Raw genomic sequence first — 68,688 nt, 5'->3', positions numbered from 1 at the left:
TTCTTCATAATACACAAGTTTAATGAAATAACAGGGTTAGTGATGGCGCACACCATCAAGGATCATCGACGACGTCATCCGCGCCGCCCGCCACCGTGATCGACAACAGGGTGATGATGCTCGAATATTGTATCTTCATTTGTCGTGTTTTGTGTTTTTCCCATCTCGTTGTTCTGTTTTTGTCGCAGAACGATACGTCCCATCTACGCCGTGCATTTTTGTCTACGTGTGAGAGGGGGTCCTTAGCAATTTGGACTCCCCCTCCCACATTCCCCCTTTGTCCTTATATTTTATGTTTAAATTCCCCCCTTCTATGTGTAATGGGGGCCCATTCTATAAGGGGCCTTAATGGACCCTATTTCCTTTTTTTGTTGACCCACTAAGGGGGGCCCATTGACCTCTTCCCCCTTTATAAGGGAAGAGGGGGGCGCCCTAGCCCCCTTAGACCAGGAAGAAATTTTTTAAGGAATTATTCTCATTCTGTCTGGTCTCCCCCCCCCCCTTTTGTAGAAAGGAAAAACAAGAGGGGGAGGGAAGGAGGAGCGACCCGGCCAGTGGAGTGGAGGTTGCTAGAGGATCGGGCGGATTGCGCGCCATCCTCCCCCGCCGCATGCGACCCCTACCTTCACCAAGAAACTGTGAGCTCTCGGGACAGATCCACGGCCGCGTCCAATCGTCTATTCCATGCACAATCGAGATTACGAGCACCGTGAATCAATCTAGTCAACACCGACCGCGGGAGTCCCACCGAGGATCTCTGTGATCCCTGGGGCAATCCATGACAATCGGCGATCGCTAGACAAATCAATTCTCCGTATTCGTGGAGTCAAACGCCTCTGACATGCGACGAAGATTTGTTAAGCAGCACGGCGTCAACCCAAGATTGGCAGCCCTCATTCCAACCACCGTTCTAGATGACTTTGACTGCGGTATTCTTACCCGTTGGTACTAGCTGGAACTTCCCTCGCCTCTGTATGGAGTGTTCTACCACGCTCCCCAGGAGAGATTGACCGCCCCTTACAGAGACGGACATCCAGATCAAAAGTTATTAATAAATGAATTTAAACTAATTTTAGCCATTATATTTAAATATATTTGTTTATTGATTTAATTCTTCCACACGCCATGATGTGTTGAATGCGGATTGGCTGGCGCAATTTGAATCCAATTTTTGAGTTGAATATCTGAGTGCCACGTTCCCATGGTCCTGGATTAAAAAATAAAGAAAAAGACAATAAAAACACATGATACGAGGAGATTTTCACGTATACGTACGCGTTTCACAATTTAAACCATTCAAACGATGCCACGTCACCTCCTGTGCATGCCCTTTGCATGCACAGCACGGGAGGTGAGCTTACCTTCTGGTGAGAGACTGGCTAAATATTTGCAATAAAGTCCCTGATAAAATGGTGTCATGCAAATGGACGCCGCTCAAAAAATTTTGTGTATATATCCTTTTCACTTTCTCTCTCCTCCTTTTTCTCATAAAAACTATTAAAAAATTGCTGATTAATTGCAATAAAACCTTTTAACTATTTTAACTGCTTATAGCCACGACCGATAGCTGTTTTAAGGGCATAATTTCAACAAAACTTTAAGAAAAACCCCTTTTACTTTTGAAATTGCTTAAAAACTCATATTTTCCATATAAATATATCTTTTCCTAGTTAAAATTCATTTCTTCCTCGAATAAATTCCCACAAATTCCAATAAAATTCCAGAAAATTCTAGGAAATTCAGAAATTCGTCCCCACATTAATTAACATAAAAATTAAATTTTAAACCTGCCATTTTCATTTAAAAATAATTATTTCAAGCTCAAATAAATCCCTTAAAATTCATAAAATTAACAAAAAATTAGGGAAAAATCAGAAATCGCTTGAAAACATTTTTTCCATGTAAATATATGATAAAAACCCTTTTTAATCTCATTAAATGCATAAAATTATGCTAAATTTCTTGAAATAAAGACCGAAATTAGGGTGTTATTAGTCATGACTTCTCCTCAACCATTATTTGGCTAAATGCAAGACCTCTTGCACATACATGGGCAGTCTTACAAACCAACAACAATTTCATCCTATCCAAAACTCTCATAGCAAGCAAGCAAGCAATGGGATAAGTAGGTATAGTCTTCCTCCAGAGCATCTAGTTAAATCAAACATCTACTTATATGTTGTAGTTGTCTTGTGTGGATGATGGTTCAGAAAGTACGGAGCTCAAAAGATTAATGAGCAGGTAGACCCATTTGCAACTCCTTTGGAGATATTACATAAATGATACTTCTTTCGTGTATTTCCAATATTGTGCACAATACCTAATAAGTAATAGGGTGTTCTTTTAATGGCTTCAGTTCCAACATGATTATTATGATGGATATTATGTGGACGACAAGCCAAATCACATCATGTTTAATCTAAGTTTCTTTGATGAAATATTACGCTCATTATTATTCCAATGTGATGTTTATAATGAAGTCCATAAATATATGCAATCACCTGGTGAATTATGATGACATCATAATACAACGATCACTAGTCTTTAAACATGTGAGCTAAATATTCTTATTCGATAAGTAGTCGAGATGTGCATTGAATTATCTAGGTAGAATAACACTAATTGATCCTACTTATTGGATAAGTGTAGCTGATCATGCGACTATTAGTGTGGAGACACTAAGGACATATAATGGGTGATCTTTGGAGAAAGTGTTCAATTAATTGATGTGTATGAATTAGGTTGATTCGCGTTACGGTTGATTCATGTCACAATTGTATAAGTGATCCACTGACTTGAGACACCAAGGAAAGCTCGGGAATGGAAGGCTGCATTTTCAAGCCTATAATCATGGGACTACCACACTAAGTGACTACTGATAACATGCAAATAAGAGTTGATAAAGTGTTAATTTCATCATATTTTTGGGGCTTTTCATGCATAAAACATTAATTTTTAAGCATGTTATCATGGTTCTAGGTTAAAATAATAAATTCCTTAAATTTCAAGTTGAATAATACTTCTAACAAATATTTAGGTCAATTTTTACATTTTTGATGTTTTTCCAATAAACTTTAAAAGGAGTTAAATATTTTAATTGACCTATTTCTATAAATAAAGAGAAAATAAATAAATAATATGAGCTTTAGAAATTAATAAAATCATTTTACGCATTAATAAACATTTTTTAGGAGTTATTCCAGTTATTTTATAATTTGAAAACATTTTTTAATTTAAACTGGCCCTTATTGGGCCAGTTTTAGCGCTTAATAGTCGTCAAGTAGCGCAGGGCTTACGCGAGTGGGGGAACCAATCAGAATGCCAATTTGCCCCTTCGGTGCATGACACGCACGCGCGTGCCCGTGCGCGTCGCTCATCACCCGCAGCAAAACGCGCAATACATGCATCGCGACATGGACGAATCAGAGCCAACTGAATGTTTCTCGGTGCGGCGTGACGTGGATCAGTAGAAATGAAGATCGACGATGCCGACCACGTGCGTTTCATACGCACGCACTGCCGCGCGCACAACGGCCGTCGCGCAACGTGGACAAATCGGCGCGCTCTGTGCGACCTGCGTGAAAAGCAAATAAGAAGAAGTTAGTAACGAAATCGGAAGAACATGTTCTTCCGATTCCGCGGCGATAAAAGGGAAGAAATCGAAAGATTAAGTCGTTCTTGATTTTTAATGCTCAAGGAAGGATCCCCTAGCCTCCTTGAAGACTCAAGGATCACCCAAGAAGAGTTTGAAGCTCGATTGGTGGACGAAATTCGCAGATCCGTCGCCGCAAATTTCTGGAATTTCAAGCCAAAATCGGAGGAAAAGCTTCGGCGTTCGTTGCTCGAAGCTCGCCTGGATCGATTCTCTGCTCTTTCTGGTACCTCTAGGTTTATCAGTGTTTGATTTTTGCACCATATTTCGCACTCAAATTTCTCAAGTTTGCATTTCCGTTCATGTTCGCCGTTCTTTTTAATTTCCGATTTTAGTTGTCTTAATTCGTAGATTTCAGTTCATTTTAAAATCATTTAGTATTAATTTAGTATAAACTTCCTATTTCGAATCTTATCTGCCATTTTTATCACATAAAATTCATGATTCATATTCACGATTCAGGAACTCTTAAGTTAGCAAATCGTGAATATGATTCACGATTTGCTAATTTGGGATATTTTAACAATTTCCAATGAATTTGGGTAAAATAAAAATGCAATAAACCATCGGTCTAAAAATAGCATAAACGATAATTCGTTTATTCTTTAAAAATATAGTAAAACATCTTCTGATAACAATAGTGAAATAAATCAAACCAAATACAAAACACTTAGAATTAAATCACTTTTATATATAGATTTCAAATTCACTAAACAAACTTAAAAATATAATTCAAAACCACTAAAGATTTTAAATCAAATATAAAGATAAACTTAAGTGGTTTTATATCTCTGTTATTTAATAACAGAGAATCATTAAAATCATTTAAGTCGAAAATGATAGAATTTTAGTTAAAATTGACAAGTAGTAGCACTTAAATAAGAAATTAAAACATCATTTCATATGGGTTTCAAATTCAAAACCCTAATTGGAAAGAAAATTGAATATTTCCTATCGCCTCCCTAGGGTTCGACCCCTTGCGCATTAAGGGACATATAAATTTTAATGATTAAGTTCGAAAAACCCTAAATAACGACATATATACACGCATTTTTGAGTTTATCAACTACGACTTATGAACCTCTAATCATGGGATTTAGACAAGTCATAGCTCGGACGTAGTAAGAAGTTCACAAAGATGATTAAGTAGTCAAGACGAGATCATCCACCCTCAGTATGAAAGGAGATTGACTCAAGGAAGATGTTCGACTAACTCAAGATGCAGGAAATACCTGGCCAAAGTAGTGAGGATATTGGAGAAGGATTTCTCGAATGATCCACCTTATGCATCAGTACTAACCAAATGATGGATTAGGGTTTGACAATAAACCGTACCTTTAGTCATTTGAGAATCTCCCACGGATGAGGGATTATACATATACGATAACGGATAATGTTTAAAGTTCCATGAGAGAGTTCAAGCACTATTCTATATCTTCTAGAGTGTGAGGTGTAGCTTGGCACCCCACGGGCTGGAAACTTAACCTATCAATTGGGTTAAATTGATCCTTAGTTAATTAATCTATGTGTTGATATAGTTAATTAATTAGGTTGGCCAATAATTGTTATTGGGCCACTAAAGTTATTAACTAGAATGATACACGGGTATAGAGGGTCATATAAATAAGGTCATAAGGGCATTTGATGGAGTTTGCCTGCCCGAGATCGTTGCCGTGTCTTCATCTGCTGCAGCCAGCTCACGTCCTCTAACTGACACGCCAAGGCGCAAACGAAGGCACCTGGGTTCCAGCAACCCTGGGTGAAAAGTGCATCTGTATCTTTCCCGTGTTTTGATTTCATCTTTCTTTCGATGTTTTCATCTTCGTCATCATCTTATCATTTCGTCTCCGCCATCACCTTTATCATTTTCGTCTACATCATCGCTTTCTATGTGTCGTTTGACTCATTCTTTCTTTAATGTTGTTCTAAAGAGAGTCCTTGTGCTAGAGGACTCTCCGAGTTGGACCCTTCTTAGTGGGCCAATGGACCATCTTGTAAGGGCCCATCATGGCCCTATAAAAGGCCAAGATGGCACCACATGTTCTCAGATTTGGAAGTTTTCTTTTGCAGTTACCATTGTTTGCTTTCAGATCTCACCTTGAAGAACAGGGAAGGAGAAAGAGGGGGGGGGGATGAGGAGAACAAGCGGAATAAGACTTCGAGAGTGAATGAGGAAGAGATCGAAGCCAGAAGCCCATCGATAGGTTCCCCCCCTGATCAATCAACTCTCCCTCCCCCTCTTGTGCGTGGCCGACGGACTCAGAGCTTGTGAATCACTGCCTCTTCCTATTGACAGAAATTGTGGTCATATTGACGCCACCATAGCACCCATGTTGCGACTGTCAATTCAGACTTTGTGCCTCAACGTAGGGGACTTGTAGCGATCCAACCCCCCGGACCAGCCAAAATCGATTCACGTGGAGAATCTGTAAGCTCCTGTGATAGGAAGCCGCTGTTGCCCCTGTTCTGTAAGACAACGGTAATTCTCGGCATCAATCGCCTTGTGCAATCTGCTTGAAGCAGAGGAAGAAGAAATGTGTCTTCCAAATCAACCGCCGCTTTCCCTGTAGGATCGCGGTCCGCCTCGTGCCAACTCGAGGCCAATAGTCTTACCGATCGCAGCAGGTGCGCCTAGTCCCGGGTTCTTGGTGCTCCCCGACAACCCGTTCTGGTTAGCTGGCGTGGCGCGCACTGGGTAGTAATGGCGCTTGACTGTGTTGGATCGCGGGTTGTGCACCCTTATCAGGGTGGATCCTGTCCATCGAGATGTTTCCCGATTGTCGTTGAACATAATCAATCGGCTAGAGGCGACTGTGACATTGCCAATGACGCCTACGTCCGGCTCCGGCCGCAACGGTCCGCATGTACGGGTTTGTCCGTGAGCTCATGCATCCTTTCAAGTTGCCTCCATGCTGCCTTCCCCTCGGCTCCTCACCCCCGAACTCCATCGACACGCTCCTGCGCCCTATGGCCAATCAAGTCGCCGACCCTCTCCGGCTCCTCTCCACCGTGCCCGCATCGACTGTCGTAATTGACAGTGAATCTGCACAACGAGCCACATGTTGATGAGGTACCCCATCCTCCCACTCACTCATTATATTATTCCTTGAAGTATATTGTCGATCGTCTCCACTATGCTCAGGCTAGATAGGTAAGAGAGGAAGTGAGAGAAAACTACAAAAATTTGAGTGTCTTACCGGTACGAGTCGGACCCGTCTGTTATATGCGAGCCCCTATGGATTGATTCCGTTCGGCACCTTAGTCACCTTTGTCTCCTCTAACGAGGCTTGAGAGGCCACCGTCATCCAGCGATAGAGATGGTTGAAATCGTGCGAGCGGTTCACGCTCGTGCGGTTGTGCAGTTGTGCGGTGCGGTTGTGCGATGAACCGCACGCCAAATTTGCACGCCGCACCGCACACCACGCAGGGGTCGGTGCGGTGTGGATTTTCGCAGTTGTGCAATTTTTTTAGGTCGCCCAGTCCTCCCCCCAACCCCCCCCCCCCCTCCCCCCTTGCCCCCCCACGCCCGCTGGCCCTTCTCTCTAGCCCTCCTCTGCCCCCCCTCATCTCCGCTGCTGTCCCCTGCTGAGTCCGCCGCTACTGCCCCTGTCAAGTCATTTGCCCGCTGCTGCTCCGGTTGTCCGCTCCTCTAAGTCCACTCCTCTTCAGTCCCCACTGCTGCACCGCTCCCCCTCCAGCCATCCTCGCCACCTCGCCCCCCCCCTTCTAGCCCGCACTTCCTCCAGCCGTCCCCGCCGCCGCCCCCCCTCTAGCCCGCGCCCCCTCCGGCCATCCCCGCCGCTCCCCCCAACCCCTCCCCTCCGCCCGACACCCCCTCTCTCCAGCCCTCCGCCTCCGACCCTCCTACCCCCGCCACCGCCCACCCCCCTCCCCGCCGCCCTCCACCCGCCGTCCTCCACCCCCAATCGCCGCTCTCTCTTCGCCCTCCACCCGCATCATCTCATCGTAGTTAACATACACGTTAGGGTTCTATCTGTCAGACAACGATACCATCGACGCCCAATATCACTATCTTCGTAACCGAGCATCGTCTCGGTATCGTCCGAACAACGACACTGCCGTCGTCCGACATCAGCATTGGTGGATATATTTTACTTTGCAAGGTGTTTGAGAAAAACTTAAATAAAATATAAATAGGAAGGGCAATCATTTCAAGCACCCAGGGGAGCCAGAATTGAGATCCCCTTCCTCCATTATCATGTATTCTCTACTAAACAATAGTGTCTTGAAGGAGAGTTGGAGAAGAAGAAGTGGAGATCCATGAGCAATGTGATCACATGGATGCTTCTAGAGGCTGGGCACGTGAATGGCTTCAAAGCGATCTCAAAGAGAATAAGTCAAGGCTCGAACAAGTTCCCCATGAGGTACATATGATAAATGATTTTAAAGATCGATTGAGAATCTATTATCTCTTTTGCATCCATGGGAAAACCTGTCTTTCATGGTTGAATCAAGGCAGAACCCAAAATATTAGGCTTAGCTTCTTTGGAAAATGTCAATAAATTCCAAAATCCATTTCTTCGACCAGGAGTTATAACATTATTTTTTATGGGTACTGTAGTCAATATTTGGTTAGGTAATGGAGCAACATTATCCATTGATAAATCTCTTACTAATGGTTTTGTCTCAATTTATATAGTTTATTAAATTAAATCGATCGAATCATTAAATATGGAGGTGTATAGGGAATAAAATTAACTTTTAATTGACTATTCCCTGGATATGCTATTATAAATCTGGCTTAATATGAATGTCCTTAACATTAAAAATTCTCTTCTTTTTCCTATTCTCTTTAAAATTAAAAATAAATCCATTTTTTTAGAAGAACGAAATAAGGAAAATAGTGAACTAATTGTTCTCCATTTAAAGTGCCAACTTATTCTTGGCTAAATATTGACTAAAAAAATCAGCTCCAAAGGTTCTTGCATCAAAGAATACGAGCCACAATGGCATCAATAGATCTGTTAACGAACAATATTAGTGGGTAGTCCTCAATCCATGAATCACCACATTAAATAAAAAACTCTAATGAAGGTCACACCAATGCTATGTTGGGTAATCTTCTTGAAAGTTGTCCCAATTGGAATGACAAGGGGAATTCTCATCTAACATGGCGGTGTATAAAAAAAAATATTTCACTTATTCTTAGCTCAAACACTAAAGCATCTAGCAAGAATGCTGACAAGAGGCCATCCCACTCTAAGAGAAACCTAGTGTTCTCTTTTAGTAAGTGACCCCCCCTTCAATAAAGTTAATGTTACATAAATATTGTTTTTCTGGCTAAGGGGCATCAATTAGTAAAGAATTATACCATGCATTCACTATGCCTTGTCCCACTTTCAAGAGTATCAAGCTAGTATCCTTGCTTAGTATGCGATCTCTTGGGCCATTTGATACCGACCATATGCTGAGCCGAGTCATCATATTTCTTAGACACAATGAATACAAATGGTGAACTCATGCTTTTCATGCACCAAAGTAGCTTATTTCGGAGCATGTTCTGTGTTTTTTCTGTACACTTGATCCCTTTATTTTCCTCTTCCATGGGTAAAAATGATTTGTGCCAAGAGATCTAGAAATGACATCGAGCACCCTCGCTTTTGAAGATACATTAGAAGTTTGCACATAGTCATCACACATATTGTAGAATGGTGAGGAATACCAAATTCTCATGAGGACGTAACATATTAGTTGGGTATGGCCATTGGGGATAAAAACCAGCCCTACCATCTTGCAAGTTTCTTTCTCAAATTTCCTAGTTTGGTGTCAAAATAGTGATGGCATGTTGGACCAAGAAATATGGGGTGTCAGAGCTAATCAAATGGTAAGTGTCTACACTTGAACATAATGTAGTGTTGTTTAAGTAGTATGTGTTTAAGTTTTGTAAATGGCCCTACCATGATATAGGTTTTTTATGCATTAAAGAGATGGCCTGAGTATCACTCATATGTAAGAATAATACTCATCTGTTCTTTAATGTAATATTTAGATGCATTATGGAAGATTATCAAATCACTTTCAAAGTGAGATTGTGAGATAATTGAGCAAAACTTGTTCACACAATATGGTTGAATAATGCCCTTTGTTGCTGGTATTGTGAGGGATCGAAGCCTTTTGACCCATCATGAAAAGTGTAGGTGATATGGGGTGACCTTGTTGTAGACCTCATGTCGCCGTGAAGAAATGAGAGGAGTTTCTCTTCTCCAATAGGGATTGATGATTCTCCTAGGCACAAGCATAAAAAATAGCAATCAAATGGTAGGTGAAACCAAAGTGTATAAATACTTTGGTAATGAATATTCACTCAGCTAAATCAAGAGTCTTCTACATGTCAGGATTGATGATGATATGGGTGCTAGGAATATATTAATCAACAGAGTGTGTTAGTTAGTTATCTACGAAGATATTATAATGGATCTTTTATCCTGGGGCAAAAATGTAGTGTCAAAAATATTATCATTGTTGGGTTTGACGCCTTGGTTTGTCGATTGAAAACACGTTTCCATGGATTTGGAAGCGGATTGATCGATTCATAATCGATCTTTAAAATTGAACATCGATTGTACCTTTTGGGTAACTTATTCCACCCTTGATTTTGTTGCTTAGAGATCATTCTGAAGCCATTCACTCGTCCGGCCTCTTGAAGTATCCACGCTATCACTCGTCACTTGAATCTCCACGTCTTCTTCTTCAACTCTTCTTGAAAATCTAGAAGATCTTCTCACCATGAAGACATTCTCCTTGGATGAGTGGAGAAGAGAGTGGAGAAAGGGAGGGGCTCTCAAATCTGGCTTGCATGGGTGCTTGAAATGAGAGCTCTTTCCCTATTTATATTTCATATAAAGTTTTTCTAAAAAATCCTAGAAGTAAAATATATCCACCAATGCACTTATGACCTAATGCGTGTGACCCTCTAGGCCCATGTATCGTTCTAGTTAATAACTTTAATGGCCCAATAACAATTATTGGCCAACCTTATTAATTAACTATATCAACATATAGATTAATTAAATAAGGAGCAATTTAACCCATTCGATAAATTAAGTTTCTAGCCTGTGGGGTGCCAAGCTACAACTCGTGCTCTGGAAGATATCATGTATTTTTAAACTCTCTCATGGAACCTTTACTGTCATCAATTACCGTATATGTTTAATCCATCATCCGTGCGAGACTCTCGAATGACTTAGGGTATGGTTTATCGTCAATTCCTAATTCGTCATTCGATTAGTACTGATGCGTAACGAGGATCATTGGAGAATGCCTTCTTAAATATCCTCACTACCCTGGCCAGGGATTTTTTTGCAGCGTCTTCCTTGACTCGATCTCCTCTTATACCGAGGGCATATGATCCCGTCTTGACCACTCGATCATCTCCGTAAGCTTCTTACTACATCCGAGTTATGACTTGTGTTGAATCCCATGATTAGAGGCTCGTAAATCGCAGTTAAAATATAGTCGTCCAATCACGAGATGTCCTTGGTGTCTCAGCTCAGTGGATCACTCATACAACAATGACATGATTCAACATAATTGACTTTTAGGTATTATACCATTCAGGGAGTCGCACGGATCAATTTAGTGAACTCTTTCTCCAAAGAGCACTCACTATATGTCCTAAGTGTCGCCACACTAATAGCCACATGATCAGCTATTCTTTTTCGTATAAGTAGGATCAACTAGTGCTATTCTATATAGATAATTCAATGTTAGTCTCGAATATTCATCAAATAGGAATATTTAGAACAAATGTTTAAAGACTAGTGATAAGTGTATTATGATCTCATCATAATTCACTAAGTCATTGCACGTATTCATGGACTTCATTATAAACATCACACGGAATAATAATGAGTGTAAATATTTTATTCAATGAACTTAAATAAACATGGTAGTGTGATTGGCTTGACGGCCACACAATATCCATCAGTCATAATGAATACTAGGAATTATAAAATGGCAATGATGTTTGTAAATAAATGATCCAAGTGTCCGTACAAACATTTCTTCTTTTGACTTGTTGCACCGTGTCTAAGCCTTGCATATACTGGGAGACTTGATCAAAGCCACCTAGTAAAGAAAATAATTAAATGACCCCATAGGAGTAGTCTTAGGGAATTGTCCTCCTCGACGTACTCCGGCTCCTCATACGTAGTTCAAATCCCTTGAGAGAAACCAAGGAAGGCCACTAGCCTAGGCCAATCATGTAAGGGTTTTACTAGCTGTACATATAGAGTCCCACATTTTAAGCACTTAAACAAGGCATATACAATTGAGAGTGTGTACGTAAGGCAGCACATAGTACCTTTGTAGTGATGTGATGGGTTCCTTTTATGAGTAATTCTAGGGAACAAGAATAACTAGACATTATCCATTCCAAACTTTTCAATATAAAATGAATATTGTTGGGCTGGATCACTACATTTAATAAGCCCAACTAGCTCTAGTTTGTGCTTATTGAGGAGAGAGAGAGGGAGAGAGAGAGAGAGTGTGAGAGAGGGAGGGAGAGAGTGTGTGAGAGAGAGGGTGAGAGAGGGAGGGAGAGAGAGAGAGGGGGCGAGAGAGAGAGAGTGTGAGAGAGGGAGGGAGATAGTGAGAGAGAGAGAGAGAGGGAGGGGGAGAGAGAGAGAGGGTGAGAGAGGGAGGGAGAGAGAGAGAGAGGGAGAGAGAGGGAGGGAGAGAGAGAGGGGGAGGGAGGGAAGGGAGAGAGAGAGGGAGGGAGAGAGGTGAGGAGAGGGAGAGGAAGAGAGGGAGAGAGAGGGAGAGAGAGGAGGAGAGAGAGGAGGGAGAGAGAGAGAGAGAGGAGAGGAGAAAGGAGGAGAGAGAGGGAGAGAGAGAGGGACGGAGAGAGAGAGAGAGAGGGAGAGAGAGGGAGAGGGAGAGAGAGAAAGGGAGGGAGAGAGAGAGAGAGAGAGAGGGGGGGGAGAGAGAAGGCGGGAGAGAGAGGGGGGAGAGAGGGGGGAGGGGGGGAGAGAGAGGAAGAGAGAGAGAGAGGACAGAGAGGAGAGGGAGAGAGGGAGAGGGAGAGAGGGAGAGGGAGAGGGAGAGAGAGATGGAGAGAGAGAGGGAGAGAGAGAGAGAGAGAGAAAAAGAGAGAGAGAGAGAGAGGGAGAGAGAGATAGAGAGAGAGAAAGAGAGAGATAGAGAGAAAGAGAGAGAGAGAGAGAGAGAGAGAGAGAGAGAGAGAGAGAGAGAGAGAGAGAGAGAGAGAGAGAGAGAGAGAGAGAGAGAGAGAGAGAGAGAGAGAGAGAGAGAGAGAGAGAGAGAGAGAGAGAGAGAGAGAGAGAGAGAGAGAGAGAGAGAGAGAGAGAGAGAGAGAGAGAGAGAGAGAGAGAGAGAGAGAGAGAGAGAGAGAGAGAGAGAGAGATCGTCATTCTCAGACTCCGCTGTATCCAAAAGTGCAAGTTCTGAAATAAATACATCTGTTCCTCCAATACTCCTTTTTTCTATCGGATGAGGTATCATCACCTTCGAATTATACTTGCACGAAATTAGTCTGTGGACTCTGAATGACACGATCTACTTTCCTAATAATTAACTATAATTATTCTAATAGTTATGATAACTACACGAGATCCCTTGTTTCAGGTTGAAGCAACTTTTTTAACGTCGGAGTCACATCCCAACCCTTCATCATTGAAAACAAATCAAAAAAATCCTCATAATCTGCTGATAATCCTAGATCCATGAACAAGCTTCTCACGTGTCCCTCTAATTTTCCCATCCAGTGAGTTGCACTAGAGAAACTACTGAGGCCACAAATCAACAATCCCCACTTCCCCCCTGAATCCACCATGGTGTGGCTACACGTAGACCAGCTCCTGCATGGCGTCCCCTCTCCCACTATCTGCCTCACACGTAGGCATCGAGATTTTCAGCATATCCAAGCACGAGAGACCCAGAAGCATATTCTGATACCCTTTCCACAGTCCCCTATAAATGAATAATAAGCCATCCCACAATGGGCGATAAGCCAGCCCCAACTACCATGGATCTCAGATTACACCCAGAGCAGTCACTGGAGGCGCTCCTCCTCGGCCACTCCTCCTCAGTCGCCGGCTCTCTCGGCACCTTCCTCGCCGCCGTCGCCGCCGCCGCCGCCGCCGCCGCCGCCTTCTTCCTCCGCCTCGCCCTCCCCTTCAACTTCACCTCCCCCGCCGCTTGCCCACCCCCCCCGCGTCCGGCCCCGCCGTCCCCGCCTCCCCCCTCCCGTCCCGTCTCCCCCTCGTCCCCCGCCCCTGACGACGAGACCCGCGTCCGCTGCTTCAAAACGAAGGGGACCCTCTTCAAGGCCGATGACGCCTCCTGGCTCCGGAAGAGCGACGAGACCGAGCCGGGACGGCCCTGGTGCGTCCCTCCGGCGTCCGCCTGCGTCGTCCTCTACGACCGTGACCTCGGCTGGTACCGCCACCAGGACCTGGCGGCGCTGACCGGCAACGTGGTGCGGCCCTGGGACGACGACCGGCGCCGCCAATCCTGACCGTTGATCGCTCTTGTACAGACTCCCGACTCTTGGAATCGAAACGGTATTATTCTCCGCTGGAATATTCGCGACTTAAATGGCTTTGTGGGCCTGAGCGGGCCCATTAAGGAGCGGCGTGCGGGGCTCGTCCTCCGGCGGCGGCCCAGTCTTGTCCCACGTGTGGTGTTTTCGCCGCGCAAGTCACAAACGTGAGAGAGAGGGATTAGCGCGCTTAGTGAGAGGAATTAGCACGGCTTAAAACACAGTTAGCGGGTCAAACACGGCCCAAATCTGTGTTTATCCGTAGGCGCGACAGCCCACATGCAGCGGCCAACTAACCCCCCCCGAACTTATATATATAATCCGAATCAGACTAAGAGAGAACCAGAAATGGCGGCGCCAAGGCAGCCAATCTCGGCTCTCTTCTTGTTGTTGTCGGTGGTGTTGGCGGCGGCGGCGGCGCCGGGGGTCCGAGAAGCGAGGAGCGCCGCCAGCGCGGCGGCGGAGCTGACCGGCGGCGCCGCCGCGTACGTGGCGGGGCTGCTACGGGAGGCGCGGGGGGAGGCGGGGGCGCTCAAGGACTGCAAAGGGCTGCTGGGGGAGGCGGCGGAGCTGCTGGAGAACGCGGCGGCGCAGCTACGTGGGCTGCGCGGGGAGGACGTGGCCTGGCGGGTGGACAACGCCTTAACGTGGGCCAGCGCGGCGCTGACCAACCAGGACACGTGTCTCCAGGGGCTTAACGAGGTGAAGGCGGGGACCTCCCCTGAAGCCCGCGCGGAAGTCGTTAGGCGAGTTTCCGGTGCCTCGCGCGCCACCAGCTCCGCCCTGCTCCTCATCAACCGGCTCGTCTAATAATTCCCGTAATTGTTGATACTCGGGCCCAATGAATGCCCAACAATACTCTTTCCTGTTGATACTTATTCGAAACGTGGGCCTGAAATTAGGCCCAATAAAAGCTCAACAATACCCTGTCTTGTTAATATTTACTTATTCGTGACATGGACCTGAAATTGGACCCAATTAAAGCCTCATCAACCGGCTCGTCTAATTACAATAATATCGATATTTTGGCGCAATAATTCTCTGTCTTGTTGATACCTATTTGAACGTGGGCCTAAAATTAGACCCAATAATAGCCCAATAATACTCTTGCCTTGTCTTATTCGTAAAATGGACCTGAAATTCGAACCAATAAAAGCTTCATTAACCGGCGCGTCCAATTACAATAATGTCGATATTTTGGCCCAATAATTCTCTGTCTTATTGATACCTGTTTGAACACGTGCCTAAATTAGACCGAATAATAGCCCAATAATAATCTGACTTGTTGTTGATACTTACTTATCGGGTTGGACATTTAGGACCGAGGACCGGTTTGATCGGACCAAACCGGAACCCTAGGTCCTCCATTTGAGGGTGGACCGGTTTGTCAAACAGGTTAAGGTCCAAGGGTCAAACAGGACCGGAACCGGAACCGGAAATATATTATTTAATATTTACTTAATAGTTTTTACACAATTCTAAAATATAAAATCCAACTTGACAGAGAGGTTTCTATTAAGCTCAGCGTAGACATAATATATTTGACCATCTGCGGGCACCCATTTGATGTAAATGGTATTCAACTTTACTATCAACATAAATTTTCTACTTTCACTTCGAGATTGACAAGTCAACCTAACCAGGCTGGAACCGGGCTGGACCGGGACTAAACAAGAACGGATCAGAACCGGGACTGTCAAACCCTATACAATGGGCCTGAATTTGGACCCAATAAAAGCCCAAATAACCTTATTCGAAATATGGGCCCAATAAAAGCCTAATAAGACAAGGCTCCTCCTCAAATGATAAACCCTAGTCGGCTGGTTTATCGTAGTCTTCTCGTTAGTTCGTCGCCATGGAAGGGGTGGAATTGGAGGTGGAGCATGGAGGAATTTTCCAAGAGGACGATGTCGGCGCGTTGGTGATCGCCCGCCTTGAGAATTCTCACGAGGAGGAGCATCGCCGCGTCTGTGCTATGGTGGGGGCGATGGCGCAGGAGCTTGAAGAACAGGGATTTCCTCGATCTCCAATCACCTACTTTGGCGCCACCATCGGTGCCCTCGACAGGTTATCCAGAAACCCTTCCTGTGGCGCCGATCGGGTTGTTTCGGCGCTCGTCTTCTTCCTCTTCGAAGTTCTCCAGAGAGTGCCTCGTAATGCGCTGAGGAGTCGGGCTGGCGCCGTGATGGAGTCCCTGGGAAGGGTTTTAATGTCTGGAGAGTTGACGGAGGGCGAGTTGGAAGGTTGTCTGCGTTGTGTTCAGCCTGTTATCGTTGTCGGTGGAAAGGATAATTGGCCCGGTGCTTCTCCTTTGTATAAAATTACTCTGGATTACGTGACAGACAGTCGACCAGCGGTGAGGATTTTGGAGTCTTCGACTGGTGAAATTTCCGTTTCGTTGGGTTTGATTTTTGGGTTTTTGTGCCGCGCAGGTCAGAAAGATGTCTTATTTATGCATTCGGGATATTCTCCAAAGTTTACGAGGGTCCCCAACTTTGGCATCGGCGAGCGAGGACATTAAGGCTATGTTTGAAAGGTTTCTTCTTCTAGCGGCGGGTTCTGACACCGCAAGTGTAACTTCAGTTGAAGGGAGAGCAGGAGGAAACGGCTGGAACATTGTTTATATGCTCAACGCATTGCAATATTGTCTTCCTTTTATGATCAGTAAACACAGGAGCAAGATTCTGGGCTACTTCAAACCGCTACTAGAGCTGCAGCACTCTATTGTAACCCGGAATATCATGGATATCTTGCAAGCCCTTTGTTTGGATATGGCTCTTGAAGTTGCTCCTGAAGTATTCATGGAGCTGATTTGCTTATTGGCTACTGCTGCATTAGACAAGGATTACTCTTCAGATTCTATGGCCTCGACTGCCCGATTGTTGTCTGCTGGCACTAAGAAGATTTATGGGCTTAATCGACAAACTTGCATTGTTAAGCTTCCGCTTATAGTAAACGCCTTAGGAGGTTAGGTTATGTTGTTAACATTTCATCCTTTGGATTCTGCTTCTTAGACTGGAAATTGCTCATGTTTTGAGTTTCTTTACAGGGATATTGGCGCGGGGGCATGGAGAGGCTGTTTTTGCTGCGACAGAGTCCCTGAAAAGTCTGATTAGCACCTGTGTTGATGATGCGTTAATTAAGCAAGGGGTTGACCAGATCAGTCAGACAGAGGCTCCTGGAGAGAGGAAGTCTGGTCCAACGGCCATTGAGAAGATTTGCGTCACACTTGAGAGTCTGCTTGGTTATCAGTACGGCGAAGTGTGGGACATGTCGTTTCAGATCCTCTCTTGCATGTTTGAGAGACTGGGTGCGTTCCCTTTTTCTATTTTTGTATATATTTCTTTTTTAACTCTAATTTTCTCTTTATTTTTATTTTAGTTTTATTGCTGTTTCCCTCTTTTCTTTCTTAGTCTTTTTAATATTTTTTTATGAGAGACTTAACATTTGTTTAAGGGCTGCGTGGGATCATGTTAACTTAACTATTAATCCTACCTCTCTCATTGCTGTCCTGCCTCACTCACTGCATGGGATTATAAGAAATTTTCTTTTCGATGGTCCTCCTGCTGTTCCGCTGTTCTCCATTGGCTGATTCGTCTGATTCATCTAATTTGCCAATGGCTGTGCCACTTCATCATTGTTTCTGATTCGCCTGCTAAAATTCTCGTATCTTTCAAACTCAGGTAAATCCGCCTATATGATGTCCAGAGCTATTAAAAACCTCGGGGAAATGCAAAAGCTATCGGATGAAGTTCTTGCTCACAGAAAGCAGGTATTTTCACTCAGGAGGGACTCTCAACAGTTATAAGGTTTCCCGAATGAAAATAAGTAAAAGAACATGGTTTCTAGTCCTGTCCAATTATGTGCTCATCTTTCTGACGTGAGCACTTCATTTTGGAAGCTTCATGTATGTCTTGGAGCGGCAGTTGGTGCTCTCGGTCCTGAGCTCTTCCTGAAAATCTTGCCTCTCAATTTGGACGAAGACACATCACAGAGTAACGCATGGCTACTTCCCATATTGAAGCACTACATTGTTGGCGCCAGTCTTAGTTTCTTCAAAAGGGCCATTATTCCCCTAATACGGCGCCTGAAACAGAAATCTCTTACGGTACTTTTAGCTTTGCCTTTTTTTTAATTGAGTGGCGTGTCAAAATTTTAATTTGTTGCAGCTGGAGCGGGACGGATTGATTGTTGGGGCCAGGAACACTGAAGCTCTTGTTTATTCTCTCTGGTCATTGTTGCCTGCCTTCTGCAACTACCCTGTTGATACTTCTTCCAGCTTTGAAGGTTTTCAAAAGTTGTTGTGCGAGACCCTTAAAGAGGAACCAGAGCTGCGTGGGATTATTTGCTCGAGTTTACAGGTTTGTATTTTTGTCATTTTTACCGGTTAAATCATGCTTCCTATTAATATTTGTCGTTAACTGTTTTTGTGCAGATCCTAGTTCAGCAAAATAAAGCCGCGATAAGTGGAAATTTGAATTCAAATGAGGATGATACGAATAGTTTTGAGCAGAAAGCTAGAACTTGTTACACTTCGGATCTTGGCGAAGAAAACTTAAAAGCAATGCGTCAATGTTCTTCTAATTTTCTGTCAGTACTGTTCGAGATTCTTTTCAAAGACTTGAAGGACAACGGTGGATGTCTGAAGGTAATGTGGCTTAACGTATAGATTTTCTGGAACCTTTAGACTTTGGCACCGAAACCTATTTCTGGCATTGCTCACGACAGAGCTGATTTCCCTTAAATATGGCTGTGTTGATGTTGATAATTGTGAGAGAACTTCATGCCCTTCTCCATTATGTTTTCCTCTGTGTTACCTCTATGTTTCTTTGATTGTAAATGTGGCCATCAGGAGATGGGCTCAAGTAATAGTGCCTTTTAAGGGCACTTTGGGCCCGGACCAAGGAAAGTCCTTGAAAGCATCTAATATTTTTTGTTGTAATCTCGCAGTCTACTATCCACGAAATCGCGTCCATATCAGAAAAAAGGTTGGTGAAAAACATTTTTGGCCGTAAGTTGCTCACACTATCGAAGGTAATGAAAGAGGCAAACAATCCGGATCATAGTAATTCTATGAGTTATACTGATGAAAACTCGAGCTTAATGAAAAGGTCGGTACCTGCTTCTGTTCTTTGGATACGTGGGCTTTGCAATGCGATGAAAAGGTGTAGCGTGCCATTTAATACACTAACTTATTTTTTCAATATTCATAGGGCTCTTATTCTGGATTCCGCTGTCTCGCTTCTACCAGGGTTAGATATCAATGATGTTAAAATCTTTTTTGAAGCCATAAAACCGGGATTCAGGGTGTGTTTTCTGACAATTATTAAATATAATTAATTGGTGTCCTTAGGTTTCCGTTGTCTCTAACTTAAGGAACACATCCTTTTCATTGCTTGGACAGGATGCCGAAGGTTTGATCCAGAAGAAGACCTACAAAATTCTCTCCATCATCCTCAAGGTGAAATTTTTTGTACCGGCCGTCAAGTTTTCCATTCACCTCTCCGTGTTATAGGACGTTTCACCAAGTTCTTCATCTTTTAGGAGCGAGAGGAATTTCTTTCAAGCGAGATCAATGGGCTTCTTGGGTTGATGATAGAGGAGCTTCCATACTGCCATTTCTCAGCGAAGCGTTACAGGCTCGAATGCTTATACTTTTTAATTCTCCATATGTCAAAGGTAAAAAATAATATTGAGTTATCCCTTGATTTTACTGATAGGTTTTATTAAAGTGTGATTTTTCCCCTGATTCAGGACTCAGTTGGTGGTGAGAAGCAGAATATAATTAGCAGTTATCTCACTGAAATAATTCTGGCTTTGAAAGAGGTGCTGGTTTATATTATTTTCGTTGGTCCCTATATTTCCATTGGAACTTTGGTCCCTTTATGTAAAATATCTCAGTTGTGGTATTCATGAAAAAAATACAGGCAAACAAGAAAACCAGAAACCGCGCGTACGAACTGCTGGTTGAGATTGGTCGTTCCTGTGGAGATGAAGAACAAGGCGGCAAGAAAGAGCACCTCTTACAATTTTTCAACATGGTATTCATTCTTGATTTATGAATTTCATTTCATGTTCTCGGATGTTCTGCCAGTCTTATAAATATAAATATTGCTATTATATTTTGTCAATCAAGTTCAATCAACCCTTCATTTTGACTTTTTGCTCTCCAGATCGCGGGAGGGCTGGCTGGGGAAACTCCTCACATGGTCAGCGCTGCAATTAAAGGGCTGGCTCGCTTGTCCTACGAGTTTTCAGATCTTATCAGCTCTGCTTACAGCCTTCTCCCATCCGCCTTTCTCCTGATGCAGAGAGAGAACCGTGAAATTACCAAGGTATCAATAATCCCGTTTTGTCTAAAAAGCCTTTTCTCTAAATCAAAAAAGTCGTGCGATGTCTAATGATGCTTATGAAAATGGACAGGCGAATTTAGGGTTCCTGAAAGTGCTAGTTGCTAAATCACAATCTAGTGGGTTGCAATCGCATTTGAGTGGCATCATTGGGGGATTACTGAGCTGGCGAGACGGCACCAAGAAACACTTTAAATCCAAGGTATTAAGTCAACGCATGAATCTTCTTCGTCGTTCGATGATTTGTTGTTAGGTTTCTCTTTTGAAGAAGGATTTGTTGTATTATGTCTGACTTGTGGGCGCCTTCGTTCTCTGTTAGGTGAAGAACTTGATAGACATGTTGGTGAAGAAATGCGGTCTTGATGCAGTGAGAGCGGTAATGCCCGAGGACCATATGAAGTTGCTCACAAACATAAGGAAGGTGGGTGCTGTCCGTCAACTTAAAAGTTAATCATGTTCTTAGTTTGATTTCTATATTTACATATTTGTTGAACTTATAATCCCAGATTTCTGAGCGCAAAGAGCGGAAAGGTAAATCTGAGACGGGGTCTGTTTACTCCAAGGCCACTTCCTCCAGGTATTTCCTTTCCTAATCTTTCAAGAACTACATAATCGAGAAATTATTGAAGTTATAAATATGTTCAAGTGAGAATACTTGGGTCAACGTGTTGACTTTCAAAAAATACGCAGACACAGCAAGTGGAACCACACCCGCATATTCTCTACCTTTGGGGACAGCGAGAACGGCTCGGCCAGCGCAGTCTCGGGCAGAAAGTCAAAGGGCAATTCTAAAGCTTCGTCGGCATCCAGGTGGGCTAAGTCTTAACGACAGTTCTTTTCTCATGCGTTGACCTGGGTGTGTTGACAATTTCTTTTGGACTTTTTCTCAGGTTGACTCGGCGAACGGCGGGACGGAAGATGTTATCGGAGGAGCTGCTGGACCAGCTTGACTTGCTGGACCGGCAGAGAACCCGGTCCAGTCTCTTCCTGGACGGGCGGAAGAGGAAGGCGGTGCAGGAGGACGAACCAGCCGAGATCGCCGCCGACGGGCGGCTGGTTGTGCGCGACGAGGACCTGCGGTTGGCGGTGGAAGAGAAGCGACACGTTGCTAGGATAGACGAAGCGGTGGCGGAAATGGGCGGTAGCCGGTCAGTCTCGGGGGAGAGCAGGCGGCCGAAGCGGCAGAAGATGAGGGACGCCGGTTGGGCCTATGCAGGAGCAGAGTACAGCAGCAAGAAGGGGAAGGGAGACATGAAGTTGAAGGACAAGCTGGAGCCGTATGCTTACTGGCCATTGGACAGGAAGCTGCTGAACAGACGGGCCGAGTTGAAGGCGGCAGCGCGAAAGGGAATGGCGAAGGTCATGACGAGGACGAGCGGCGGGGGCAGTGCCGCGACCGCCAGAGGGTTGACCTTGCCCAGAGCCCAGAGGTTGGCCATGGTGAAAGCCAAAGCCCAGCAGCGCCATCGCCACAAGAAGCACTAGTTCTTTGTCCCATAATTTACATTCTTTCTCCAATTATATCTTTTTTATCAAAATATATATTGATTTTAATTATCACTGCAATCTCTCTCTATCTAACTCTCTCTCTATAGTTGGTGAGCGGCACAGTTGGTATGGGCCACGGTAAGTGCCTGCAGAAAAAGACAGGATGCACCGCCGTTGCTGCCAACCGGGTAGAGAAATGGGGAGATGGGAGGAGAGAGAGATGATAATGATAGGGTTTTATGGCAGGCTATATTAAACCAAATCTACAAGATGAGGAGAGGTTCTGTCAGGGGAAAACCATGGGAACGCCTTCTTCGTCAACCTCAACCACACCCACAAACAAAAATTTCGTGGCCTCGGATTAGAACCCATCTTCTGCTCCCCTTCCTCCTCCCCTTCATCATGTTCATCTCTCTCTCTCTCTCTCCCTATCTCTCTCTCTTCCTTTGTCACTTGTAAGGAGCAAACAGGATGGAGGAGTTGTGGCCGCCGAAGCCGAAGGAGTTGGATAGAGCAACCTTCACGTCCAACCTCTCCATCTTCGATCCCACCAGATGGCTTGTGTCCTGGGGTTATGGTAAGTCACAGGAGTTTAAATTTTCTAGAGAAAGAAAGCCTAACCCATGAAATATTCTGAGTTTTTCTTCAATGGGTTGAGGGAATCCAATTCAACGAAAAAATGTCAGGGGAAAGAAATCGTACCACGCCTTGTTCAGGATTCTCCAGATTGATGTTCGGATGGACCAGCCCGGTCCTTATTGCCTGGACAAGAGAGAAAAAACATCTTCTTGAGAGTGCCATCAGATGAAGAAAAAGGTACGAAATCATATCATCGTTATGTTTGAATAGCCATAGCTATACTCTGATCGAGTTGCACCGTTTTTACCTAAAAGAAGCTGTGACTAAATCAATAGTAGAAATCATCTAGTCAAATTAGAATCTGAGACTCTATTTGACAAATAAATCAAATAGATTCCTAATTTTAGGCCTAAATCCGCTGCTATCGATGGATTAAGATTAGCATGAGATTATCTGATGGGAAATTAACTCGAAAGCTGTTTTAATTGTTTCGAGAACTGAATCGCGCGGCATATTTCGTCAGATTACAAGGATCCAAGTCGTAGGTCCAAACAATCAGAATAGATGAAGGAATATCTTTTTTTTACGGAGAGGTAAACAAAAATCACAGCGCTAGGAGTTTCAATCTGCCATGACTGCGATTTATGGATAGTGAACTTTTGAATTCTAAAATTATTTATTAAAAGTGATCCTTTTCCCATTATTCTCTAACCTGTATCGTAGCAACCGCTTCTACAGCCCCCGCCGCCCCCAACAGATGGCCGATCATTGATTTTGTTGAATTGACTCTCAGCTGCAGAGTCAGCAGGGAATTTCGGCGCATGAATATTATAACATGAACCCTAGATCTATCTCGCAGTTGAGGCGCAATTACCTCGGGATTATTTCCAAAACAGCGAACTAGAGCCTGATACTCTTTTAGATCGCCTGATGGCGTAGAAGTAGCATGTGCGTTTACGTAATTAACTTCTTCTCTAGCGATCCCCGATTGAGATAGAGCCTTCTCGATGCAGATGGCGATGCCAGTTCCTGATAGACCCAAAAAATCAGCAAAAAAATTATTTTTTTATCTGAAATTAGAAGTTGTATTTACCATCAGGATGGGGCTCAGTCATGTGGTAAGCGTCGCACGAAAAACTGCCCCCAAGAAATTCAGCATAAATTGTTGCGCCCCTTCTCTGCAGAAAGTAGAAGGTACGAGTTTCTTTAAAAATTGACGTCTGAGGTAAACACGGCTGGAGAACCTTTGCAAGGTTTAAAAAAATGAAAATAATTAAAATAAACCTTTGCATGCTCTAGATCTTCCAACAGAAGAACTCCAGCTCCTTCCCCCATGACGAAACCATCCCGTCCCTACAGAATTTGATTATCGACACCGTCATGATTTCCTTAAACAATATATTTTTTTTAGAGAAAGTAAAAACAACGCGTGATTGGACTGTTAAAATCAGAAAATATCATCAAAACATGTAGAAAACTAGGGTATATAGGATTTAAATGAACCCATACCGCATCCCAGGGACGTGAAGCTTTGGTAGGATCTTTGTTCCTCTGTGAAAGAGCCCTACAGGCCACAAAACCCCCCAAACCTGAGATTGCATTGCGCAAAAGAAGAGAACAAAAATTTGTCAAATAGATTTCTAAGTCGATGGATAGCAATTAAGGATTTGGAAACTTGGATTACCAATAGGGATTATCGCAGCATCCGATCCACCACACAGCATGACATCCTGAAATTTTAGATCAAATTATAATCACGATCCGTTGATAGAGAGATTAATTTAAACACGAAGCTGGTGAAACTCACTGCTTCCCCTCGTATAATATGATTCGCAGCATTCAGAATACAAAAGTTGCTTGTGGCGCAAGCAGTGGAGATAGAGTAGTTTGGACCCATCCAGCCCTGAAATTAAAATTCATTCTTCACACGCCCATAAAAATTTATTAAACTCTAATCTTCTGATTCATCTCCAGATTCGAATTCTTCGGTCGGATGAGTTTTAATTTGATCATTGGCTTTCCAAATTATTTAGCTCTATTAGAGCCAAAGTTGTCTCCAAGAATGTTACTCACTAGATCCATGGCTAGCATCGCGGATCCCATGTTCGTAGTAGCAAAAGGCACGCAGAACGGGTTCATCTTCTTATATGAGATTCTCAATGCTTCAATCGCATCATTGAAAACCTGCAATTTCACTTAGTCATTCAAAATTGTTATTTCTTTCGATGAAAACAAAGATACAAAAGTGTACCTTCATTCCTCCCATGGCGGAGCCAATCAGCACTCCGCATTTCGCCTTGTCCAATTCATCCAGCACTTCCTTCGTCATCCCACCATCTGCCAACGCTTTCTTCCCAGCGACGAGCAAGTAGAGCATGAACTTATCCATTCTCTTGGAAAGCTTTGGAGCGACCCATCCTTCGGTGGAGAAAGATTTGATCTCCCCCGCAATCCTCTACAGCAAACAAATCGCCCAAAAATATCAAACAAATTTTTTTTTCCCCCCAAATAATCATCATCATCAACACATCTGTTTAATGGAATCATCATACTGTTGGGAAGTTGGCACAATCGAATCTCTCGATTTCGCTAATCCCGCTAACCCCTTGCAGAAGATTCTCGTAGAACGAGTCTGCATCATGCCCTAGCGGAGTGACGACCCCCATCCCCGTCACCACAACTCTACGCTGTTTCTGGGGAACTCTCTTCCTTTCCGACGATTCTTTCGCCGGTTGAACAGCCACCGCCATCACTTCCCCTGCGGCCAAAAAAACCCCCAAAAACCACCCAACATTTCAGTCCAATCTCGTCAAATCAAGCTCAAAAACCAAACCAAAGCTCGCATGCACGCATGCAACTCAAATCCCAGCTCGAAATCGAAGATCGAGCCGAAAAATTACCGGCAGCGGCGAGGCGTCGATTCAAGCGGCGCCGCAGATTTTCCCCGTAAGGACTAATCAGGCATTGAATCCCGCGCGATCCGCAGAAGGCGGAGATCAGGCCGGAGGAGAGATCGCCGCCGCCGCCGCCGCCGGCCAGCGCCACTCTACTCCGCCGCGCCCAGCGGCTGAGCCGGCGGGAGCTCGCTGGAAATCCTCCAGCGGCGGGCCCTAGAGGGCGCTCCTTGTCGCAGGCGACGGACATGCAGGCCGCCACCAGCCAAGTGCAGAGCGGGGAGGCCACCGCCATTCGCCCTTCCGAGATCGATCTCCGCAGGAAGAGATTGCTCGTCCTCCGTCGCCGGCGATGGATCGAACACCGCCGCCCAATCTACAAACGAGAGATGATAGATTGATAGATAGATCGAGAGATAGATATTCGCGGGGGGTATAATCGGTACTGCCCGCCCTCTCCCAGTCAAATCTCTCCACAACCTACAAAACGATTGAACTCATCCTCGGCAACGCGACGAAGAACACGACGACGAACTCGAAGAACGCCAAGAACACGAAGAACAAGATTAAGAAGAAGACGAGGAAGAAGAAGAAGAGATGGTGATGTAGGGAGAGAGAGAGAGAGAGCGGCGGCGTCTCCGCCGGGATGGACACGTCAGCGCCAATGGGAGGTGAACACGTCGGTGGGGAGCGCCAGCTACGTTATCCTGGGATGCTGACTAGGCGGCGCGGTGCGGTCACCGCGGAGGACTGTGGAGTCCGCAGCTAAGCGGAGATTGGTGGCCAAGGCTGCATCGCGGTGGCTGTACCGCTTTTCGGGGATTTTGGTGATGTGATTGGATCCGATGGAAGAGTATTGGCCGTCCGATGGGTGGGCCTCCGGTGGGTCACCCGCGCCTTTTTAAACATTTGAACTCGCAACGGTCGAGGGAGGGGAAGGAATTTCCTTCGTTCGACAGAGGCAGGCGATCTCGCCGACGTAAGCTCGTCCAGATCGAGATCGAAATCGAGAGATGGAGACCGTGATTGATGTAGATTCGGAGGAAGAATGGGAGGTTTCTGATGAAAGCGAGTGTGTTGGCGACGACTCAGAGGAGGACCCAACGTATGATCATGTCGAGGAGGCCCGCGCCAAGCTGTCTAGAATGCGCCTCGGTTCGTGTAGAACCAGGTTAGAGATTGGTTGGTTTTTTCCTTGGAAATTCGGTCTTTCTGGTGTAGGAATTTTTCAGGGAGATGACCGGGTTCAATAATCAATATTCCCCTTTTAATCAGTTCTGTAACTGATAGATCGTTTTGAACAGGCACTACGTCGAGACGCATATCTCGTTGAATTGAGGATATGCCAATTTCCTGTAGTCCTAGGACTAGACAACATTGCTTGTTCATTCTTGGATTTAAACAATCCTTCCATCGGATTGAAGATGAAATATATTTTCATGAAAAAATTCTAGCTCTTTGTCTACGTTTATTGAGGGTTGATTCTACGTAATATTTAAAACATCTTGTTTACTTTTTTTTAATATAATGTTGTGCATCTGATCCAAGATCTCTTTGGCTTTGTAATTTTTATTCTTCCTGTTTCTTATATCAAAGGGAAGCTGAATCCGAGAATCCTCTAGAATTGGCGGAAGAGGACCAGGAAACGTGCGATCTGGTGATAGATTTATTTGACAGAGTGGCCAAAAAAGTTAAAGGTTTTTCCCCAATCTCGTACTTGCTTGACTGATTCAAGTCTGCGTCTAACATGATATTTCTTCTGTGACATTTGGAAAATCATTTTCATTTTTTATCTCTAGACGTCTAAGGGATCAATAGTATTTCATAGCGATAATGTTTCGATCACTTTCTCTCGAAATTGTCAACTTATCTTTATGTTCTCATCAGATGGCGAGATTAATACGCTAACGATAGAAGAATGCAAGGTTTATTTGAGGAGATATTCTCTCAGATTGTCCGGGAATAAGGCAGCTCTTCAGGCGCGCATCAAGGAATATTTAGAGTACGCCCCCCTCTCTTTCCTTTCCAATTGCGCTTTCTTTAAGCTTTAAAGATGTTTTATTTCTACAATCAATATAATTCCAGAGGAAAACGCAAATGATTTTCTTTACGAGAATTTTGATATGAATAAACACAAACCAAGGACTATCGCATTTACCTGATATAAATACAAGTTGACCTCTTTCAAATTATGTAGGATCTCCGAGGGAGGGGGCTTGAAAAGGTATCCAGTGTCCAGCTTCAATTTGAATTGCAAAGGTTTGAATCGTTTCCTTCTTTCTCTGATCGGTGCTCCGCTTTAATCCAAAACAAATCGAATACTAATCCAATTTTCAAGCAGGCGATGCATGTACAGGAGATGTCGTCATGTTCGAGCAGACTGGGTTTGATTTTCTCTATATATAAATAAATATCATAGTCTCTATATATTTAAAGAGATCATTATTCGATCCCTTTGGATTTTCAGAAACGTCTCGAGGATTGTCGCGGGACGAGTGGTGAAGGAAAGCTATGGTGCAGCAAAGCAGCAACACACGTTCACGGTGATTAATTTCTTTCTTTATCTCCGTCTATCGATGTCTTTGAAGAGACCCCATCAATTTACATTGCCTTGGATTGGAAAGATCGAGGTGTTGTGGAGCAAGGGCAAGAAGCCACTGCCTGCACTTTACCCACTTCTCATCAAGGGCCGAAATCTTTACAAAATGAAGACGATGAGACAGGTCCGCAATCTCTCCTGAGATCCATACATTTTCTGCTCATCTCTCTCTCTCTCTCTCTCTCTCTCTCTCTCTCTTCATCTTTGTGTCTCATTCTCTCCATCTTTTACTCTATCTCTCTATCTCCAACTCAGCCTCTCTCTATTTATCCATAGCTCTATTTCAAAATCTGTCTCTCTACACTTATATATCCTAAAACTCTGTCTCTCTACACTTATATATCTCCCTATCTCAAACTCTGTCTCTCTACACTTATATATCTACCCATCTCAAACTCTGTCTCTCTGCACTTATATATCTCCCTATCTCAAACTGTCTCCCTACACTTATATATCTACCCATCTCAAACTCTGTCTCTCTGCACTTATATATCTCCCTATCTCAAACTGTCTCCCTACACTTATATATCTCCCTATCTCCAACTCTGTCACTCTATATTGATCTATGTCTCTTTCCAAAACTCTCTTATCTATATATCTTTCTCTCTTTTCTACTCGTCAATTTGGTTTTATCTGGTTATCAGTCAAATCTATATTATCACTCTATCTCTCTATCTATTCTTCTGATTTCCTGTGAATTAGGAATGGGCCGATGAAGGGAAGAGGCAGAAGGTTCTCGAAGAGAAACACAGGAGAGGAAACGCTGCGAGATGCAACAGAGAGACGAGGATCCGCGAAAAAGAAGCGAGGTTGATGAAGCCCCACTTGCAGTTATGCCTCTCTCTTCAATTTTTAAGCGACACTAACACCAAAAAAGAAACAATTGCTTGATCTATGCAGATTACAGGCCTTTAAAGAACCCAGAAACAAACCCAGAACCGTCGGATCAGATCAGAGAGAAAACATCCCGCCAGTTCTTCTTGAAATCCCAAGGCCGTCTCGGCCAGAGCTCAGCAACAGGGATAGATGGATAGAGAGAGAGATAAATCATCATCGGACGATTTTACCCCCAGTGGGAAGATACCCACATGGCGGGGTATATCCACCGTCGATATCATGCTATGGAAATCCCACGAGGATGATGGGTTGTTATGATGGTGGGCATGGAGCTGGCAGATCTGATGGTATTATAGCTCATAGACCTATGATTCTGCAAGCTGGATTTGGTCCGCAGAGGCAGAAACCGCTCTGCTTGCATTTTCTGCAGAGAAGATGCCGGTATGGAAACTCATGCAAGTTTAGCCATCTGGAAAGGGAGAATGGAATGAGCTACCGCTGAAATTTTAAGGTTGGTTTCGCTCTTTCTTTTTTAAAACCCTTTGATCATTGTGATGGAGGAAGAAAAACGCTTCATTATTTGGGTTCCTTAATGTGATCCTTCTTTTTGTCTGATTAAGCTATTTTTCTGTCCTGGGTTTTATGGAGTGGAATTCATCTTACCTTCTCCTTGCTGGAAAAAAAGTGAGTTTCTTGCTTCATTATCTCATGTTGGTTGGTATTTAATAGGTTCTTACTCCAGTAACGGTAACCGAAAGCCATGTGCATGGAATTCATATTATTATGGCCCGGTTAGATGAATAATTATCATCTAATACTCACTGAATTATACAATTGTCATGTATGTTTAAATCCATTAGTCTCATTGCCTCGTCCATGCTCTCTCTCCATTGACCACTGACCAAACGGCTTCTGGTTAACATAAATATTTTATCAGATGCATTGGACCTTGTTATCAACATTTCATAGAAATATCAAGGCCTAACTCTATGAATTGTTTAGTTGACCAATGATCAAACATCGCTCTTTCTTTTTTATGTACGATAAGGTCGTCATCCAGTGCGTGTGAGTTGCATAGTTTTTTTTTTTTTCCTTTTTTTTTTTTTTCTAATTGGCAAAAAACACAGTGCCAGGTAAGACCAACCGAGGGTTGTGCTCGTAGACTGATCCAGCTGTGCCCTGGACGCCACTCAGTGGGGTTTTATATATGGAATGGTTAAGGATTTGTAAATATCCCAATTACGCAGGCCTCACTTGCCCATATAAAGTCAGTTATATTTGAATGCATAATTCCTGATATCCATAAAATGTGTCTTAAATAGTGTGGAATCATTGACTGAGGGTTGACTTTTATAATCCACTTTGAACATTCGTCAAACACATACATAGGTAGTTTACTAAAATACACTCAGCATTAATCATAGGTTTTGGCCCAAATACTTCCTAGATAATTTGGTCGAGTGCAAAAGGTGAGAGAAGCTCTATGTAAGAAGAGATTCAAAATATGGAATCTAAGTTTGCCTTAAAATCTATTGTATATCAAATTATGATACCTCTCTATAAAATATCAATCTATGATACCTCTATTAAATATCAATTTATGATACCTCTTTATTAATTTAGGCTCATATTTATTTCAATACATAAATATTATACAACTACAAGGAATTTAAATTATTAGACAGCCTAGTTCATTTTGTTTTAGGATGTCATTTACAACAGTAAACTAAAAAATAGGCAATTAATCTCGTCTGGATAATAGACTGAATGACATGCACCATTAGTTTTACTGGCTAATTTGGTTAAGAAGCTGGTGAGGTTGATTTACTGGTCGTACCATATTTTTCTCATTATTTTCTCCTTCTATGGTTATCTTCCAAATTTAAAAAGACACATGGATATTATTAGGGAATTTAGCACCCTGCAGGCTAGAACTTTCAAAGTTTGGCAGATACATGCCAAACTTTGAATTTGACATCCTACAGTCCAGATATTTTTAAACTGCCAGATCTAGGACGTGCCCGCTTACGTGGACACCGCCTGCCTGCCAGGTGGAATCCGGAGAGTCCATGTAAGACGGGATTCCACCTCGAAGCCAGGCGGTGTCCACGTCAGATACCCGATTTCTTACGGGGATCGAAGGGAGAAGGGAGAAGGGAAAGGGGAAGGGGCAAGGGAAAGGGGAAAGGCCTCCGACGGGGAAGATTTCTGAGGCTGCCGGATTCGGGCGAAGATTTCGGGCGAGGATTCAAGAGCTTTAACCGGAATAGGGGTCGATGGGGAGCCGAAGGTTGGTTTTTTTCTTGATTTTTAGGTTTTTTTCTTCAGATTTTGAGGTAGGCTGTCCGGGGGGCCGTCGGAGGCCACGCAGGACGCCGGGAGACCTCCAGCGGCCACCGGAGACCACCTCTGGGTGATCTCCCGGCAGCATGGCCTCCGGAGGCCTGCTGCCGGAGGCCTGCTGCCGGAGGCCATGCAAGGAGGCCTCCGGTGGCCGTCGGCAGCCTGCGTGGCCTCCTACGGTTAAAGCTCAATCCTCTCCTCTCCAATCCTCAACCTTTCTTCTTATTCTCTTCTCGTCTTCCCATTTCTTCTTCTCTTCTGTTTTCAATTTTTCTCCTCTTTTTCTTTTCGCTTCATCTTCTTCTCTTTTCTTCTAAATTTCTGCTCTCCTCTAATCTTCTACCCTCCTCTTCATTTCTCAATCTTTCTTCCTATTCTCTTTCCCGTCTTCCTATTTCTTCGTCTCTTCTCTTCTGACTTTTTCTCCTCTTTTGCTTCTTCTCTTTTCTTCTTACTTCTTCTCTCCCCTTCTCATCTTCTTCCCTCCTCTCCACTCCTCAATATTTTTCCTATTCTCTTCTCGTCTTCATCTTTCTTCTTCTCTGTTCTTCTACGATCTCGGGTGAGAGAAGAAGTGCGTACCCGCCATAAAGGCGCTAAGAGGAGTGGGGTAAAACGAAGCGGGGTCGAGAAGTGCGTACCGGCCTTCGTCGTTCTCCTCTTCTTGCAAACTTTTAAACCCAAGCGGCCTTTTAAACCCAAGACGACCCCCCGGAGGCCTGGTGCCGGAGGCCCTCCCAGGTCTCGGAGGCCTTTCCGGAGGCCTGGTGTGGGACGTCTCCGGGAAGGCCTCTGGCAGCCTCAGAAATCTTCCCCGCCGGAGGCCTTTCCCCTTCACCTTTCCCCTTCCCCTTTCCCTTCTCCCTTCTCCCTTCGATCCCCGTAAGAAATCGGGTATCTGACGTGGACACCGCCTGGCTTCGAGGTGGAATCCCGTCTTACATGGACTCTCCGGATTCCACCTGGCAGGCAGGCGGTGTCCACGTAAGCGGGCACGTCCTAGATCTGGCAGTTTAAAAATATCTGGACTGTAGGATGTCAAATTCAAAGTTTGGCATGTATCTGCCAAACTTTGAAAGTTCTAGCCTGCAGGGTGCTAAATTCCCATATTATTATCTTTTCTCCCCATGAGCTCCAAGAAACCTTTCCAGTAGGCTGATGTCTTTAGAGCTAGTGAATGAAATATTCAGAAGTATCTTTATTCACTCTCCAGCATGGAAAAAATCAGATTTTAATTTATGTAAAAATCCATCTCCTTATAAAGCTTGAGAAAATTTATAAGATGTTGTCCTTCTTTATTAATGTGAGCATAAATTTCAAGACAAAATAAGGATTGCCATTATGGAGATTTTGTGACTTTAATAATTGTATCTTGCATAACTCGCATACATGATCTCAATAAAAACATAAACATGTACTCACTTAGTAATTTGTCGTTGGTATTTTTTAGATTATTCAATAAAAACATAAACATGTACTCACTTAGTAATTTTAGCTTGTGATGACTACGGATCGTCTCCATAGGGAACAGTGGTTAATGATTCAATATTCTTATAATAGCTACTATTTTGATGAGATGAGATACATAAAAAATACAAAGTCGAGTGAAGAGAAGATCGAGTGAAGAGAAGAGTGAGTGAGATATGAGTACTCTAATTAAGACGGTGATAGTACTTTGTAGAGAGTGATAATTACGATTTGAGAAGATTGAGTGAGTGTGAGGATGAAGTGATGATAACACAAAGAATGGCTAGAGGGAGGTACCGAGTGAGCTGTATAAAGTAAATGCTGAGTAAGTTAATGACAAGACTGCGACATGAAGGTAGTAAGACATGATTAGAGAGTGTATGGAGGTGATGTGATAGTGAGACGTGATGGTGAAATCAATATAAGCTAACAACAAGGTTGAGAAAGAACAATGTAAGGCGATGAAACTTTCTATAGATCCTAATGTTTTGTCAAGACCATGACAATTTGTGAGTGCAAGTAAGCTCCCTATCTTCTTTGTTGCAATATTCCAACACATAAGGACACCAAGAACATGCTTGATGGATCTTAGAAACTCATTATCTTTCAATTAGCCGATATGAGTAGGAAGCAAGTTTAAGGATAAATTTGAAAGGGATTCACACTTATGTTTATAGATCAGAGATACATATGGAAAGAAGGGAGTGAGGAGTAAGCATCTCTGAAAATTTCAGCTCCATTGGACCTTTGGATTGTCAAATATAAAGCTTTGAAGTTGGAGGAGTCCTAGTCATCCATCAATCACCTTTGGATTGATGACCTTTGGATTCTCTCTCCTCGTCATCAATCACCAATCATTTAATAAATTTTTATTTAATGAATCGAATGGAGACACATGGCATGGTAAATTTTTAAAGCAAAAATACATTAATAATTCATTATAGAATAATACAAAGTCATAAAATAGTAGCAATAAATATAAATTTTGATTGTGAAAATCCGTACCTTCTTAAAAATAAGGCCGAGAAATACAAACAAAATATACTCCAGAGCATAAAATTAATTTATTTAAGAATATGATATCAAAAACCTTACAATTTTATTAAATCCATAAAAATAAGAAAATCGCTCTAAAAAATAGGTTGGAACATTTAAAAGTAGATAACACACATTCAAAATTACTTAAATGTAGAAACATGCATAAATTTCACAGAAATAACCCAATTATTTGTGCGTGATCACTCACTCTTCAAATGGAATGACTTCAGTCAAGTTCCAAACCATATAAATATGGAATTTTCAGGGGTTTGACCAATCATGCAACCCTTATCCCAATTATGTAATGGAAAATAACAAAATATTAATTGATGTAGCTCAGAAGCCCATTTCCTAAGACCCATAAGCAGTTGGTGACCCAAGAAGGAGATCCTTCTAGAAGTTGATAGGATCTTGAGAAAAGTATATAGAGACCCACAAAGTCCTTTGAGATATTTTTTACTGATAAAATCTTCTACGATATTTTTCTGTAACAAAATCCTTTGACATATTCTTCTTTTGCCACAATCTGTAGAATATCTATCTTACAGTTTGTTAGTGGTGCATATCTTCTGTTTTGTTTCATCAGGATCTTTTTGAGCCACATAATATCTTCTCACAGATTTTTTAGGCCCCAAAATCTGTAGAATATCTCTTCTCATGCTTGTCAGATTGTCAATTATATGTTTTTAGCTTGTTATAGTAGTTTTTCTCAATATTTTGAGGTGTCTTTTAATGGGTACTATTACTATGGACAACCATGTTCTTGTTGTAGCCTATAAAATCTCCCCATGTACCATTGAAGGAGATTATTTAAGTCTATATTTTTGTTGAAACTCAGGTTTCTAACCTGTATGTTTTTTTTTTGTTACAGAATGCTTTCGTGCTTGTGGATTCACGCACAATCTTATTGTGGACTGAAGGGTTGTGATGGAGCGTGTCCTCTTACCCCATCAGAGATGTCATCGGAGCTTTCATCATCATTGTCGACAACCAGTCGACTTGTGCCCCGCACGACCGGCACACCAAGGCGATGGTGAAGACCTCCGAGTTTAACACCCCTGGTGAAAAGCACGACCGCGCCATCGATTGTTTGAATTTATTGCCAGGTCGTGTTAGTTTTAATTTTAATTTTATCGTGCTTGTGTTTTCAGTTTCATTGTGTCCGTTTGTCATGTCGCGTTGTGTTCGTCATGTGCCATGTGGCTTTCTTTATGTTTCTTAGTTTATTTGTGTTGTAAAAGGGGTCCCCTTGTTGGACCCTTTGTAAAGGGACCATCATGGACCTTATATAATTTTGGGTTCCAGAGGCCTTGACATGGATGAACAAATCAAAACAATTTGCAGTAGAAGACTTGAACGAATCGAATGGCATCAACAAAACCATTGAAACAATGTACCTTTGCACGGATCACATCTGTGATTTCTTGGATCCCAGAGTGAGACGAGTCGAACTGCTCAAGTTTACAACCGCTAGATGTATCCACGCGATCCTCGGCACGTCGAATCTCCTCCTTCTCGTTGACGAGCCCCGTTCGATCTCCGTCGTCATCATTACGTCGTCTCGATTGCATTAGGGATGGAGAAGGGTTGTGGGGAGAGTGGAGAAGAAAGGGAAAGGCCCCTTAACAATTCTGGCCTGGGTAAATTTTATTCAGGGCCTTTCCCTATTTATACTAAGTGGGTATTTTTCATGAAAACCCCCAAAACTTAAGTATATCCTCAGACGTCCCAAAGACCATTTGCGTGTGACCCTCTAGGCCGATGTATCAGTCTAGTTAATGACTCCATTGGCCCAATAAGCTTTATTGGCCTTCCAAATTAATTAACTATATCAACATATATATTAATTAATGTCGGATCAATTAAATCCAATGAATAGGTCGAGTCTCGAGCACGTGGGGTGCCAAGCTACACCTCGTGCTCTAGAAGATACAAAGGAGTGCGTATCGACTCACTCATGGAACATGTTCATCATCAGTTACTGTGTATGTTTAGTCTCTCATCCACTTGACGCTCCTTGGATGACTTAGGGTATGGTAAATTATCAAACCCAAATCAGTCATCTGAGTTAGTGCTCATGCATTTGGAAATCATCGGAGAACTCTTCTCTGATATTTCACTGCCTTGGCCAAGGACTTCATCGTATCATCTTCCTTGAGCTGTCACCTCTTATACCAAGGACGGACGATCCCATCTTGACTACTCAATCGTCTTCATGAACTTCTTGATGTACCCGAACTAAGACCGTTTAGAATCCCACGATTAGAGACTCATTGACCATAATCAAAGTACAATCGTCCGTCCACAAGACGTCTTTGGTGTCTCAAGTCTAAGGGTCACTTACACAACCATGACATGAATCGACCTGATTGACAGTTCGGTATAATACCATTCAGGGATTTGTACGGATCAATTCAGTGAACTCTTTCCACTAAAAAGTACCAACTATCTATCTTTAGTGTCTCCACACTAGTGGCTTCGGGACCGACTATACTCATCATATGAGTGAGGCTAGATAGTGTTATTCTATCTGGATACTTCGATGTCCTTCTCGCGTATCCTTCGAATATGAATATTTAGAACACATGCTTAAAGACTAGTGATCTCCGTATTACGATCTCATCACAATTCACTAAGTTCGAATATGTTGTATTCATGGACTTCATTATAAGCATCACACGCGTACTATAATGAATATGTTGTATTAATGAACATTGAACGAGATGTGGAATGTGTGATTGGCTTGGCGACCACATATATTTCCATCATATTTGGCCATGATGGGCACCAACAGATCTAGATCTGGTGTTTTTTTTCTAGTTATAGGAAGTTACGTTCCCTAGGTCTCACCGAGAAGAAGGAAAAAGGAGAAGAGGAAGAAGAGGAAGAAGAAGACGAAGAGAGAAGAAGGTGGGAAAGAAGGAGAGAGGAAGAGTAGAATACAGGGATCTCTTCGTAGCCAAACCGTAGGAGCCATTCCCCATCCCGCTGAGCACTCGTTCGCCAAGCGCCACCGCTCGCTAAGATTTCGCTCTGTCCGCTGTTATACCATTGTCTACTCATTCATGTCTTGCTTCGTGGACATTGTACTACTGGCAAACACCTTGACGCATGTCTGAGTTGTCTCCTGAGTCCTTGGTCGACTTCCCACGACAATTGTTAAGCCATTGTGATCGCTAAACACCCTGAATCGTGTCGAGCGACTGGTCAACCGTGTAGTCATTCTAATGCCGTCGAATGTGCACGTAGTATCCAACAGAACTCAACCCACCGCCAGTTTGACGACGATCAGTCTCGGTGATAGACGACGATGTTCTGCTTTCGGCAGGTGCATCTTTGCCCAATACATGCCTAAGTTATCCAATCTGCGACCAGGACGTCCACGCCATTTGATATTCTGTGCCGACAGAGGGGTCAACGGACATCCCACACCACCTAATCCATGGACCCCAGGGCCACCAGCTAGTCATGGCATCTGTCTAGATGCTCGCAACTTCTGTTGAACGTGTACGAGGCTTCACAGTTCACATCGAGCCACCGCGAGCACTCAGACGCCGCTGCCCGTTAACCACTGAACCACCGTGCGGCCGATGAGTGTACATCGTGCTTTGATCCACTATCGATGATCTTGCACCACTCGTTCGGTCGTACTGAATCTCACGAGTCAGCCATGTTGCTCACGTTTCAACGTGCTACTCATGGTCGCCGCCCCATTGCTTTCACTGTGATGAGCCTAGTCACCGTGCGGCCACGGGGGAGAGCCGTGCTTGCTGAAACCAATAGTCCATCCTTCCTGGCACCCACTTTTCGTCGACTTGCCATGCATTCCATCCTTGTGCTGCATGTTACTGCTGACAATCGCTTGACACTGCTAGCGCCGCTCCCTCTTACCTGTGCGCCCTTCAAACTTGGCCTCTTGCTCGAGTCTTGTCGCCGCCGCTCACCCCTACCTCCTCGCCTCCAACCTCCGATATCACGTTCCTGCGCCGCGCCATCGCCGTTAGTCGAGCAAAGCCATGCCCTTCACCGACACGCCTCTGCTGACTTGCTTGCACCGGCCTGTGCACCGACGAAGACACCGACGATGAATGCCGCCATCGGCGAGGTACGTCGTTCCCCTTGCTCATCAGTTAAATCACGTCTTTCAGTATATTTTTGGCAGCACTCCTCTGCACTCAGGTTAGATAAGGTGAGAGAATATATCGTGAAAACTATATCTCGAGTGAATTCCCAGGTAAGGGATGAGCCTGTCCGTTATGTGAGAGGGTCAACAGAATTATTATGTTCAATGCTGTAGTCGTCGTCGTCGCTCTGACAAGGGTCAAAAGGTCACCGTCACAGGTCACCCACCCCAGATCTTGGAGCTCGGCAAATCCCTACGATTCGGACCTGCATGTACATCCACCTAGAATTCACGTCATCGTGTAGTTACATCTCCTAGTGAATTACCCATCGTACGCCACCCTCGATGACGTCCGACATCAGGTTGAAAAAGCTAGTTCCGTGGAGTCAGGCCAAGGCTTGTGGATTCAAGTCATGTTACTACACTATTCATGTACTAAGGATGCATCACTAATCCCGAACAACCAAATTATTCCTTTACGGTTGTAAAAATTTCTCAGCCTCCAATAAATTATTCCTAATTTTTTCGGGATCAAATTATGGAGGTTTGAGATTCAAAAGTTTAATCAAATGTGACTTTGTCATTAAAATGTTTTAATGCCTTAAAATATATTAGAGTTAGAGAAAATATTATTTAACTCTCCTAAAATCACATTTTATTTAAGTGTACCTAAATATGATGTGAGTTCTTCGCAAAATTTGAATACATTTATTTTTTGTTCATTTTATTTTTTTATCAGACACATTTTTTATTTTTCAGAATTTGAATACATCAATGTAAACATTTTTATCAAGTCTGATTTTTTGAGGGTCCTTGTTTTGAATCTAGATGAAACAAAATTGATTCCTGTAGCGAAAGATGATGAACAAAATTAAAATGACGTCTACAAAATGATGAATCTAATCAAATATCATTCGTGATTTCTTAGATCCTTGAGTGAGACATGTTGAGCTACTCATGTGTGCAACCTCTAGACATATCCATGTGGCCCATGGAACGTCGAATCTCCTCCTTCACCTTGACAAGCTTTGTTCACACTTTATCGTTCCCATTATCCTGGCTCAATCTCATCACGAATGAAGAAGAGCAATCAGGATAATGGAGAAGGGGAAAGGCGCTGAAAAATTATTGCGTGGGAGAATTTATTTCAGGGCTTTCCCATACTAAGTGTGTGCTTTTCATTAAAACCCCAAACTTTTAGTATATCTTTTGACGTCCAAAAAACCATTTATGTGTGACCCGCAAGGCCCATGTGACAATGTAGTCAACGACTCTAATGACCCAACAACCTTTATTGGCCTTCCAAATTACTTAACGATATAACCATAATATATTACTTAATGACAATGATAATAGATAGAGCTAGTCTATCTAGATACTTCATTGTCCTTCATGAGTATCACTCAAATAGGAATATATAGAACACATGCTTCACGACTAGTGATCTCCATATTACGATCTCATCATAATTCACTAAGCCTGATCATGTATTCATGGACTTCATTATAATCATTACACGTACACTATAATGAATACATTGCATTAATTAACATGGAACAAAATATGAAATTTGTTAGTGGCTTTTTGGCCACATATATTCCATCACTTTTTTTATTTTACGAACATAAAATAAAAGGCTCAAAATAAATAGATTCCTCCATAAAACATTATGATTATAATTCTTATGGACTGCATTTGTTGAGATCTTAATTGTTCTTGCCCCATAATAAATTAAATGGATGAACCATGGTGTAAGGTATTGCAATAATATATTGGGCAAACCAGCCACATAATCTGAAATAATGGGTCTCAAATAATCCTTTTTAGATAAAATAATTAAATAATGGCCGTATAAATTTTAAAATAAATAATAAATCCAATAAAAATGAATTAATGGCAATGATAGCACTGAAATTCAATTTTACCATCAATCATAATTCAAAACTCTCCATATGTGACTCTTGACTTGAAAAATATGGTTATAAATATATTATTTGAATTACTAAACTTAGAAATATCACATGAAAGATTTTTTTTTTGATTCTAACTATGGATGTGATTTGATGCATGCTCCAAGATTTTTAGTATACTTTGATGCATACATTTTTTGTTTAAATTTAGTTAAAACTTTAAATTAGTTTCATATTAATGGCTGAATAAAAGGATGACAGTACCAAAACACTTTCAACATAACTGATAGGGCTCACTCACTAATTGATCAGTGCACAATATCTTTGACATGGCCAAACCCAATTGTTAAAAAATATTTTCATGCATGGAAACAACAATAATTCCCTTGTTTGTCAACAAAATGGGGTAAGCAGTCCAATGGTGGAATTCCTCGGTTGCCGTCATTGTGGCATCTTGATTGTATCAAGAGTGGAGTGGAGCTGTGAGGAGAAGAGCGAAGAAGAGGAAAACCCTTGAACAATTATGGCCTTGGTAAATTTCATGAGGGGCTTCCTCAATTTATACTAATTTGATATTTTTCATAAAAAATTCCAAAACTTAAATATATCTTCAACGTTCAAATTACCATTTGTGTGTGGCCCTCTACAGCCATGTATCAAACTAGTTAATGACTCCATCATCTCGATATCCTGTATTGGCCTTCAAAATTATATAACTATATCATCATACAGACTAACTAATGCAGGATCAACTTAACCCAATCGATAGGTCGAGGCTCCAACCCGTGGGATGCCAAGCTACACCTTATGCTCTAGAAGATACAAAGGATTGTGTATCGACTTACTCATTGAACTTGTTAATCATCGGTTACTATGTAGGTATAGTCCCTTATTCATTTGATGCTCCTAGGATGACTTAGGGTATGGTCTACTATCAAACCCTAATCGTTCATCTGAGTTAGTACTGATGCGTTGGAAAATCATAGGGGAACTCTTCTCTAATATTTCACCACCTTGGCCACGTACTTCATTGCATCGTCTTCCATGCGTGGTCTCCTCTTACACCAAGGTTGGACAATCTCCTCTTTCCCACTCAATTGTTTTCATGAATTTCTTGATGCACCCAAACTAAGACTATTTAGAATCTCATGATAATAAACTCATATGTCATAGTCAATATACATCTATTCGTCCAAAAGACGTCTTTGGTGTCTCACATTTAAGGACCACTTACACAACCGTGATGTGAATCAACCAATTGACAATTTGGTGTAATACTATTTAGGGATTTTACGGATCAATTTAGTGCACTCTGTCAATTAAAGATCAGTTACTATCTATGCTTATTGTTTCCACACTAATGGCTACAGGACCGCCATACTCATCATCTGAGTGAGGCTAGATAGTGTTATTATATCTGGATACTTTGATGTCCTTCTCAAGTATCGGTCAAAAAGACTATGAATAACACATGCCTAGAGACTAGTAATCTACATGTTATGATCTCATCATAATTCACTATGTCTAATCATGTATTCATGGACTTAATTATAAGCATCACTTGTGCATTATAATGAATATATTCTATTCATAAAGTGCTAGAAATATATATGGCCAGCAAGCCAATCACGCATTCCATAAATTATTCCATGTTCATTAATAGAACATATTTATTATAGTGCACGTGAGATTCTTATAATGAAGTCCATGAATACATGATCGGACTTAGTGAATTTTGTAGAGATAGGAATTAAGGTTATTGGAATGCTAGAGTCGTTAACTAGATTGAGACATGGGCCTAGAGGGTCACACGCATATGGTCTATTGGATGTTGGAAGATATACTTAAGTTTTTGGTCTTTCTATGAAAAATACCCACTTAGTATAAATTGGGGAAGGCCCTAGATGGAAATTCACCAAGGCCAGAATTGTTTAAGGATTTTCCTCTTCTTTGCCCTTCTCCTCGTATCTCCACTCCACTCCTAATGCGATCAGGACTTCACAATGACAGCAACGCTGGTTGAACGGAGCTTTTCAAGATGAATGAAGAGATTCGAGGTGCCGAGGATCACATGGTTACATCTAGAGGCTGCACATATGAGCAGCTCGACTTGTCTCACTCGAGGATGTGAGAAATCACGGATGCAATCCTTACACAGTTGCTTCGATTCATGATTTTAATGATGTTATTATGTGTCTTCTGCTGTGTGGAATCCTCGTGTTCATGCATATCTAGGCCTCTAGAACCAACATGAACATGAAACAAGATATGGAATGTGTGATTGGCTTGTTGGTCACATAGATTTTCATCTTATACTACTATCTGCATTAAAATAAAAAGACCAACATGAAGGATTATACCTTCTTAAACTGGAACAAGGCTAAATCACAAATATAGTATTTAAATAATTGATCAAAATAATTGTGATATGCCTATCTTTAATCAAAATAACATAGTAGGATCAAAATTTAAAATGCGATCGAACTGAATCATATCTGACTTATAAAATTCTATGTGGAAATATTCAAAGAGTCAAATTCAACAAGCAATCAAATTATTTTAACCAATTTATAATATAATATTAAAAATAATATGTTAATATTTATTTAACAATACGAATATGCATTTTGGTGTAATCTATTTTTTTATATAGTGTATTAGGTAAAAGACAAAAACAACATTCAGGATTATAACAATCAATTATGATCTAAAGTGAAATATGGTAATTTTTATGGCCTGTATTGGAAAGTTGAGATGGGACTTGCTGCCCAATTGAATACTTACGTATGTAAGTAGTTTCTGGTATGATTCATGTAACATGATCTGATAAACTATAAAAAACACATATATTACACCAAATTTCACTATAAAGCCATAAATACATAAACTAAAAAGCCAGATTTAGGAAATCCTTTGTGTCTACCACGTAATTTTCCCTCACCAAACTTGAGCTTTGTATGATGAACCAGAAAATTGATACTCCAAACCCAAGAAGATCATATTACTATTGAAGATAGAAGATAGAAGATAATCTCAGCTTATTATCTTTGGTGCAAAGATGATAAAGAACATGCTAAAATGACAGCTACCCACTTTGATATCAAAATTATTACATCTATCATCGATTTTTTATCATGACCCAAGCTTATTCGTATTTATCAAACATTCCTATGCTAAATATCTATATCAAATGTTAGAACATCTGCTAATGGAAATTGGTTGAATTAAAACCAAGATATGATGAAAAAGAAATAAAATCACCTTCAGCTAATTGGTTAATTATCTTCAAATCAACTCATGCAGTTAAGAGTTTGTTGTTATAATTATCAGTGCCTGAAAGGAGAAATGTCTAAGATAGATAAAGATAAAAAACAATCAAATAAGAAAAATGTAAGATGAAGATATAACAAAATTCCCTCATTTCAACATAATGAATATGATATAACCTCACAATTATATCAAATATAAATTGAATTTTTATTATTTTAAATCCTATTAAAAAGTTTAATCAAGACTTGGACCATAATAAATTGAAATTGAAATAAGTGCAGAAGAGAAAAATTAAGAGGAGGCTTGATAACTCGATGAGTTTGGAACTAGAACAAAACGATAATCTTGGGATTCAAAAATCTTAACTGATCAAACGGATAGAGATATGATCTTTTTAAGTGAGTTAATACATAATTCAGTGAGATGATGACTTGTTAATTGAGATTGATATAGAGCGAAAGAGATCAAGTTAGGTTAATCGGCTTAAATATAGAATTATGGAGAAAGTAATGAATTTGAGATAATGCATACATATTTAAAACTAATTGGAGGAGAAAACTATATTGGATAATAATGAGTAGTTAAATATAATTAATTTAACTTATGAGTTGAAAATTTTGATGATATTAATAAATCATGAATTTATTTGAAAGTTAATTTAACCTATAGACATAAGTATTGTCTTTGAGTCCATAAAAATAATCTTTGAGCTTTACATGCAAACTGGTGTGGTCCAATGGGAAAGGAATATCATTTGTATGTTCTCCCGTTTAAATAAATATTTGGAATAATTTCATTAATGTAAGAATTTTATAAAGTTTAAGACAGATCAAATTGTGAGGGAGGATAGTTGAACTAGTGAGAAAACCACTGGAGGAGCAGCATTCAAAGGAAGCGTTTGTGGTTTAGGAGAAGGAATAAGACCTGGTCAGAGTATTTGAACATTTCCCTATGGCAAGAGTATTTGACTTTTTGAGTCTTATCTCTTCCCTCATTCCTTGATCTATGACTTTGGTGGCCTAGACACTTGTTAGGACAATAATGGGAAACTGAGATTATGGAGTTAATAAATTATCCACTATAGGATTAGGGAACAGTCAAATAGCATATTAAAATAAAGTGCTAGACATGTAGCTTTATAATTTACATCCTAATTGTACTAAAAAAAAATTGCAATAAAGTTTGCCCCCCTTTAGATTCAAACTGATTGGTTTAAACCATGAATGTTAGTTGAGTGGATTGATTCTTTTGAAATCTGCTTTTTAATCATAGGTACGTTTGATGGATAGTAGTGGCTGTCATCTCTGTCAATGAAACACTTGGTTCAGCTCAATGCAATGCACTTTGTTTCAATGATTTACTCTTTCTCTCTCTACATATATATATCAATATGAGAGAGAGAGAGAGAAAGAGTCCTTTAGAGATGTCAAGTGCATTGCATTTAGCTCAGCCCAGTACGAAAAACCTTCAATAGAGAGAGAGAGATAGAGAGAATCATTGTCAAGTTCAATCTTTTTGGTAATTATCATGTCTGAGTATCATGAGGTCAAAAGAACCAGAAATTGGAGCGAAATTGAGGCTTTTCGTACTGGAGGCATTTTGTACTGGGCTGTAATTATCATTGTCATCTCTGTCACTTATAGTGGAGGCTTTTCGTACTGGGATAAGCTAAATGCAATGCACTTGGTTTCAATGATTCACTCTTTCTCTCTCTACATTTATATATCAAGATGAGAGAGAGAGAAAAAGAGTCCTTTAGAGATGCCAAGTCATCGCATTTACCTCAGCCCAGTATGAAAAACCTTCGATAGAGAGAGAGAGAGAGAGAATCATTGTCAAGTTCAATCTTTTTGGTAATTATCATGTCTGAGTATAATGAGGTCAAAAGAACAAGAAATTGGAAAAAAATTTAGAAAGAAAAGCATGACTGCCAATAGAAAAGATAAGAATTAAATTTTGAACCATTTTCCTGTCGATTAAAATAGGATGGATGGCATTTCCTATCAGCCTTTCACTTTTTTCAGTCATATTTACGATGAACTGCAGAAACATTAACACGGTTTTTGGGGGTAAATCCTCTCTTCATAGCTTGGTGCATTGTTCAGGTCACTGACTTTAAACAACAATGTTATGCACAGAGAATGTAGACAAATAATCGCTCTCTCTCTCTCCACAGAGAATGTAGGATCATCAATCAATCACCTATTTTCAAACAAAATTTACACCAAGTTAAACTGTAATGCAGTGGGGGTAAGATAAGAAGTTAGAATTTATTCTGGCGGACATGCACATTCATGCGTCGGCGTCATCAATATGATGAGATGGATCAACAACTTCAATTCCTGCACTCAGACAGTGGAGACTGAGGACCCCTTATTTGAGCTCTGCAGCTGCTCCAAAGGCGAGCTTGTGATGCTCCCTACAGAACCGTGCGTCTGTGAGCTCAGCTGTGGACTAGCCGGGGTCGGCCCCCCATTGCCCGTGTTGCTGATTGTTGGCAGCGGCACTGCTCCAGCGCTCATCTGCTGCGGACTCACTGGATTCTGCTGACCCATCTGCTGCGGACTAACCTGCTGCACTGTGGCAGCTGACGGTGACCCCACTAACATCGGTGACCCTACCTGTGGCTGCTGCAGCGGCGAACCCATCTGCTGCTGCTGCTGAATCTGCTGTTGCTGCTGAATTTGCTGTTGTTGCACCAGGTGATGTAGCTGTTGCTGCTGCTGCTGCTGATTCAAGTAGAAGTTGGCTGGGGTGCCGATCTTTGGGGGGCCCATGGAGGACAAAGCGGCCCGCTGCATCTGGCTCATGCCGGCCCGGTTCAGGGTCTGGCCCAGCATCGATAGCCCAGCAGGTGAGCTTGGGAGCATCTGCCCACCCATGATTCCAGACTGGGCCGCGCCATACACCCCAGCAGCGGCGGCCGTCCGGTTCTGTCGCTGAGCCATTTGCATCCTTAACGCATTGGCAAATTGGGCCTGCGACGCGGTCGTGCCACGCATCCCAGGACCAAAGCCTGACACCTCTGCCAGGTTGATCTGGCCTGGCATGGCTGCGCCCATGGGGGAGGACATGGCCCTGAGCCCTGAGCCCATGCCCATGACACCGCCCAGGCCACCCATGCCCATGGCTGCCATCATGGGCTTGCCAGCTGGCATCTGAGAATGCTGTTGCTGCTGCATCATCTGTAGCTGGATGTGCGATGCCTTGCTGGCGCCCAGCTGCATCCCGGGGCTCTGACCCATCAGTCTGGATAGTGGGTTGGTGGCGAGCATTGCCGCTGATTTCTGCATCTGTGGCGGGGCCTGAGTTTGACCTTGCTGATGCTGTGGCAGTGGGTCCATGAGGGAACCCGGCTGTACCGCCCTGGGGGGCATGGGAAGGCCCGTTGCGCCGGGGAAAAACGATGGCTGCAACCCAGCCTGGTTCCCAGAGACCATGGCCCGACCCATGGTGTGGAAGCTCTGGGAAGGGCTTGGCAGGCCCATGGACCCTTGGCTCGCAGGGGAAGCAGGGTTGGCCCGCGGTTGGATCTCAGGCCCACCATTGTCAGAAACCGTCCCGACTGAGTTGTTGATCATATGTGGAGGCAGTGGTTGGACGTGATCTTCCTTCACCTGATATCTCTCCTTCTCCATCTGCATCACAGAACCAGCTCTATTTATACATCATCGAACATTAAAACGGAAGGGCTGTCGACAGAGAAGGAATAGCAAAGTTACCAGTCTGCGGAGTTGGGTGGCTAGCAGGTCTGCAGAGTGCTGCAAAAAAGAGACGGAGCTGAGATTTAAATATATTATTTGAGAAAAAAATTAAGAGAGATTGCACATACAGTGTTGGGCAAGACGAGTGGGCAACCGAGAGGGTACTGTGAGTCAGATTCATCAACGGATCCATAGTGCATTATCACGGTGCCATCGCCAGGCATCTCCCTCATTATTACTCTGACGCTGTCTTGTGCTGGAGCAGCAGGCTGAACCGGAAGACCTGCTGTATTATGTATTTGTTGAGAAGATTTGTGTCTTCAATAAGAATTAAGGTTTCGGATTGTCCCGATGACATTGACATTGGTTGACTGGTTGCCCATGATGCCGTGAACATCAATTTAGCTGTCAATTGTCCATATACTTCAAGAAAACTTTTGTCAATGTCATCATCATCATAAACTAGGCTGGTTCACAGTGATGATGACTTTGATGTTGACAGTGTTGAACATTTTTTATGTAGAATTTAATGGAGGTGGGAAATGATGTTGACTGACAGCATCAACCGTTTGTGACTTCCCATCATTGTCAACATCAACCTTCAATGGTAACCTCAACATCATCGTCAACTACCCTAAATTTTGTCAACACCATTGCCCACACATCGACGGTTGATGACATTGGCAATGATATTGACCAGTGTAGAATTCTTGAAGCACCAAAAGAGAGATTTTACCTTGGTACAAATGCTCTGCTCGGATGAAAGAAAGGACTCTCATCTTTAAGGTGTTCATGGTGCCATTCACGAGGGACCTTGACATGGGGCTCTGCAGGTTGTGATAGTCGTCATTGCTCAATGCGTTAGCAAGGCAGAAAGCAACTTTCGGCGAGGTGGGCGGCTTCAGCTTCTGCACAGGGGCATTCTCAGGCTTGCTCTTCTTCACGTTGAGTTGGTACTTCTTTGTAATTGCTTGGATCTTTGAGAACCCATCAAGAATAGCTTGCTCAGTGACAGCAAGCGCAGAGGCCGTGGACATCAGCGGAGCGCCAACATTGCCTATGCTTGCTGGCGAGCCCACCATTCCTGCCGGCTGGCTTCTTGCGGAGGGATTAGGTTTCCTTTTCAGAGCTGGTGTTGACCTTTGCATGGAATCACCAGCGCTTGAGGATAAAGCAGATACAGCCGTGGATTTGTCCCTCTGCGCTGCCAGAGCAGAGCCGCCCATTGACCCGCTGGACATCTCGCCGGATTTGGATGACACAGGGGACTGGGCAGTGGGCCCAGTGGAAACCCGCGGGCTTTGAATGGATTTCCTCTTCTGCAATGAACTGCCCTTCTTCATCTCCATCGGCCCTGGCACATGCCACTGTGTTTGAGAAGGAAACTGGGGCCTTGATGTAATCTGTTGGGTGTACTGCGATTGTGGCTGCTCCAGTGTACTCTTTGCCTTCTCAGCCTCAGCTCGGCTGCTCCAGCTTAGTATCTCCGCTCCTTCATCCTTGATCCCCGATGATCTCATCCCAGGCTGACTCAGATAACATGCTTCAGAGCTCGTTGACTCGCTCATCATCTGGTGAGGATACTTGAAATTCTTGGCCATCAGCATTTGGTTTTTCCACTGCATGTCATCCAGAGGAGAGGAAGATGCCTCTTGCTTTAACCTCTTCCCAATCGGCTGTAGCTGCTGCAAGTCTCTGGTGATCATGGACTGAGGCAATGGCGCACTCAAGTTCACAGCTGTATTGTTTGGATGCATTCCTGTGACTTGGTCGATGAAGATTTTTTTTCCATGGGTCTGACTGTTAGACGTGACAGTCACTTCAGGAGTTGGTCGCAGTCGCTTCTTCCTCATATCACTCGTCCCCAAGTTCAACTGGACAACAATGTTACTAGATTTTTTATGTTCTATTGTGTTATTTCAGATGCATGTTTGAAAGAAGAAAGTGATTACCTTATTGGATACTGGACTCTGGCATAGACGGCCCATCATTGGGGTGGGATCAAGAACAAGATTCGGTTGCACTGCTTTCAAGATTCGGGATTCCACCTCCTATATAACATAATAACCACCATCAATAAGCGCATCATAGAGCAGGGGATGGTGTGAGTAATACACATACCAATAAGTCCCTATACGTCCATGAATCATCAGATATGGATGGGATATCCCTCACAATGTTTTCCAGAGAGATCCGAAGCCGTACTCTATTAATGTTAGGAGAACCAGCTGTCAAGGTGACTGAGAATCCCCGATAGTCACGCACCTGCACCCATCACAATAAACAGTAATGCTTCATGTCGAGAATCAAACAAATGCCTGCCAAAAATGACAGAAACGCCAACATCATCCAAAAATTATCATCATCCACAGCTTGTTTGGTGATGACGATTACAGAATCGGTATCATCATCATCCTGGCTGCAGACAAGAATTTATGAGGGGGATGTGACTACTCATCGTCATCGTCAGTAAGGCAAAGAGAATTAAAGATTACCCTGGATAGAGTGAGTTCATCGAGTGGTCGATAAAATAAACAAATATTTGTTTTCTTGGAAAAGTTTTAGCACAATAAAAGACTGTCCGCATAAATATCGCAAGTTCATTTAGTTACACGTTAATTTAAAAAGTTAAAGTCAGATGAGTTTTAGATGGAATAGGTGTTTCAGAGAATAATGAGTCAAGTCTTTTTCATCCAATAATTCAATACCACATACGATTTCCCCAAAAATATAATAAACTACACAAGAAAAATACAACGTAGATCAATTCACGCAGTTTCGTGTTTCAAAATACATTAAAAAAAACATAACTGAGAATTCGCGAACAGAAGCCAGATTGAAAATATCTAAATCAATAGCTACAGAAGCTGATCGCATTGCAAACCAGAAAAGAAACTTGTCCTCAGAGAAGGTTCAACTAGAGACTCCAAACAAGTCCCATTCAGCGTCGCTCAGAAGAACTAACCAACCTCACAGATAAGGGAGCCATTAATAAACTTGCTTGGAATGTCATCCAAAATATCTCCGGGAAGCCATGCCGTTTCAATTGCCTACAAATACATTATGAAAAAAGGAAAAATCAACGTTACTTGAAGAAAAGAAAAGAAAATTAGAAAAAAAACAAACAACAGCTACAATGTCATAAGAAGGTCATCTTTAATAATATGCAGGAAACAAGAAAATCATTTCGCGGCGAGTGTTTTCGCCAAAGAGGCAAAAGAGAGTATCTTGAGGACTAGCTCAAACATTCCCAGAGTGATTAATAAAACAAGGCCAATGAACTCACAGAAAAAAGGCTTTCCGATGCCCTACTGTATGGATGAAGTGACTTGGGAGCTTCTTCATGAAAAGCCTGTGGCTAAAGCCAATGAATTGACATAACAGTAAAAAGAAGTGAGTGCATCATCAAAATTTTCAATTACCGGGAAAACTTACACTAAACATACCTCGTTGAGAGTGCCAATAGAAAAACCATCTGGGAAAAGATTCAAAGTGAAGGAGACTTCGTGATCTGCAAAGACTTCACAAAAGCAAGTCCCATGTCGACTCAAGGGTCAGCAACGTTTTCATGAGGATCAAGTGTAAAAAGTAATCTAGCAAATCGTACCAGTTAGACCAGATGACTCTTCCATCCTCTCCGATACATGGTCCTGAAAATTAAAATTTTGATCACATACGGTATGGCAGAACACGAGATAAGCTCTCAAAACACGGAACAAGTCCGAAAGTTTGAAAAGAAAATTATGTATCAGACATAACCACGCGGATGCCTACTTTCTGAAAAAAACAATGCGAAGTCGCATTACGGGGTAATTAATTCACAACGTATATTGTCACAGAAAAGCATGGGCGGAGTCGTCCTCGAATCACAATCCTAAAATCACCAAGCACCCAAAAGTTGATCAGCCCGGAAATTCCAAGAAAAAACTTGGAAATTACAAACGATGACCGAGGAAGATGGCTAGAACGCACCGAATTTTGAAACTAGGAGAGCATAATTTCAGTAAACCAATTCATGAATTTGAATCATGCGCATCCGGGGATCGAACAGATACAACTGGATTACCTCTGGTTTCGATCTGTCGCTCGAATTATCGATGCCCACTTTCGAGAAGGAGGTGTCTGAGGTGGTCTCGGGGTGGGGGACGAGCCTAGGTCGGAATCTTGTCCCAGTTTTCGACACCTTGAAAGAGACCCCCATTCTTCGGCCTTCGCTTCGCATTCACCGCCCCCCGTCGCCGCTCCGATTTGCCGGAGCCCCGTTGAGAATTTTCTTCTCCAGCTTCGAACTCTACGATCCTTCCCAGTTACCGACGATCCAGCACTCGCGCAGTCGGTAGTTCCTTCCACGGCCAATTCTGTCTATATTTACTCTTACTCCTCCCTATATATCGATCTCTCAATAGTTCAACATCCAACATGATGAATATTTTCATATTCATCATGCCATTCCCGAAATTAACATTTCTAGAATCATTAAATGGAAAAAAATAAACTTTAGATGGAAACATAAATAATTTCTTGAATATTTGGGATTTAGACGATGAGGGTATCAGTTTTGGGGGCTGGTGGAGGGAAAATATATGAATAGCTAAGAACAAGAACTTTACCGTGCTTATTTAATCTGAACCTATTTGCATGTAAAAAATGTCACAGTGATCGTTTGACGATTTGTCTAGAATGACTTTGTGCCAAATCATTTTATTACTTATGGCCAGTATTTTTGTGGCATCACACAGGTTGATGTTTCATGATTACAATGATATTCTTTTATGATTGCATAAAACTTGTAATCTTCTTGCTCATAACAAAGTGGGTTAGATTTTTGTTATTAAGTTTACATGAATCTCCTCATTTATAACAAATCCTTAATAATAATATTTCGAAATCATTTCTCCTTCGAATCCTGTCAGGATGAATGTGATCCATCTTATTCTTAGATGGTTGAACTTGCTTCACATGGTTATATTCATCAAAGGATATTTCAAATATTTATTCTGCACCATTAAAAATAAAGTAGTGTTGATTATAAAAAACAATTATCTACCATTTAACGATAATATTTTCATAAAAAGTGATTTACTATGTTTGCCCCCATTGGATAGTCAGTCCTGAATCATTCTGTATTAATGCAACCTAATTGTATGGGTTTGATGAAAGGAATATAACACTACTGTGTAATAAGTATCCAAGATAACACTATAAGTTAATGTTTTTCAAGATGAATTTCAATTTAATTTGTGATGATGAATCTTGTGCTTACATTTAAAATAGTACGCTATATATATATATATATATATATATATATATGTATATATATATATATATATATATATATATATATATATATATACTCCACTCAACAAACTTTATGAAAGGTATCCAAATATGTACAATTTTATAATTAAACAATATATATTACATGTATTTTGAATTTATTTTATTTTTAACACATATTTATATTTTAGTGTATGTCTTTGCTATGGATAACCACAATTAATATCCTAATTTTAATAATAATTTCATATATTTTCATTAAAATTAACATAAAGGGATGTTATTGAGGCTTAAATGGTTTTACTAAAAATTTAGAATAAGCTCAAATTTTTCTCCATTTTATGGTATATTAGCATAAATTATGCCATTATTGTCTCCTTTCATATTTTATATAATAAATTTAAGTAGCATGTTGGAATTCATTTATCACATGGTGACCTAAAGCAGGTATATTTTGATATTCATCTTAGATAAAATATCAAGGGAATAAAGTACGCACTATTAAGAATGATAGATATGAACTTAAGTGTACACCATATGTACAATTCTGCTAATTACAATAACTATGAGAATCATTGAGAACTTAAAATTAAATAGATAAATATTGAAGTCCAAATTTCAACCTTCAAAAGGTATGATAACACCCATAATTTGTGCATACCACAAAATTATGCAGGAGCTTATAATTATGAATTAATACTTCTCTACTTGAGTCTACCCATCAGTTCGAATTTTTTTTCTTCACCCTGAAAAATTATTTTTATCTCATTACATAATTAACTCATTGATGAAATGAAAAGGGTAATAGACTAGATAAATTCAATCAGTACAAATATAATATTACACAGCGATGAGACAACTTCATGAGAGAAATAAATTCATAACATATAGAAATTTTAAATTAATTATATATGGATCAAATAATTCAATATATGTATTGAAAAAATCATGATGTATCCATATGCCACTGATTTATAATATGATATTTTATTAGTGTCAAGACTAAATTATGTAGATACCAGATTCTGGAAAAATATCAAATATCATTTTAAATATTTTAAGTTTAATACTTAAAATGGATAAATTGTAGTTCTGATAAATTTCAGTCTAGTAGTTTAATTTCAAAATTCCTCAATATATATGTAACTCCATGGTTATAGTATGTGGTTTACCTCATGTGAAACTATTTAAATGTGTACATGATATATATGGAACTCATAAAATCAGGATATAATTTATTTTCACACGGTATGCATTGAATATCATCACAATTACATGTGTAATTGTATTTTTCCATCAGGATAATGGATAAACCCTGATAACATGTAATTTACAGTATTAATTTCATACATATTGCGTTTATTTGCATTATATAATTATAATTGCATGTTACCATACTAAAAATGGAAAAAATATCTTCAGTCTATTATCCTGAAATTTCCTAATGTTTACGGATTTTTTTGGATATTTCTAGAAATTGTTAAGTGAAGTCCATGAAGAAGAGGGCTCTAAAACTTCTCTTAGTCATGTATAGTTATGTTATATATTCATAAAATTTTAATTCATATGAAAAGATATAAGTAAATTGTAATTTATATTACCAAATGGGCACAAGTAAAGAAACATGGGTGGTTAAAAAGGTATGGTAAGTAAGATTCTTAAGTACTTAATGGACTTAAGTAACACCGAGAGAACAGGTAGGAATTGTCTTGAAAATCATATTGATTTGATATAGTAGATATCATTCCTATTCTATTGATAAATTATTGATGCAATTTGGATATTAGGAACTTAAAATAGGGTCATTAATAAATATAAAATCACTTTATATGACTATCTATAAATAAGAAAAATGGATATATATCTTCAAAAGTTGTATTTTCTTGGTGATTCAAGGGAAAAATTCAAGAGTCACCTTACATAAAATTTTCGTACCTTTTTTATGTAAAAGCCACAATCCCTTATTTGGTGAAAGGATGTTAGAGAATGGTAAAAAAGTGAATTTGTAAATGATTTGCTAAACCATATCACTTATATTTAACTAGTATTTTGATGTTTCTTCTAAGTGTTTGATTTTGGTATACTTTTTTCAATTATTCAAGTTTTTATGGAATATAATTTGAGAGAAAGATATGGGTATTAATCCTATTAAATAAAAATTTTAAGGTAAATGGAGAATAAAAACATGGGAATTACGAGAAATTTATTGAATAGAGAAAAATAAATTTATCATAAACAGATTTTTAGGAATATTAAGATATGACAGTCAGATCAAACTAAAAAGAATGGTCCACTCATAATAATAAAGAATATTAGAACACAACACAGATTTTAAAAATGTATTTCTATTCATTTTGCATATCCCTGAAGGCAATACAATTAAAAATAATTATTTGAGAGAGGGTGGTGGAAAGAACATTGAGGTGAATAAATTATATTATGAATTTCTGTATAATGGATTGATAGAGAATATAAGTGATTTGTGAATATTTATCTAATCTGATTTAATTTAAGTTTTGAAGATAGAGCAATTTGAAAGCGATATTTTGGATGTAAATAATGAAAGAATAGATTGAAATAGATATGTGGTTCTGAGATAGAGAGAGAAATGAAAACTGAGAATGAGTGGAATTAATATTATTGAAAAAAAGGACTTCTATTAAAGTTTAATTTTGAGTTATCAAACAAGTTTTCATACTATTTAGCACCATTTTATGAATTCGAAATGTTATTTATGCACGTTATGATTTAATTTTTTACAGACATTATTGATGCAGAACAAAGTGTTCCCTATTTTTATATTGCTTTATAAATCATAAATATAAATTATTATGCATTAAACTAAGCCCAAATTATTATGGAACTTTTTTGAGATATTATGGTTTTTATATATTTTTAGAAAGTGTGACAAAAAATTTGAGGTTTAATTTCATGACGAAGTTGTTTATTTATGTTGAATTTATTTATTTAGTTCAGGATTTATGAGCTTACGACATATGTGTATCAGGCCATAGAGAGGGGTTAGTGGGCCCTTGGAAGTGGGTAAAATAGGCTGAAGAATCAAACTACCTGGCTCCAATTTCATCGGATTGACTTAAAAATCAAGCTACCTGGCTCCAACTTATTTGGATCAGGCCGACCTGTATTCTATGTGCACAAGGACACAGTGTTCTGTGATATGATCACACTGGCCATAAGATCTCACGAACACAAAAAAATTAGCCGCCTCCAATTTTCATCAGATGGAGGATTAATTTGCATAAATCATGAATGAGACCCTTTATTTTTCATTGCCTAGTGATGGACTACAATTCATTCAGACAGCGTGAATCCTCTTCCCTAAATCAGAGTGTGATTTTGAATTCATGGAAAAGCTAAGATATAGATGCTTTTTTTTAACACAATGTCACTTGAGTTTATCAACGATTGGAAAATAAATCTAAGATTGGAAAATGTATTTTTTTTGGAGTTAAAAGTGTAAAACTGTGAATCCGGTGAATAAATTTAAATTTAGCAGGAAACCAGGTTGTCATGTGGCCTATAATTGAGCGATAATCAATGTTAAGTATAAACATAAAAAATAGTTAGTATTAGTAGATCTCTCAAATTTTGTATATTTCTATTTTTAATTTTTGGAACTTTCAAGAAATTGAAAGACCTTCAAACACCTGCTTTGCTATGATTTTTGGATTAAATATCTTTCCCATCCATCCCCACACCTTATCATCTTAAAATATTGCATAAAAAATAATTTAAAACTGAAAATCTCTGCGGAATGACCTCAACTCACCAATACATATTACAACTCACCAATCTCATTGGAATAATCTCAACTTTATAAGTACACTCCAATGTACACTCTTACAGTTTTTAGGAAATACAGAACGATCTAAACTACTACTCGTATGACTTTTACTCTCCATCTGCATTCCTTTTTGGTTCACAACTCTCTGTCTCTAGCTCTTTCATGGTATCAGAGCCAGCAACCAGCATACACAAGGAGTGGTTGTCTCCCACTGTATTGCAGCCGCAAACCAAGTTATTGCAACCAACTATCAGTCGTGGAAGAGCTTAATTCTACCACTGCTCAATGGGTATGATCTAATCAATTATATTGAAGGAATACCTCCCCCTTTGTCCATTGCAGATCAACACTGAACGATCAATGAAATATCTAAACTAAAAAGTGTTTTGGGAGGTGGATCAGCAGTTTTATGACTTCCTACTCTCTCTCAAGAAATAATGGTTGTGAGAGGAACAAGAATGAGGAGAAGGACAGAGAAGAGGGCGAGGACGAGAGTGAGTAAGAGATCGAGAACAAAACCACATAGGCTAAAGTTAGTTAGATGTAGGGTTGAACACTTGGCACTGAGAACCACTAAGACTGGACCAAATAAGGACCATAAGTCTTCCATTTTGGGTTGGACTGGCTGGTCGGGCAAGTTTTGGTCCGAGAGTCAAACCGGACCAGAACCGGAAGAATATTATTAAATATTTATTAAGTATATTAGCTTAGCATAGCCGCGATGTATTTGAACGCATCAAAGACGAGTTCTTATTCGAAATCGGGCTGCAAGAACCCATCAAAACCTCTTCCTCAATAGAACTTTGCTTCCTTATCTATTTCCCCCAACAGTTCTCTATGAAGAAACGGAGGTGTGGGGGGAGAAAGATGAAAGGAGGCGAACGGGGCATTCGTTCCCTGCAGGTCTAAAGTTTGTTATGTTGATTCAACATAACCATCTACATAGATTTTCTACTTTAACTTTGACATCGATTAGTCATCTTGATCAGACCGGTACCAGATGGCTCCCTCTCTCTCTCGTTCTCATTATCTCTATCTTGCTCCCTCTCTCTCTCGTCCTCATTATCTCTATCTTGCTCTCTCTCTCTCTCTCGTTTTCATTATCTCTATCTTGCTCTCTCTCTCTCTCTCTCTCTCTCTCTCTCTCTCTCTCTCTCTCTCTCTCTCTCTCTCTCTCTCTATCTCTCTCTTGCTCTCTCTCTCTCTCTCTCTCTCTCGTTTTCATTATCTCTATCTTGCTCTCTCTCTCGTTCTCATTGTCTCTATCTTGTTCTCTCTCTCTCTCGTTTTCATTATCTCTATCTTGCTCTCTCTCTCGTTCTCATTGTCTCTATCTTGTTCTCTCTCTCTCTCTCTCTCTCGTTTTCATTATCTCTATCTTGCTCTCTCTCTCGTTCTCATTCTCGCTCTCTCGCTCTCTCTCTCTCTCTCTTACCAGCATTCTCTCTCGCTCTCTCTCTCTCTCTCTTACCAGCATTCTCTCTCGCTCTCTCGCTCTCTCCCTCGCATTCTCTCTTGCTCTCTCTCCGGGGGGGCCGCCTTGAATACTAAATGCGACATCTCCGGCCGTGGGCCAGGCCAGACTGGTCTGGCGGCGGCAGTTCTCAAGAGCGAGAGCGATGACGACAGCCAATTTCCGTCATGCCAGCCTCTATTTAATCGCCTCACGCCACCCTGACAGCTGCAAGATTCTTCCCTCTTCAACAACTCGTGTCTACTTCAGTGGGTACCGTAAAAACCATTTATTTTTTCTATTTGTCCCCTTGCAGGGGAGGTGGGACGTTCAGCATTCTCTGTCGTGTGTAAATAATTTTTGATGGGTACCTCTTATTTCCACATTCTATCGTCGTGTCGTCTTCCTTTACGGCATTATCTACACCCGCCGCGCGGGCCTTGGGCAAAATTTCGGCGACGTGGGGAGCCGGGATTGGCTCAGAAGTACTCCTTGTGGAAGTGGAAGCGGGTGGCGGTCCGGTGGGTGAGCTCTTGGGCCAGGCTCTTGAGCTCCTTGGCCAGCGCCGGCGTGCCACAGTAGAAGACCCCTGCGAGACGCGAGTTTGCAGTCATGTTTCTCTATCTAGAAGTCTTGGAAGTCTTCTGTAAGGGACGGAAACAGTAACAGGGGCTTGGTTGTCTCTTACCGACGGTGGAGGATGGATGCTTGGAGGCGATTCTGGAGAAGACGTCTCTCCAGTTTGGCCGCGCGAAGTGGGTCCTCACCTGCGCGTTTATGGAGGCGATGGGTGAGCGGGACATCTGCCCTGAAGAGCTCTTTCTACTGGCCCACTAGCTTGGGTTAATTGGCTGGCTAGTAAACTCACTTACCCTTGTTCCTGATAGAATATCGACGCCGTGCTTGGCGTGGTTGAGCGCCTGCACCATGGTCAGCAGCGTCGACCTCGCGTCCCCCTCCTCGTATACGCTCGTCAGATAATTGTGCATCTCTATCACCCCCTGTTTCAGAGAGAGACATTAATACAATCATGATTCATCCATTAAGTAGACTAGTCACAAAATGGTGCGTTATCCCTATTACCCCTCGGTAGATGGATACATTCATAGATAAATAGACTAGACGGATATGCAGACTCTGATAATGGAGCATCTCTGTCTCCCCTGTTTCATGATTCATCCGATCAATGGACTAGATGGATCGGTAAGATCGTCACATAATGGTGCATCATCTCATAACCCCTTGGTAGATGGACACATTCAAAGATAAATTGACTAGACGGATAGACAGACTCTGATAATTGTCTATTTCAGCTATATAGAGATTGGCAGATAGATAGGTTCATAGAATTAATAGAATAGGTGGATGGATTGGACCGTCTGCTAACTGTGGTTTTCCACATCGTCTTTGTTAGAGAAAAGGAGAGAGATTGGTGGCTCGAGACATTCATGAATCAAGAGACTGGAGAAACTGCCAGCCGATGTAGACAGAGGGGACCGTCTGATAATTGTGCGTCTATACTATCTCTTGTTTAGAGAGGAAAAGGTCGGTGGTAGGTCCATATATGGGGCAGATGGACAGAATTGGTAGGTAGGCAAACTTTATTGGTTAGGCACATAGTATAGAATAGGATAGGTGCAGAGATAGAGATAGAGATAGAGAGAGAGAGAGAGAGAGAGAGAGAGAGAGAGAGAGAGAGAGAGAGAGAGTCACCTTGTGGTCCATCTCGGCGACTTCGTCCATGACCTCTTTGAACCACTCAAAGGAACCCGTCTCGCGAGTAACCCAGTAGAAGTGAGCGTGGCTCGTCTTTAAAGCTCTCTTCTTCCCACCGCCATTACTACCGGAGCTACTGGCGGCGCCGCCCCAAACCGACCCGGCACTGTTCCCGCCATCATCCGACCGGCTGGTGTCCGTGCAAGACGATGAGTCCTGACGAATCAAATTACCCATAAGATTAGCTCAATTATTTCATAATCAGATCACACAGACTCGAACCTGTTGCTCTTCAACGGATCTGATGTTATTGAGAAGGTCACGAAGGATGCTGATGAAGGGGGTCGCCCCGATGCCAAGCCCCACCAGTAATAAAACATCGTAATTACTGTAATTCTGCGCGGGGGCGCCGTAGGGCCCGTCTACAAGCAACTTGGGCGCTCTATAACGGCAGAAAACCGATCAGAAGGAGAACAGGAGAGAGAAAGCGAGAGAGATAGATATATCGATAGAGAGAGACGTGTATAGGTTGAGAAAGAGATAGAGAGATATAGATTGGTAGATAAAGTGAGAGATGGACACAGAAAGATAGATAGATAGATTGATAAAGAGAGAGCTGGAGAAAGAAAGAAAGAGAGATAGATAGATAAAGAGAGAGATGGAGAGAGAAAGAGAGATAGATAGATAGAGATTAGAGAGAGGGAGAGACGGGAAGAGATAGATAGTTAGAGAGAGAGGGAAAGGGAGAGAGGGAGAGAGATAGATAGATAGATAGAGAGTGAGACATAGATAGATTTATAGAGAGAGAGAGAGATAGATAGATAGAGAGAGATAGATAGATAGATTTATAGAGAGAGAGTGAGAGTGAGATAGATTTATAGAGAGGGAGTGAGAGATAGATAGATTTATAGAGAGAGAGTGAGAGAGAGATAGATTTAGAGAGAGAGTGAGAGATAGATAGATTTATAGAGAGAGTGTGAGAGATAGATAGATTTACAGAGAGAGAGGGAGAGATAGACTGATAGTGAGAGAGGGAAAGAGAGAGATAGACAGATAGAGGGAGAGGGAAAGAGAGAGATAGACAGATAGAGAGAGAGGGAAAGAGAGAGATAGACAGATAGAGAGAGGGAAAGAAAGAGAGATAGACAGATATAGAGAGAGGGAAAGAGACAGATAGACAGATATAGAGAGGGAAAGAGACAGAGATAGACAGATATAGAGAGAGGGAAAGAGACAGATAGACAGATATAGAGAGAGGGAAAGAGACAGAGATAGACAGATATAGAGAGAGGGAAAGAGAGAGAGATAGACAGATATAGAGGGACGGAAAGAGAGAGAGATAGACAGATAGAGAGAAAGAGATAGACGGAGATAGACGGAGATAGAGAGAGCGATAGAGAAAGGGCAAAAGCACCTGCTGTGGGTCTCTGGGTCCACGTCGCTGAAGGTTCCGCGGCCGATAAGGGCTCCGTTATAGGGCTCGGTGAAGACTCGACGAAGCTCGCAGGTCCAGTCACCGTGGGCCCGGATGTGGACGCTGAGATAGCCATCGCCGGGCGCCGAGGTGATCGAGAACGGGTGCCTAATGCAGAGGAAAAACAGAACACCACTCAGAACGAGGGAGATGAAGAACAAGAAGAAGAAGATCCGATAACAATGGCCGATCTGGAGACCATTCGAACGGCGAGACCGCCGGGCATTTGAGAAAAATGTACTGCCCGCTCTTGTACTTGAACCCCAAAGGCTTCGACATAACCAACTTTAGCACGTTCCCCGACAACACGGACGCCTGAAAACAACATCGTGAGAGAGCGCAAGAGAGAGAGGTGGAGAGATCAATAGAGAGTGAGTAAACGAGAGAAAATGAAAGTCAGTGAGTGTGCGTGTGTGAGAGAATGAGTGTGTGTGTGTGAGAGGGGGGAGGAGAGAATGTGTGCGTGTGTGACAGAGGGAGAAAACGAGTGAGTGTTTTTGAGTGTGAGGGACAGAGAACGAGTGAGTGAGGGTGTAAGACAATGTGTGTTGGAGAGAGCGAGCCACTGAGTTATTCGAGTGTGCGAGAGATTCTGAGAGAGTGAGTGTGTGTGAGAGATAAGGAATGAGTGCGTATGAGGGAGATAGAGAGAGAAAGAATGAGTTAGACAGAGAGAAGGAATGAGTGTGTGTGTGAGAGAGAGAAGGAATGAGTGTGTGTGAGAGAGAGTGAAAATGAGTGTGTGTGTGAGAGAGAGAGAGATAGAGAAGGAATGAGTGCGTATGAGAGAGAGAGAAAGAATGAGTGTGAGAGAGAGAAAGAATGAGTGAGAGAGAGAGAAGGAATGAGTGTGTGTGAGAGCGAGAAAGAGTGAGGGTGTGAGAGAGAGGGAAAGAGAAAGAATGAGTCATAGAGAGTGAAGGAATGAGTGTGTGTGTGTGAGAGAGAGAGAGAATGAGTTAGGGAGAGTGAAGGAATGAGTGTGAGAGAGAGAGGAATGAGTGTGTGTGAGAGAGAGAAAGAATGAGTTAGAGAGAGAGAAGGAATGAGTGTGTGTGTGAGATAGAGAGAGAATGAGCGTGTGTGAGAGAGAGAGAGAGAGAAAGAGATAGAATGAGTTAGAGAAACTGAAGGAATGAGAGTGTGTGTGTGTGAGAGAGAGGAATGAGTGTGTGTGAGAGGGAGAAAGAATGAGTAAGAGAGAGAGAAGGAATGAGTTTGTGTGTGAGATAGAGAGAGAAGGAATGAGTGTGTGAGAGAGAGAGAGAAGGAATGAGCGTGTATGCGTGAGAGATAGAAGGAATATGTGTGTGTGTGTGTGAGAGAGAGAGAGAGAGAAGGAATGAGCGTGAGTGTGTGTAAGGGAGATGAGGAATGAATGTGTGTGAGAGAGAGAAGGAATGAGTGTGTGTATGTGACAGAGAAGTGATGATTGTGTGCAGGTGAGAGAGAAGTAATGAGTGAGTGATTGAGTGTGTGTGTGAGAGGAAGGGAAAGTGAAACCGATGGAGATTAATAAGAGAGTGAGAGACTAATTGAGAGAGAGTGAGTGAGAGAAAGACTAATGGATAGAGAGAGGTAAATAGAGAGATTAAGATTAAAAGAGAGAGGAAGAGATTACTTTGAGAATCCTGACGGGGAAGGCCTCGGATCTGAGGCTACGCAAGGTGCGCTCGCCGAGGTAGAGCAGGAGAGGGGCGGCGAGGTACATCCCCGTCTGATTTCATACAAAACGAGCGAAACCCACTAAAAATCGAATTCATGAACCAACAGCGACCTTTCAAAACAAGGCACGATCATCACGCACCGTCTTCTGGTACCATTTGTGGACGAGCTGCATGAAGAAGCCATGGACGAGGAGAAGGAGATAGACGACGGCGAGGAGATGGTGGGAGTACCAGAACGCGTTGAACCCAGTTATCTTCTTCCTGAACCAACTGGTGGCGAGAGTGAAGGCCAACGCCATTATACCAAGCATCATAATCCCCGTCACCCCTTCCACGCCCCCTATGAAGGTCCTGTAAGTGGGCCGCTCACTCCCAAAGTCCACCGCCATGGCCCGAAGCTGCTCCGGAGAGGAATTGATGATCCGCGGGAAATCGCACGCTAAATGGTTCCCCGCGTGGACGACGATCCCGACCACAATGGCCGCCGCGATAATCTGCGAAACCCCGAAATTTTATAATTTTTCATCTTTTTTCCTCCGCATTTCGCTCTGTTCCTTAGTTCATACCTTGTGGAAGTTGACGTTGTCGTCGAAGGGGAAGAAGAAACGAGCGCGGGTGGAGCGGAGCCAGGTTAGCGCGTTGCGGCAGACGGGCAGGAGGACGAGGGCCATGTTAAGCTTCAGAGTCTCGGCGGCGCCCTTGGCGAAAGGGAGACAGTAACCCATGACGTGGAACTCGGACCGGCGGCGGTACTGGGCGAATTTCCAGGCGAAGAGGCCAGCCATGGCGGCGAACCAGACCAAGAGAACCCACGCTCGCTGCCAAACCTCCCGGGCCGCGAACCAGACCAACCACGGCCTGCGCCGGTCCAGGCTCTGGCTCCGACCCATGCTGGCCGTGCTCATTGGGCGGCTATTGTTCATGTAGCGGTCTCGCTGCAGCAGAAGCGCTTCCAGCTGCCACAACTGGCCACGGAAATCGATTTTGAGAAGCGGGGCGAGAGACAAGGAATGCGGAAGAAGAAGACGCACTTCGATGTAGCCGAGAGCTTCGGGGTCGAGCTCCTCCATGATCAGCGCCGCGTACTCCTCCGCCTGCTCCTTGAGCTTGGACAGCTTGTTCGCCGACGCGCTAAGAACGATCAACTGAAACAAAAACGATAATTCAGCCCCCCTCGCCCCGCTAACTGTGAAGGAACTATTGGTCTTTCTGAGTTCTGACCTCCTGCACCTCCTCTCTGGTGATCCGGCCGTCGACGTTCGCGTCCACCCTGCGGAAATAGGAAGCCGCGCATCAGATCAGATCTTATCCGACGGCGGAGGAAGCTTTCTCCGATCTCCTACGGACATGTCGAAGAAGATCTGGAGCCGGGCGTCGAAGCTCTGGTCCGTGATCTGGGCCCAAAACTCGCGCAGCTCGTCCATGGTGATCCGGTCCAGGTCCTGCCGCCGGCGCCGCGCCAGCGCGCCGAAGACCCCCTCAGCGAACTCCTCCGAGTCGACCATCCCTGAAAGCGAGAAAACCCGACGGTGACCCACGACGGGAAACGGAGAAAAGACGCCGACTTTGGTCTATACCGATGCATTTTCCAAAGTCCTGGCGGCGGAGGAGCCCGTCCTGGGCGAGCGCGCGGAAGCGCCGCTCCACGGCCTCCCAGGGCGCGTCGTGGGCCTTGATGAAGCGCAGGCCCTTGAGCGCCTGCAGGGCTCCGGACCGGGTCCGGTCCAGGCGCGCGCGCCGGCGCCGCTCGTCCCTCGCCGCCATGGCCGACGGGAACGAGCTGGACCGCAGCGGCGAGGACGGCGACCAGAGCCAGGGGAACTTGCGCCGGATCCGGGACGCCGTTGACGAGCAGGGGCTCAGGTTTCCCGAGCCACCGGCCGCGACCCCCCGCACCAGGCACGAGTCGGCGTCGAGCTCCAGCGTCACCTCCACCATCCCCCCACCGTCATCCGACGACGAACCCCACGACGGCGTCCCCATCCTCCTCCACCACCACCTCGTCAATGCCGCTCCCTCCCCCCCATGCACACGACTAACTCCCTCTCTCTCTCTCTCTCTCTCTCTCTCTAAAGGGAAGAAGGGAAGTGGAGAGTGGTTAGCTCACAGGGAAGAGTCCGAGGAGGAGGAGAAGAAGGGCGCCGGTGACGTCAGCGGGGACTGGTCGACGGTTTCGAGCCGGCATGAAGAGCTTTATTAACTGCCACGTGGCCGGGCGCCGTTGACTTGGGTGGAAAAGAATGGAGCTTGACTGCGAGGAAATAATAGTAAAATTTGTTTTTTAATATATATATTTTTTTAGTTTTTGGGATGCGGGTCCGGGTTGGTGGGAATCAAGTCAAGGGAGCAAAACTGGGGGTGGAGGGTGGGTCAGTGGGGCTTGGGGACGAAGCCGTCCACGGCGAAGTTTCTGGTGGCGGCGGGGAGGGCCAGCCGCAACCCGTCCAGCTCCGGCGCGGCCACGATCTGGCAGCCCAACCTGGACCTGACCACCGTCCAGACACACCCACCCGTTAAAATAACCCACACGCACAGAAAACCATACAATTAGAGAGAGAGAGTGGCAAGGTGTATGAGACAGAGAGGAGAGAGAGATGGTAAAAGAGAGCAAGGTGTATGAGGCAGAGAAAGGAGAGAGAGGTGGCAAAAGAGAGCAAGGTGTATGAGGCAGAGAAAGGAGAGAGAGGTGGCAAAAGAGAGCAAGGTGTATGAGGCAGAGAGAGGAGAGAGAGAGATGGTAAAAGAGAGCAAGGTGTATGAGGCAGAGAGAGGAGAGAGAGATGGTAAGAGCGAGGAGAGAGAGCAAAGTGCATGAGGCAAAGAGAGACGCGAGAGAGTTGTACTAGCAGAGAGAGAGGGGAGATAGAGAGAGATAGATACATGATCCGTCAGAGAGGACAGAGAGAGATAACGGTGAATGAGTAGAGAGAAAAAAAGGTGTATGAGCAGAGAGAGGAGATAGAGAGAGATGGGTGTATGAGTAGAGTGAGAGAAAGGTATACGTGGAGAGAGAGAGAGGGAGACAGGAAAGAAAAAAAAAGGAGTGCGATGGAGAGAGCGAGTGAATTGGTGCGAGATAGAGAGACAGATGGTTGAATTCGTGAGAGAGAGGGCGAAAGAGCGAAAGAGTTAGTGCGAGGGAGGAGAGAGATGGTGCGCGCAAGGATGAGGAGAGAGAACGAGACAATTGGTGTGAAACGAGAGACAGATGGTGTGAATGTGTGCGAGAGCGGCGCGAGAGAGAGAGAGAGAATGAGAAAGAGGAGAGAGATGGTGAGAGAAAGGAAGAGAGAGAAAGAGAGAGAAAGAGAGAGAGGATAGAGAGCTAACGTTTCAGTAAGACCAAAGGCGAGATCGAGCATGTCGTTTTCCTCGTCCGTGGGATCCTCCATTTTGTTATAGTAATCGACGTCCTGCAGGAAGAGTTGATTTTCTTCACTACCCCACAGGAAGAGAGAGAATGGAGATGAACACCGGGAGTGGAGGACAAGCTGTTCTTTCTCACCATGACGATTACGTGGCAGGTCGAGCACGCCAGAGACCCTTCGCAGGCGCCTGCACCGTCATTAGAAACCAAAAAACTAGTTAGTAACAAGAGGGAAAGATAGAGAAAGATAGGTTGATATCATCATGATGATGATGAGCGAGAGGCAAAGAGAAAGATACAAGGGGGGTAAGAACGCTGGTGAGAGAAAGAGAGATTTGGTGAGAGAGGTGGAGAGAGAGATAGAGAGAGGGAAAGGGAGAGAGGGACGAAGGAAGAGAGATAGATTGGTTTTGCACCTTCAAGCTCTATGTCGTTGGCATGGGCAGCTTCCAACATGGACATTCCTACGGGAACCTTGATCTCTTTCTCCTCTCCATCCTTATCCATAAAAGTCACGGTTATTCTGTAGAGTTGGCCCTTGTCAGAATTCCTTTAAGATTCTTGAGGATTACGTCAAAAAATACCAAAGAAATCCAGCTAGAAATTCAAACAGAAAGAATTGTAAATGAACTAATTTTGCGTTTTGAGAAAGAATCTAACCGTTCTTTGTTCTCTGAGTTCGCCTTATTTTCTTCCAGAGTAGAAGAAAATGACCTCCCAAGAAGATGATGGCTATGGGAATTAGCCTGATCAAGCACAGAGGTAATCCCGGGTTAAAGAACTTATAATAAAATAGTAAGAAAAAAATACTCAAGAAGAGCTAATTTTTCTTCAAAAATAATCAAAATACAAGACAGTGTTCACCAAGTATATCACTATTCACTAACATGCAATGTATCAAATCGTCCACCAAAAACTATAATAAAAGTATTTTAAGAGAAATTATATTGACCCGTTAATTAATCCGTTCTATGGATGATCCAAATCAAATACCATATTATCCGTACGCAGAAGAAAATTTTCCTTAATGCAGAAGAAATAGCTGCACAAAATTTCGACACATAATATAAGATGGAGAGGGTTTCAAGACGATGGATATGAAAGTTGACAAACCGTAGACAATAAATAATCTCTGAATGGTCGCTGGCGATATGCGCGTCTGAATTGAGGTAATGAACCTGCCGATCAGAGGATCAGTAACCAAAAAAACAAAAAAAAGACCACAATCACAAAATAAGATGCAGCAAACGAAATTAAAGCCTACAGAAGAGGCCTTGGCCCTCGAGTCATAGTATTCAAACAGCCGAGATCCAAAATCCACTCAAACAGCCGAGAAAAAAATGACATTGTTCTGATTTTTGTGTAATACAGGATGGCATAGGTCGTACGTAGTTTAATCGATGACTATTACGAAATTCACGGATTAAAATGCAAAATAGTAATAAAAAGAGCCGAATATTTTCATAAACAATGTCTTATTATCAACCATATCGATCCAAAACGAATCTAACTTGACTAGACTTTTATCAAAATTCACTACGATCTCCAGACGGCCTGGGATTAAATTATAATTACGGATAGAGAGAAATCTATCGAGATATCAGTCCGCCATGAAAATAGTTATGAAATGTCTCTCGAAGAGAATCCATAAAGAAACAATGGCGGATCACAACTTTTCAAATTTAAACGAAAACCAATACCAAAAGTCTAGAAAAGCAAAGTCTAAATGAAAAAGGAATACGTTCACGATGCTGGAGCCAGCTATAGAACTTCTCCGCTCCCATAGGGAAGTCTAATAATAACGTAGAAAAAGGGAATGTGGCTCTGCCGATCAAATAAGCATCGAAAATAAATGGCCGCAATCATGCTGAACTGTGACATTTCATTTGGCCCTACAACGCACTCGAGAGAAAGGGAGTGTAAATTCACAATAATACCGCTAGAACTTTAAGCTATATTCTCGATATCGATTCCTTCCGAAGATGGGGCATTCTGGCGCCACAGATAACAGCATGATAGGAACTCGAACTATTATTCGAGCATATGAAACAAGAACTAGAGAAATGATCAATGTAGAATCGTAAAAGAAACCGTTTTCATTCCTCCAAGACTGATTCCTGAAGCAGGGGTGGTGTAAAAACAATCGGAAAATGCAGGAATAATGCGCAGAGGCAAGCACCTGAAGCGCAGAGAAAAAGTTTCCCAAGCCCGGCTTGCCGGACCTTAGAGAGAATCATAATAGCGACAATCCTAGGAGCAATCACGACGAAGAAGAAGATCAAAACTCAGGAATCTTCAAGAGATTGAACTGAGGAGTCGAATAGCACTCCAACACTCTACCAAAGTCCGACGATACCCACCGCACGCTTTCTAGGGCTTGATGTTTGTTCAAATGTTGGCTGAACTCCACCACCAGAGAAACGGGGTCGTAAGATGATCGTGGGATAGTAGGGTTCGGTGCTCGGTTCGGGTCGGCCGATCCGACCATTAGGTCGGTCGAGCCAGCTTTTGTACTAAGATAATATCGATGATTACACATCAGAATGATCAAAATTTAAACTTGTTCGTGGTTCATAGATTTATTTAATATCAATGATAATGATTACAAATTAAATAAATGATCAAAATTTTAATTTTTTTCTCGTTCATTCATTGATTTAGTATCGATATTTATTTATTAGATCAATCTTCAGACTTTTAACTTGTTCCTGGTTTATACAATTATTTAATTTCAATGATTACACATTAGATCAATGATCAAAATTTTAAGTTGCTCCCGGTTCATTCATCAACTTAATATCAACGATTACATGCTAGATCAATGATTAAAATTTTAACTAGTTCCTGTTTCATACATTGATTTAATGTCGATGATTACACATTAGATCAGTGATCAAAATTTTAACTTGCTTATGGTTCATACTTTGATTTAACGATGCACTAAGTCTTTCAGAAATTTCACATGCATGTTACTAATGATGGCATTGGTTCCATGATAGAGTTGACATGATCTATTCTATCTTCTTGATAATGAGGTGTAACTTCGAACCCCATGGGCTAGGAACTCAACCTGTCGACTGACTTCAATTGATCCCTGATTAGTTAACATATATTGATATAGTTAAGTAATAGGATTGTCCAATAAAGGTAATT

The 68,688-nt window shown here is 42.4% G+C and overlaps 7 protein-coding genes across 14 annotated transcripts; 3 read left to right on the top strand and 4 right to left on the bottom strand.

Moving 5' to 3' along the window:
- Nucleotides 1-14,522: 14,522 nt before the first annotated feature.
- On the top strand, nt 14,523-15,112 carry LOC144713647 (pectinesterase inhibitor 3-like). The gene has a single exon (XM_078588299.1). It carries the CDS (start codon nt 14,523-14,525, stop codon nt 14,982-14,984), a length of 462 nt encoding a protein of 153 aa, XP_078444425.1. The 3' UTR covers nt 14,985-15,112.
- Nucleotides 15,113-15,990: 878 nt separating this feature from the next.
- LOC144713723 (ARM repeat superfamily protein) lies at nt 15,991-22,090 on the top strand. Its single transcript, XM_078588393.1, has 19 exons — nt 15,991-16,530; nt 16,607-17,141; nt 17,224-17,484; nt 17,858-17,946; nt 18,076-18,282; nt 18,344-18,535; nt 18,610-18,822; nt 19,125-19,285; nt 19,388-19,481; nt 19,579-19,635; nt 19,719-19,853; nt 19,929-20,000; nt 20,102-20,215; nt 20,348-20,509; nt 20,598-20,726; nt 20,844-20,945; nt 21,031-21,101; nt 21,215-21,334; nt 21,415-22,090. The coding sequence occupies exons 1-19, from the start codon at nt 16,030-16,032 to the stop codon at nt 22,007-22,009; spliced, it is 3,810 nt and encodes a 1,269-aa protein (XP_078444519.1). The 5' UTR covers nt 15,991-16,029; the 3' UTR covers nt 22,010-22,090.
- A 141-nt stretch (nt 22,091-22,231) lies between these two features.
- On the bottom strand, nt 22,232-26,020 carry FAB1 (fatty acid biosynthesis 1). Its single transcript, XM_078588394.1, has 13 exons — nt 25,492-26,020; nt 25,144-25,349; nt 24,843-25,046; nt 24,665-24,775; nt 24,399-24,494; nt 24,276-24,321; nt 24,101-24,180; nt 23,876-23,944; nt 23,685-23,769; nt 23,466-23,620; nt 23,304-23,384; nt 22,715-22,774; nt 22,232-22,578 (listed from the first exon to the last, which is right to left on the bottom strand). Exons 1-13 carry the CDS (start codon nt 25,778-25,780, stop codon nt 22,462-22,464), a joined length of 1,599 nt encoding a protein of 532 aa, XP_078444520.1. The 5' UTR covers nt 25,781-26,020; the 3' UTR covers nt 22,232-22,461.
- A 229-nt stretch (nt 26,021-26,249) lies between these two features.
- LOC144713726 (SAP domain-containing protein) lies at nt 26,250-30,228 on the top strand. Of its 7 annotated transcripts, none has more exons than XR_013584133.1 (11): nt 26,250-26,656; nt 27,082-27,182; nt 27,373-27,487; nt 27,683-27,744; nt 27,827-27,869; nt 27,953-28,028; nt 28,110-28,208; nt 28,787-28,893; nt 28,985-29,432; nt 29,542-29,605; nt 30,049-30,228. XR_013584133.1 is itself a non-coding variant. In XM_078588396.1 (11 exons), exons 1-9 carry the CDS (start codon nt 26,499-26,501, stop codon nt 29,421-29,423), a joined length of 1,200 nt encoding a protein of 399 aa, XP_078444522.1. In that variant the 5' UTR covers nt 26,250-26,498; the 3' UTR covers nt 29,424-29,432; nt 29,570-29,605; nt 30,049-30,228. The 7 variants fall into 7 exon arrangements, 6 of the variants coding, with proteins under 6 accessions (XP_078444522.1, XP_078444526.1, XP_078444523.1 ...); XM_078588396.1 differs by having other exon boundaries at nt 29,570-29,605; XM_078588400.1 differs by lacking the exon at nt 29,542-29,605 and having other exon boundaries at nt 30,055-30,227.
- A 15,026-nt stretch (nt 30,229-45,254) lies between these two features.
- Nucleotides 45,255-51,151, bottom strand: LOC144713580 (nuclear receptor coactivator). 2 transcript variants are annotated; one of them, XM_078588191.1, is made up of 11 exons: nt 50,843-51,151; nt 50,384-50,426; nt 50,223-50,296; nt 50,063-50,134; nt 49,746-49,826; nt 48,898-49,041; nt 48,729-48,827; nt 47,513-48,650; nt 46,905-47,062; nt 46,795-46,833; nt 45,255-46,710 (listed from the first exon to the last, which is right to left on the bottom strand). In XM_078588191.1, exons 1-11 carry the CDS (start codon nt 50,996-50,998, stop codon nt 45,421-45,423), a joined length of 3,294 nt encoding a protein of 1,097 aa, XP_078444317.1. In that variant the 5' UTR covers nt 50,999-51,151; the 3' UTR covers nt 45,255-45,420. The 2 variants fall into 2 exon arrangements, with proteins under 2 accessions (XP_078444317.1, XP_078444318.1); XM_078588192.1 differs by having other exon boundaries at nt 46,905-47,059.
- A 6,434-nt stretch (nt 51,152-57,585) lies between these two features.
- LOC144713458 (Riboflavin synthase-like superfamily protein) lies at nt 57,586-64,308 on the bottom strand. The gene is made up of 14 exons (XM_078588039.1): nt 63,746-64,308; nt 63,516-63,675; nt 63,390-63,438; nt 63,200-63,313; nt 62,735-63,133; nt 62,309-62,662; nt 62,123-62,218; nt 60,701-60,816; nt 60,442-60,609; nt 59,310-59,469; nt 59,025-59,243; nt 58,184-58,312; nt 58,000-58,078; nt 57,586-57,900 (listed from the first exon to the last, which is right to left on the bottom strand). The coding sequence occupies exons 1-14, from the start codon at nt 64,149-64,151 to the stop codon at nt 57,791-57,793; spliced, it is 2,559 nt and encodes an 852-aa protein (XP_078444165.1). The 5' UTR covers nt 64,152-64,308; the 3' UTR covers nt 57,586-57,790.
- A 112-nt stretch (nt 64,309-64,420) lies between these two features.
- Nucleotides 64,421-68,038, bottom strand: LOC144713459 (adrenodoxin-like protein 2, mitochondrial). Its single transcript, XM_078588040.1, has 8 exons — nt 67,896-68,038; nt 67,715-67,785; nt 66,649-66,713; nt 66,196-66,281; nt 65,952-66,058; nt 65,674-65,723; nt 65,499-65,581; nt 64,421-64,653 (listed from the first exon to the last, which is right to left on the bottom strand). Exons 1-8 carry the CDS (start codon nt 68,021-68,023, stop codon nt 64,539-64,541), a joined length of 705 nt encoding a protein of 234 aa, XP_078444166.1. The 5' UTR covers nt 68,024-68,038; the 3' UTR covers nt 64,421-64,538.
- Between the last annotated feature and the right edge of the window lie 650 nt (nt 68,039-68,688).

This window comes from Wolffia australiana, chromosome 16 (genome assembly GCF_029677425.1).
Source record: "Wolffia australiana isolate 7733 chromosome 16, ASM2967742v1".
Lineage (NCBI taxonomy): Eukaryota > Viridiplantae > Streptophyta > Magnoliopsida > Alismatales > Araceae > Wolffia > Wolffia australiana.
This window is presented reverse-complemented; position numbering and strand designations above follow the sequence as displayed.

What these genes read in the sequence shown, in the direction of transcription:
- LOC144713647 (XM_078588299.1), top strand. Translation starts at nt 14,523, where the DNA reads ATGGCGGCGCCAAGGCAGCCAATCTCGGCTCTCTTCTTGTTGTTGTCG.
- LOC144713723 (XM_078588393.1), top strand. Translation starts at nt 16,030, where the DNA reads ATGGAAGGGGTGGAATTGGAGGTGGAGCATGGAGGAATTTTCCAAGAG. An exon ending in TTCTTGCTCACAGAAAGCAG is followed by an intron (nt 17,947 to 18,075) that starts GTATTTTCACTC and finishes TCATTTTGGAAG; the next exon opens with CTTCATGTATGTCTTGGAGC. An exon ending in TCTTACAATTTTTCAACATG is followed by an intron (nt 20,216 to 20,347) that starts GTATTCATTCTT and finishes TTTGCTCTCCAG; the next exon opens with ATCGCGGGAGGGCTGGCTGG.
- FAB1 (XM_078588394.1), bottom strand. Translation starts at nt 25,780, where the DNA reads ATGGCGGTGGCCTCCCCGCTCTGCACTTGGCTGGTGGCGGCCTGCATG. An exon ending in TCGACGCCTCGCCGCTGCCG is followed by an intron (nt 25,350 to 25,491) that starts GTAATTTTTCGG and finishes TTTTGGCCGCAG; the next exon opens with GGGAAGTGATGGCGGTGGCT. An exon ending in CCGCCATGGGAGGAATGAAG is followed by an intron (nt 24,776 to 24,842) that starts GTACACTTTTGT and finishes GTGAAATTGCAG; the next exon opens with GTTTTCAATGATGCGATTGA.
- LOC144713726 (XM_078588396.1), top strand. Translation starts at nt 26,499, where the DNA reads ATGGAGACCGTGATTGATGTAGATTCGGAGGAAGAATGGGAGGTTTCT. An exon ending in GTCATGTTCGAGCAGACTGG is followed by an intron (nt 27,870 to 27,952) that starts GTTTGATTTTCT and finishes TTGGATTTTCAG; the next exon opens with AAACGTCTCGAGGATTGTCG. An exon ending in AGCAGCAACACACGTTCACG is followed by an intron (nt 28,029 to 28,109) that starts GTGATTAATTTC and finishes TGGATTGGAAAG; the next exon opens with ATCGAGGTGTTGTGGAGCAA.
- LOC144713580 (XM_078588191.1), bottom strand. Translation starts at nt 50,998, where the DNA reads ATGCGAAGCGAAGGCCGAAGAATGGGGGTCTCTTTCAAGGTGTCGAAA. An exon ending in AGCAGAGCATTTGTACCAAG is followed by an intron (nt 47,063 to 47,512) that starts GTAAAATCTCTC and finishes TACATAATACAG; the next exon opens with CAGGTCTTCCGGTTCAGCCT. An exon ending in CCACCCAACTCCGCAGACTG is followed by an intron (nt 46,711 to 46,794) that starts GTAACTTTGCTA and finishes TCTGTGATGCAG; the next exon opens with ATGGAGAAGGAGAGATATCA.
- LOC144713458 (XM_078588039.1), bottom strand. Translation starts at nt 64,151, where the DNA reads ATGGGGACGCCGTCGTGGGGTTCGTCGTCGGATGACGGTGGGGGGATG. An exon ending in ACAAATGGTACCAGAAGACG is followed by an intron (nt 62,219 to 62,308) that starts GTGCGTGATGAT and finishes GTATGAAATCAG; the next exon opens with ACGGGGATGTACCTCGCCGC. An exon ending in GACCCAGAGACCCACAGCAG is followed by an intron (nt 59,470 to 60,441) that starts GTGCTTTTGCCC and finishes CTGCCGTTATAG; the next exon opens with AGCGCCCAAGTTGCTTGTAG.
- LOC144713459 (XM_078588040.1), bottom strand. Translation starts at nt 68,023, where the DNA reads ATGGTCGGATCGGCCGACCCGAACCGAGCACCGAACCCTACTATCCCA. An exon ending in ACTTTTTCTCTGCGCTTCAG is followed by an intron (nt 66,714 to 67,714) that starts GTGCTTGCCTCT and finishes TCTGATCGGCAG; the next exon opens with GTTCATTACCTCAATTCAGA. An exon ending in AACTCAGAGAACAAAGAACG is followed by an intron (nt 66,059 to 66,195) that starts GTTAGATTCTTT and finishes CCAACTCTACAG; the next exon opens with AATAACCGTGACTTTTATGG.